This window comes from Ovis aries, chromosome 25, assembly GCF_016772045.2.
Source record: "Ovis aries strain OAR_USU_Benz2616 breed Rambouillet chromosome 25, ARS-UI_Ramb_v3.0, whole genome shotgun sequence".
In the NCBI taxonomy this organism is placed as follows: Eukaryota; Metazoa; Chordata; class Mammalia; order Artiodactyla; family Bovidae; genus Ovis; species Ovis aries.
This window is the reverse complement of record NC_056078.1, coordinates 44,230,358-44,302,446: the sequence shown is the minus strand read 5'-3', so window position 1 is coordinate 44,302,446 and position 72,089 is coordinate 44,230,358. Positions and strand designations below refer to the sequence as shown.

Below are 72,089 nucleotides of genomic sequence, written 5' to 3'. Positions count from 1 at the left end.
CTGAGCATGGCTCCTTAGAGAAGCTTTGGGGAGTCTTGCAGCAGCAGAACCTAGAGCCTCATGCTGCACTGAGCTGTCCTTTCCATGCCTCCCACAGCTGCCGCACAGCACTCACTTGCATGATGCCTGATGAGCGGAGGTCTTCCCAGTATGGTGGGAAACTTGCCTCATTCTCCTCAACAACCAGTTGAGAGGATAACTTTCTTTTTATAGCCTGGCTCTGGCTTTATGTAGACACTATTTTGTGGTCCCCCACACAAGCCACCGTGGTGTTGATAAATATCCTTCATGGATGAAGAAAATGATTTACGGAGCATCGCAAACTAGGTAAAAAATCTGGACGCTTTGGATTCCAAGCCAGCAGGGCTACCAAGCCTTTAGGTGCTTTCAGTGTCCTAATTTGGCTACACCTTTCTGTCTCAGCAAAGTCCAGGAGGACAAAAGGCGAGATGGGCGTGAGGCTGACTCATCCGGCGGCCCTTCATTGTGCCTGGGTCACTGGGAGGAAGCTGTGTGTGAACACAGTTATCCTCTGAGCAATTTCAGTGTCGCCTGGAAGGGGAGTGGGGTTCCTGAGTTTGTAGTGAGCGAGTTCCTGACTCCTTTCTGCCCTGCCCGGCACCCTCTGTCTGTCCCCATGGCTTCCTTGTTTCCTGGTCCCTCGGCCGGCCTCAGGGGGACCCACCCACATGTCTTCTGCCTCTGTCACTGCGCTCTGCTCTGCCCTTCCGCCCTCTTCAGCCCTGCCTGGCCTCTAAGCTCCTCCAGGAGGGAATTCCTCCCTGACCCGTGGTGGGGACGGGGCCTCACCTCTGGCGGCAATCACCAGCTGGGCCATGAAAATACGTAAGGAGGCTTTTAAGAGCGATCATGTCACTTCCTTCATGTTTTGCCGCAATAAATCCAGCCTTTCACTCTCGAGTAGACTCTCAACTCTATAAATTAGGAGTCTATTTCTAAGAAGGAAGATCTCATAGTCCCCCACATTCCCTACGACCTACTCATATTTCAAGTGTTGCACGAGGGTTGCACTAATGAACCAGGGGCTTCCAGAGTAAAAGTCAGTGATGCTCCAGGAGCTGACCCGCATGCCTCTCGCTTCTCCCTCCTGTCCTGTCGGCTCAGACCGCAGCTTCTCTGATTTCTGTGCTGCGCTCTGGCTCTGGCCATTTGGCCTCAGGCCACCCTTGGATTCTGCTCTTGCTTTATAGTGTGTCTCTCAACATCTTTCCTCGGACTACATATGTCCTGGGCCGGGCAAGGCTTGCTGAAGTACAGCTTCCTCAGCTTTCTGTGCCGCAGCAGTCTCGGGGGCAGGCAGAGTCTCCTGAAATCTGCATTATCGTATCTTCACGCCACACAATAAGGTTTGAAAATGTCTGTCTGTGTGTTAAGTTTTTGAGATCCATTTCCAAAGGCTTGGCCTTAGCTTGCTTCTTATTTCAAACTCCACCCCTGTGGATGCTGACCTAGTACCTCTCTGGAAAATAGTCCTCAGGACTGCCAGAAAGTAGCTCTTCCTTCTAGCCCAGATAGCGCTGGGCTCCTGGCTTCAGGGAACCTTGGAGGGTGACAATGGCCCAGCCAGCAACCACTTGGTGGCTTGGTATTGCCAGGAGCGAAATGCTCTAGGGCATTCTAAATGTGTGCAGCCCAACAGAGAAGTGAATGCTCTTTGCAGGGTGGCCTACAGGTGATACTTGCAGAGGCTACTCCATTGGTTGCTAAGCTCGCATTTTCAGGTTGAGAGCTAGAGCTGGCCCTCGAGGTCATGGTCCCCCACTCACATTCTGAGGAGGACTCCACTGTGGAAGAAGCAGGGACTTGCTGAGAGTCGGCTTTTGCTTTCGATAATGCCATCTGTGCTTCCCCCCACCCACTGACAGGGGAGCGTGACTCATGCAGACAGACAGACTTCTCTGGAGGCTTGCTGAAGGACCGAGAACCTAAAGCGTCTTTCAGGAGAGGGCGGCAGCTGAGGATGATGGCTTTAGCTAGGCCTATTTTGCTTTTGTGGCCCTCTTATTGCAGGGTGACTACTTACCTATGTCTGTATCTAAAAGACTTTGTGGAGAGGCAGTGGGGACCACGGCTCACGCAGAGAGCTGCTGTTGACAGAAACAGTCTTCAGGACTTTGCAACCCGTTATTGTGCATTTCCACTCCCAAAGGCTCAGCCACCTAAGAGAACAAAAGAAGCTGTGCTTGCCATGTGAGGCGAACGTGCTCTGTGATCGCGGAGGACAAGGGCTCGGCCAGTGTTGCCTGGAGCCTGCCAGCTGCCTGACGGCCCCCCCGGAGACTTGCCGCTCTGTGCACTCGGCTGACCTTCCCTGACTTCCCTGAGGACCACGCCCTCAGCATTCCCACTTCAGCAGACTCCCTTCCTTTACCAGCCTCCAAGTTGAGAGGAGAGGGTCGAGGCTGATCCAGTAGTGGGAGGAGAACGCCCCATGGCCACTCAGGTTCGCGGAGGGCTGCTCCACGGGGCACGGTGGAGGCTGGGTCCTGCGGTCGCTGGTGGGCAGTAATATCCTGCCTATGCAGCCCCATCTCGTCATACATAGGTGCTGTGGGGCCATTGAAGTTACAGGCTAGGAGGATAGGAGGGTGGAGTATGACTTGAACTTATCTGAAGTATGTAAACCAAATTCTTCAATACACACAGAGTGTGCACTCATCCCAGACAGTCCTTCCTGAGATGTTCCTGGCCTGCCCCGGCTGCCCTGTGACGCACCGTGCAGTGGCGAGGAACGCTCTGGGCGAAATCCACGCTATGCCAGCTTTCACTTGGTGCCTTATCTCGAAGTTCATTTTCTCAGGACAGCGGCTGGAGCATGGAAACAGCAGCAAGGACGGCTGCTTCCTTCTCAGTTCTGTGTCTGCACTTCCGGACCTTGGCAGACAGAGCTCTGTCTTCATGTACATTCTGTCTCCTCTCCTGGGGAAGGGTTATGGTTTAGATAGCCACTGCGAGGTGTTGCTCTTCCCTCATCTTCCAGGCTACCAGTCAGAAGGATTTTAAAGCAGGATTCCAACGAAACTTTATGCTCTGAACAACTGTTAATAAGAGTAGAGGAGGGTTCGAACTGAGACCAAGAGCTGGAAACTGCAGTGAAGCAGATTTGGGCTCGATCTGGAAGTTTTGGTGATTGCAGTTGCTCACATGACGTACTCTCCTCTGCGTGAGGAATTAACTGCCCTATGCCACAAACTCTTCAATCTGAGGTAGTTGCTATAAATAAATAATCATAATAATTAATAATGAATCATGCTGAGTGCTAGACGGAGAATGGCTCAGTGGGAACAGAGGTAAAGGCTGGGCGTGAAGACCGGAGGGCAGCTGTAGAACCCGAAACCTTTGTGTTTGGTCCAGGAGGCACTGCAGGTGAAGAGAAGTGTGTGTTTCCATACATGATGTGGGTCGTACATACAATTTGCATATAATGAAGATTAGGCTCATAAGGCGAATTGGAGCCGGTGGTGGACACTGATAGAAGGCATATTTTAATTTTGTACTTCCTCATTCAAGAAGCAATATGGTAAAAAGAGCATGGAATTTGGTGTCTGTCAAACATGGGTTTCACTTCAGCCCTCTCACTCAAAGCTGTGTGATACAGGGCAGCTCGCTTCATCCCTGGACCTCATGAATCTCTGTGAAATGGAGAGAATCAGATTTCCCTGCAGAGTCACTGTGCCATGTAGCCAAGTCACTGGGTACACACTGTCCAAGGAATTCAACCCCAGTTACTTCCTCTTCCCTTTCTGTTGCTGCCCGAGGAAGTGCTCAGCCTTGGAGCAGGCCTCTAGGGACTCTGCACGGCAGGGCCTCCAATGTCGGGGCGGGGGCAGTGGGAATGTTTCTGTTCTAGGTGGGAATTTGGACTTATAACTTTAAAGGCCCTTCCCCATTTTAAGGTGGCATGATTCTGAACATTTATTAAATTCACGAAGAAGAGAGCTTTAGATTCTCCCTTCACGAAGCCGGTGGTGATGTGCAGTCGGCACTGGAAGGTCAGCGGTTGACCAGCCGCCATCCTGCTGTGTGTGCAGAGTGTGGCGTGTGAATCGCACGCTTCTCAAGAGTCATAATGTGTCACAGAGAGTTCTTACCAGGTGCTGAATTTTATTACACTATAAAGAATACCTAATAGGGAAGTTTTAAAATGTTTTTTCAAAAAATCAGTAACAAATGTTTCTGCTTTTTGTTTTTAAGATAAAGTGACCTTTAGAGATAAGGGAATTAAATTTTGACTAAAATGTACTTTTTTCTGAAAGCTATTGTGGCCCAGATAATAAAACTGTGAGCTAGTGACTGATTAAAACACATGAGCAGACCTACGTGTCATCCCAGTGTGATCAAACAAGTGTCTTCAACTTAAAACATTGTCAGCATGGACAAAAACAAGTCCAGTTAATTGAAATGGTAATTTTCAGATTTTGGATTTATGTTAAAAAACGACCAAATGCTGAAATTCTATAAAAATGATCAACCCTGCTCACGTTGAATGCCTCTTAATTCTAGTGTCATACTGAGCAAGAACCACTGATAAACAAAGTAAAGGTTTAGCTTTTATGTAAGGAGAATTTTGGCATGAATACAATATCCTGGCACTATGTATACATAGGCTGGGTCATTAGAAGTCTAACATTAGTGTGAACATATATTATCAATAAGAATAGGGATAAATCTGCACTGCATTTCAGAATGCCTAACTCTAGATAGACAAGAGGCTGAAGAATCCTTCAAAGTCCGTCCACAGGCACTTTTTGCTTCTCATATGTGCTACACCATTGAGGGAGGTCATACTTTCTGAGATAAGGTTTTTCCAAACTCCTGACTTTGAACATGTGCATGCCCAGCATATATTTAACTAGTGAAATTCCAGTTCTCGACCTTGGTACTTTTCCCTTTGCATTTAAGGTCGTAGTATTGTTGAGCTTGAGTTCTTGGTGATTCTGAAGTTTAACTTTGACTCTTTAAGGTGAATACCGGCTAACCTCATCTAAGCCAGAGTTCCGCAAGAGCGCTTGTACCTTTAAAATTCTTACGGTTGGGGAAGGTTTTCAGAGTACAATAATTTGATATCCTTAAGTAAAATGTGCTTCTAAAACTGTGTTTCTACCTATGGATAGGAAATTAACCTGCTATATTTTTTAGCTGTAATGGCTACTGGGAGATGAAGCTTTCAAGGGCATACTAATTGGCCTGCTTCTTGTCTGACTTTAGAGTTAGTTTCATCAACTCTGATTTCCACAAGATGGAGGCAACTTCCGTTGTGTCCTTGTTAGAGGTCACATCTAACACTCCTCTTGTGTCAGGGATAATTGCACAGCTAGCTGTTAGAAATGTTACAACTAGCTCTTAGAACTGGAGTGGTGTGGCCTCTTGTGGGAGACCATCCTACACATATTTAGGTTAGTGAATGTTGTGAATTTTGATGCGGTGTGTTTCTGTCTGCCTTTCGTGAGAATTGGAATTCCTCTCGTCTTTTGTGTCAGCAAGTACAGTCACACTACACCTTGATGAACTAAATGTGTGTATTTTGCTTTCTTAGATCCAATGTCTTTGCAACTTGCAAAGGAACTTGAGGTGACAGAGTTCCCCGCAAGCCGGTGGCGTGACTGTGATTCTCTCCCTTCTGCTCCCCACACTGGTAACCTGCCAACAAACTGAAAGGGGAGCGAGAGAATAGAACCTTGTTTTCCCTTCATGTCCTTGACTGCGGCAAAGCCTTACGTTATAGTTTCAGTGTGTGACAGCGGAAGGCATGCTTGGGGACCCAGGGAAACAGAAACACAAGTCTGAAGTTTGCTCAGCTTCATTCAGTGTTAACAGTAGAACTCCCTATCGCAATTTAGTCCTAGATGTTAGCTGTTGGGAACTAAGGAGTCCATGTGTTAAGGAAAAAAGGTAACTGGCACAAACTATTTGGGTTGCTGAATGCTAAGGGAGGTCAGTGCCTAAGTCCTTGCCAAGTCATGGCTCCTCCAGTTTTAGCCTCTGCAGCAAGAAGGCCTCTTGGACTGACTGGAAGGCTGGGGTGTGTCGGTGGTGACCCGTCATCCTCTCTGCTGGACACTGGTGTGCTCTGGCTCTGGGGCAGAGAGGTTGCAGCTGAGTGAATTCTGGTCTACTTCTCCTTGTCTTCATGTTTCCTAGCCTGTTTGTCTGCTCCCCCTTCCTCCTCCGCTCCTTCCTTCCATCCCTTCTCCCTCACCAGTCAGTGAGTGGCGAGCCTGTACTGACCTCAGTGAGGACCCTCAGACTGAGGGACTTACCGGGTGGCTCAGTGGCGCAAGAATCCACCTGCCAAGCGGGAGACGTGGATTCGATCCTTGGTCAGAAAGATCTCCTGGAGAAGGAAATGGCACCCCCTCCTGTATTCCTGCCTGGAGAATCCCGTGGGCAGACGGGCATAACAGGCTACAGTTCGTGCAGCTGCAGAACAGTCAGACACGGCTCGGCAGCTACGCAATGAAACCCTGAGACTAACTGCCCTCTTCTCAAAAAGGACCACTCATTCTAACTCTTTAAAAAGTTAGTCAGCTAGACTGCTGCAGAAATTATGATAACCTCAGAAAATCAATTTCAGTGAGTTGATCCTTCTGTATTGTCAAAGGTCCCTCATTCCAGACCTGGGGCTGTGTGGTGCCAAGTCTTTGCAGCACGTTCTAAGCCATCTCGACACTCCCACCGTGCGGAACTGCACAAAGCGTTTAGCAGCATTTCTAACACCGTGCTATGCAGTTTCCCTTCGTGTTTGCGGCAAGGTCTTTCTGTAGGCTTCTGACATTAGAACATCATCGTCGTTCTGAGCTGGAGCACACAGTGGAGACACCAAGAGGTGAGACTGGCCCCAGACAGCTGGCCCGGCCCAACCAGGCTGCCCTGAGCAGCCTGACTTCCTGCCACCCAGGCTGCTTGGGGCTCTGGCCAGCAACAGTTGCCAGGGTGGCTGAAGCTGCTGATTACAAAGCCACAGCTCATAGGCTAATAATTTTGTCTTGATTTCTATCAAGGCCAGGAATGCCGGTCGGCAGCAAATGCAGGAAATTTTAAGAGATCAAGAGCAGTTGACAACAAAATCCATTCAGGGATGTTTTTAACAAAACAATTAAGGATTCAGCGCTTCCCAGGGGGTGAGGACCAAAATGGAACATGACCGGCAGGCAGCCAGCATCACCTCTCCAATCTTGCACGTCTGTTTTGAACCATGAGGAATAGTCTAAAAATAATGCCTGGACCTCACAGTATTGGTGTTTTTGTTATTTACCCTTTTGTGCTTTGGTCTTTTGAAAAACATCTCTGTAAGAGATGAGAGTTTCCTATCATTTATATTTATAGAGTCCTTTATTCTGAAGACGCAAAGTGCCTACTTCCATTTCTGAGAACTAAGTGGCAGGCCTTCCCTGGGGGAAAGGTGACTTAAGATGGGTTATAAAGAGACCCTGTGGGAGAATAAGACAAGAATGTCTGTCCCTGATAATTCGGGGTTGGGCTGGCTTAGTCACTGATCCTTCCTAAGAAAGAAGAGCAGGGCTTCCCAGGTGTGTGGTGAAGACCCTACCTGCCAATGCAGGAGACATAAGAGACGCGGGTTCTGCCCCTGGGTGGGGAAGATGCCTTGGAGGAGGGCATGGCAACCCACCCCAGGATTCTTGCCTAGAGAGTCCCATGGAGAGAGGAGCCTGGCGAGGTACAGCCCACAGAGTCGCACAGAGTCGGACATGACTGAAGCGACTTAACATTCAAGAAATAATAGCATTTTCTCTTTGAGAAAGAGAAAACGGGGAGTAGTCCCTTTCTGGGTGCCTCCCCCCACTTCCTGCCTGAAACAGGGCCTCCAAGGAGCTGAGCCTGACTGGCCTTTTGCTTCTAATGACTTTTCCCTCCTCTGATTCCTGAGGGTCATTTTGTTGGCTGGGACCTAACATCTTCTTCAAGTCATACTCCACACACATCTGCCTTTCCAACATAGTCTTAGACCCCTTGGGCAGGAATCAAGCCTGTGTGTCTTTCCCAGTGCTCATGGTGCCTGACGCAACAGCAGGCTCACAATCGCCAACAAATCTGAGCTGAAGACAACCCTGGGGCGGCCGAACCGCGGCCCCAACAGACTGAAGACCGCGGCATATGGGACCTGCGTGGCCGCTCTCTGCCTTACTAAGTGATCCAAGAACAGTCTCACCGTTTTGCTGTAAGCAAGTAAGTAAGTTAGCAAGTGAAGTTGCTCAGTCGTGTCCAACTCTTTGTGACCCCATGGACTGTAGCCCACCGGGCTTCTCCGTCCCTGGGATTCTCCAGGCAAGGATACTGGAGTGGGCTGCCAATTCCTTCTCCAATCATCCTGCTGTGCTTCAGTTAGTTCGTCCAAGTCAACCAGGAGGCACTGCAGAGAACTGCGAACAGCTACCAAGGGCTTCCATGGCGGCTCAGAGGCAGAGGAGCTGCCTGCAGTGCAGGACACCAGGGTCAGTCCCTGGGTTGGGAGGATCCCCTGAAGAAGGAAATGGCAACCCACTCCAGTATTCTTGCCTGGAGAATTCCATGGACAGAGGAGCCTGGCAGGCTACAGTCCATGGGGTCACAAAGAGCTGGACACAACTGAGTGACTAACACTTTTTGAACTCCAAGGAAGCCCTCTCCCCAAACTGGAAGAGCCTCGTAAGTGCGGGATGACTGCTAAGTCGCTAAGTCTTGTCTGACTCTCTGTGACCTGATGGGCTGGAGCATGCCAGGCCCCTCTGTCATCCACTGTCTCCTGGAGTTTGCTCAGGTTCGTGTCTGATGAGTTGGTGATGCTAGCTGGCTGTCTCACCCTCTGCTATCTAATCTCCCACCCTCTTTGGTATAATTATGATGTGTCAGTGTCCTCAGTGGGGCAACAGACCGAAAAACTGTTGCTGAACGGAAACACGATTTGGGATTTGGTGAAGATCCAGTGCTTACTTAAGAACACGAATCACAGCCATGCGGCATGAGGCTGAGGAAAGCACCTCCCTCCTCAGGGGCAGTTCACACTGCACGCCACACACTGGGGCTTTTCTAATGAAAAACACCTGCCCGGTGTACATAAAATTAGGTGTGATCCTGTTATGCCCAGAGTCCGAGTCCCCAAAACTGAGAGAATAAGGCATCTGCAGCAATGCAAAAGCATGAAGGGGTTTTATTTCTAGCTCGAGCTTGGGCTCCCACCACATCCAATGCAGTGGAGTGGAGCAAGGAGCCCCGCACCCAGATTTACAGCAGTATTTATAGGTTTTAGAACAGAGCGTCGGCAAGGGCTGATTGGCTGCAGGAGTTTACTAATTGGCTAATCTTTATTGGCTGCAGGGGTTTCCTGGTATTTACTAATTGGCTATTGGCTGCAGGGGGATGTCTTTTACGTCCTGATAAACTCAAACCAGGTTACGGGGAGTATGCTGATTAGACAAGTCCTGGCATCCGTGAGATGACCTCACTGGGCAATGACTCAGCCTTTCCCGTGAGTCCTCCCTTAGTCCCTGAAGCAGATCATGGCGTTTGTTAGGTCCCAACAGTCCAGTCCCACCCCCATGCCAGCCAGCCTCAGAGTTCCAGCTCCTGGGCGTCTTGGCACCTCCAGAGATGTGGTGGGCCTTCAGCAGGTGAGGAGTGTAGTCAGGAGGCTGCAGTTCAGTCACTCTGATGTCCTGTGATCTGATCTTGCTTTCTGTGTTGATCCTTATGTGCCCAAGAATCTACTCATTAACCTGGCTGCTGAAATGGTCATGAAGAAAATGAGTGTATATTTTCTACTAAAGAAGGAAGTGGTAACTTTGCTCAAAAAGGAAGGGAATTTTGGAAAGGGCTGGAGACGGAAGTGTGACCAAAGCCAGTCTAGATAAAGACCTGGAGGACTGGAGGTCCCGACTGAAGCTGAGCGTGGAGGGCGTCGGCTGAAGGGACCAGGTCCCAGGCTCATCACTCCTGCAGGCCCTGCAGAAACCACTGCCTGGAGTCTCGGAAGTAGCACAAAGTAACCAGAACAGCTAATTATGGAGTCAGAAGTCATCCTCAGCTGCTTTACACTTCTGCCCTCCTGCTTGATTGCTTACTACATTTTGAGCAGTTTTTTAATCTCCCTCGGCCCTAATTTTGTCTTACATAAGATGGTGGTTAGAATACATCTCTCTTCAGCAATAAGCACATTTAGTGAAAAGATAAAGAATAATAACAAATACCATAAAGCCACTGGTCGTATCTTTAAAGAAAATGGATGTGATTGCAATACAGAGGGTCTTTTGTTGCTGTTCCATCGATAATTGTGTCCAGCTCTTTGCGACCCCATGGACTGCAGCACGTTGGGCTTGCCTGTCCTTCACTGTCTCCCAGAGTTTGCTCAAACGCATGTCCATTGAGTCAGTGACGCTATCCAACCATCTCATCCTCTGTTGCCTCCTTCTTTTCTTGCCCTCAATCTTTCCCTGCATCAGGGTCTTTTCCAATGAGTCAGCTTTTTGCATCAGGTGGCCAAAGTATTGGAACTTCAGCTTCAACATCAATCCTTTCAATGAATATTCAGGACTAATTTCCTTTAGGATTGACTGGTTTGATCTCCTTGCTGTCCAGGGGACTCTAAAGAGTCTTTTCCAGCACCACAGTTGAAAAGCATAAATTCTTCGGCATTCAGCTTTCTTTATGGTCCAACTCTCACATCCATACATGACTACAGGAAAAACCATAGCTTTGACTATATGGACCTTTGTTGGCAAAGTGATGTCTCTGCTTTTAAATACACTGTCTAGGATTGTCTTTATTGACATATAAAATAATAATATAGATTTGAACAAATATCATGCTCCTGGATAAGAAAATACGAAAACATAAATTGTTCCCAAATTAATGAACAAATTTAATATAAATTGTTTTGACATCCTCATAGCTGCTTTAGGAAAATAAACAAATTCTGGAGTTATTAATATGTTTAAAATAAATCATTGATTAAAAAAATAAAATGATTAATCTTGTAGTTACTATATTTAGTCTTGTGGTTATATTATAACATTACAGTGCTTAAAACAATTTGACTTTTGTTCACGAACAAACAAGTCAATGGAACAAAAATAATTTAAAAATCTTGAGATTATATATATATATATATATACACATAGAGAGAGAGAGAGAAACAGAGATTGCCATATATCTTTCTTACATATACATCTATATGTAAATGACTATATGATATTTACAAAGCAACACAAATATATGTATTATTTTACAAATCACATAAGAATAAACTATTATCATATATGAAATGAATCGCCAGTCCAGGTTCAAAGCACGATACAGGATGCTTGGGGCTGGTGCACTGGGACGACCCAGAAGGATGGTACGGGGAGGGAGGAGGGAGGGGGCTTCAGGATGGGGAACACGTGTATACCTGTGGCGGATTCATGTTGCTATATGGCAAAACCAATACAATATTGTAAAGTAATTAACCTCCAATTAAAATAAATAAATTTATATTAAAACCAAACAAAAAAGAATAAATTATTAGAAGTTAGAGAGAAAGAGCAATTAATCTGAAAACAACCATATCAAAGGAAAGTTCATATTAATATAAAAGTTAATACAGAACAACAGAAGCTGATGAAAAGAAAAACTTCGTCAAATATTTGGAGGAAGGGTCGGCCCTTCATTCTGTGGGCTTGTAAACGCAATGTTTTTTTTATTGTTTCAGAGCTTGTCAAACCTCTGAATGCTGGCTTGAGTTGTCTGAATCCATAAAACCTAAGTATGAGATCTAGCAACAATTTTTTAATTTGTGGTGCGACATGGACCTGTTAAGGCGGTCTTTGTCCCACAGGATGCTAAATGGTGAGTGTGCGATCAGAGCAAGGAGAAACTGGACCCAGGTCCAGTGTTCAATACTCAGGCGGCTGAACCACACGGAAATAAGAGTTACTGCACGCAGATGGCATCACGCTTCCTTGTTTTCCCAGGAAGTCATTAAACCTGCTTGAACATTCCTGCCCAGCACTGGCCAGAAAGCCATCGCCATGTTGGCTCACCCTTTGGACGCTTGGATCACGTGAGCAGCCCAGAACACAGCTGGGTGGCTTCTCTGTCTCTCCGGAGGAGAGGAGCTGCTCTTTCAGTTCACAGGCACCATAACCGCAATGCAACTCTGGGCTCAGCCCAGCAAGAGGAACTTCGGGGTGCTCCCACTTCCCCTGACTCATGGTCATTTCAGAATCTCTCCTTCCAGCTCCTGTGGGTGTCCCAGTACCCAGTCTTTGCAACCGTTTTTCAAACATGCCTCTTAGACGGGTTTTCCTTTTTCCAGCATAGTAGATTGAAAAGGATCTATCCCAACCGTCTTGATCCAATTAGAGTTCATCTGTCTGGTCCCACTAGAAGCAAGAGGACTTGTCATTGTTAAATCTTCTGTAGGTGGTGACATTGTAACTTCTTTTCTAAAACAAGATAGTTTTGCGAGTGGAATGGAGGCAAGCGGGAAGTGTTAATAGTAATGTTGAGAAAACAGGAGTAAACCAGGACCCCCAACTCTTTGCATCACACTCACCATGAGCATCCCAACACTCCTACTTGTCTGCTCACTTTTTTCTGGGTTTCTCTGGCCAACCCACCTCTACTTCCGCTTCCGATGGTCATATTCTTTAGCTATGCTGATGCCTTTAATACTGTTCATTCTGTTCTGCCTCTATCCCTTCAGGGTTGCGTCTCAAATTTCTGTACTCAGCAGCTGTGGGTTGGCTATTATAAAGGAACTCTCAAAGGAAATCTTATTTGCAAGTTCCTGAGGGCATCTCAGAATGGTTGTCTGCCCATTTCTCTTTCCCTTCCCTTTCCCTCTCCTGTCCATCAGGGGGATTTATCTTACCAAAACAATGTGAAATTGTAGTATTATTTAAAATGATGCAGAAAGAAAATCCCATGAGCAACCAGATGCTCCACGAGAAGAGAATGTTCAAAAAAACAAAAAAGCTGAAGGTATTGAAATAATTGGTTAATATTTCAGAAGGTGGTGATTTTGTAGAATTTGACAACATGGAAAATTTATAGGCTATAATGGTTAGTGAAAAATTAAGAAGGAGGTTATAAAGTTGTACCACATTGACTATAATTATATAAAAAACAATAAATATGTTAAAATGTCAGGGTGGAAAAAATGCCAAAATGGTAACAATAACTTTATTTTCATAGTGGGATGAGGGGGTGATTTTCTCTCTCTCTCTTTCACCGTTCTCCAGTTTTTCTGGCATGTGGTTAATATAATGGAACAATGCCCTCTCCCTCCCTCTGCAGGAATTAAATGAGGTAACGATTGCAAAGTGCCTCCCCTTTGTTTCTCCCCTCTCCATAGCCGCATTGTATCCTTGCGACCTTGTTCTGAGAGAGAATGGGGCTTGGGTGGACTCACTTGTTTGCAGAAGGTGTTCCTAGGGCAAGGCCTTCTCCAGTTTTCTCTCCTGTCCTCCAACTGTGTCAACCTTGAGCCACAAATGAAATGCCCTGAACACCTCACCAGACTTATCTTGGGGACCTCTGGCACCTACCAAGCAAAGCCTTCCATATAACTTCCACAGAAACTTCAGCCCTGTCAAAACAGCTTTGTTATGTGAAGCTTTATTGGGAAAGGAAATGTCTTGAGAATTTTCTACAAGCTCACTCCTCTCTGACACTCACTCAGGTTTCGGACCGCCTTGGTGGTCTGGGCTCTCAGCTTGCTGAACTGATTCCTTCTTCAGGTTCTGAAGTTATTCTGAATTTAGCCTCATCTTGATGTATGTTTTCCACTTCTTCAATTTTCTTCTCTTTTTTCTAAACCATTTGTGAAAAAGAAAAGAAGATGAAGCATCTTTCCTCCATTAACTAATAGGACCCCCTCCCAAGAAGGTCTTGAGTAATGAATGCATCCTGACAGCATGGAGAAAGAGTGTGAGCTCTGCAGAGGCCAGGATTCCGCTGTCAAGGAAGTCCTGAGCAGTCTTCTCAGACATTTTACCATGAGCCGACTAAACCCAGGAAACCAACCCTTAAGTGGATAAAACGAACCTTAAATACCTTAGGCAGGGCCTGACTTCTCTAATATGAAAGGGCCTTTGAAATTCATCATCAATATTTATTTCAGCACAGCTTGTATTGGAGGCATTTTCATGTCCAGCAAGTCCTGGTTCAATAAGATACGGTTCATCCTAACAATAAAAAAATTCTAATAAAGAATAAAGAAGTGCAGAGTAATGTGGGCAGTGAAATGTTATATTAAAATGTATTTAGATGTGTATATTTGTAGATGTCCATAGGATATTTCTGCAAAGAGAGAGATGAAATCAGTAACATAGACTCCTTGGGGAATGATGACTGGAAGGCCGAAAGGCAGGAGAGAAAAGGCGTTTGTATTTCTCTAGTCTCTTCTGGATTTTGTACCAATTAAAATAGATATAGTTTTAGCATTCCCACACATTTACAATTTGTTCTAGTAAATATAAATATGTGTATGTATGTATCAATGTATATGCATGTTTCTATACACATATTAAATCTGTTTACAGGGAAAAATTAAATGTACAACTGGTGGGAGTGCTGTGACATTTCTATTTGTATGAATTCCCTCTTAGGGTTAGTTTTCTTGTTTTCATCTATCTGCATCAGAAAAGGAAATAATTTCCATGCCTGTATCTTTGGCAAGCCCTCTAACCTTACTTTCTTAAATTGCTTCAGGCTGCGGCAAACACAATCAAGGCTTGCTCTTTTTTTTTTTTTTTTAACTTTTCAGCTCCTCACTCTCTTGGGAGCCACTTTTAAAATTTTCTGGCTGAGAACTCGCCCCACTCTTCCCTGCCCTACCCGCAAAAGGTGTAAGAAATCTAAAACACAAATACTGGAAAATTGATTTTTGATAAGACCTTAAGACATAATATTTATATAAACTTTAGCTCCTGCAAAAGTGCCTCAAATATGCTGGATATTGAACGATAAGGCAAACGCAGCTTTCAGCAGCAAAGTCAAGGTGATCTAAAATCGTTTACACGTGGACAGATGAATTAATAAGAGGCTGGTGTAAGTTATGAATTGCCCTTCCACGTTCAGGTGCCAGAAGCATCGTATTTCTTTATTTTTCTAAATCAAATTACATCTATTCTCCTCACTAACAGGGTTAGCAAGAAACCCAATACTAGCCATTCTTGGGACTCTCTCCTGTTACATTAGCTCACAAACATCCTGGGGCTTACGCGTCCAGGGGGATGAGCAGAAGCTTCTTCTCAGCCCGTGTGTTTGGCATCACAGTTACATCCGCATCCTCCTTGCTATGTGATTGCCCTGTCCCCTGTGGAGCACTGGGGCTCGGTGGGGGGTGGGAGGACACGAGGAGCACAGAAATGCCTCTTATAACACGTCGTTTGCCAGAGGGAGTGTTTGCCACTGGCTGGACTCAGAAACAGCAGGAAATAATTTGCAGCTTCTGTGCAGCAAATGGAGGCTGAGCTGCCCCCAAGTTCCATGCGTGTGGGGGTGGCCACAGGCTCCCAGGGCTCACCTGTTCTTGCTGCCTGGGTGTCTTCCCTGCCTTGAGAACCCTATCTCCCCTCTTTCACTCTTATACAAAAAGCGAGACTTCTCCTGGGGGTCCAGCTCTTCAGTGCAAAAGCTGGGGTCTTCAAGGCTGCTGTCCTACCTCTTGGAATCAGGGATGTGGATCTTCACGTCTCAGGAGGACAGGGTGCTTCTTCGAGCAGCTTCCTGATGCTTTCCCAAGTGAGTTGATGGTGACGGTACCTTCACAACCTGTAGCGCTGGTTTCCTCACTGCCCATCGTGCACTGGCCTCTCAAAACTCCAAGCACAGTGCTTCGCCAGGAGAGAAGCTCGGGCTGTCTGCCCTGCGTGCTTCTCTCCTCCTCTGGGTGCGTTGCACAGAATGCCTGGCTCCGAAGTTCCTGGCAGGTGCAAGCCCCCGGGAAGAGCAGGTTTTGTGGCCCACCTCTGCTCTTAATTCTCCTGTGCTGGTTCCCTCCACCCCAGGGATTGCGTGCCTGCAGGGTTTTTGGAAGCTTTCACTCAGGGCTTTGTAATATCTGACTCTACCCGGGCTTTTGCAGGGCTATAGAAAGTGGTTCTTAAACACTGACTGTGTTAGAGAAACATCTGTCCGGGGTGCTTAAAAATGCAGGCTCTGTGTGACCAAGACAGTAACAGAGGGCTTTTCGCCACCCCGCAGGTAATTACGGCACAGCTGGCACCCGCGCTCTCCCTGAGAAGCGTTTCTTACGTCTCCAAACAGGCAAGCCTGCCCTCGGGTTCACTCCATCTACAATCTCCACTCATTCTTTCCACGGGCATTTCAAAGACTGGCAAGGGGCTGAGCGGGCCCTTCCGTGTGCACCGGTGAGCGCTGATCGATTGCAGCGCGGTGGGCACTTCCCTGTGCTCCTGACCACCATGCCATGCTGGGAGCTCTCCAGCTACTCCGCCGTGGGCTCCGAGCCCCCAGCTCCTGGCAGAGTGTTTGGTTGATGGGCGAAGGACGAGCAGAAGGCAGAGGGGTGGATGGACGAATGCAGAAAGGAATTAACTGTGAGGTGCTCTGAAAACTAGAAGATGAGAAACTGGAAAAAAAAGAAAAGAGTTAGCTTTCTGAAGGGAACTTTAAAGACCATCGCCTCAGAGTTGCAGTTTGCTCTTAAATAGTATATTTTTGATGATAAAGAATAATATTTGTAACAGCTTATATAATAAAGATGTGTAAATTAATAGCTAATAATACCTATCTTGCCCCCCAGACCCATACCACCTGGTAACTGACGTTAATATTTTGTTAACTGATGTTAATATGTCTCTACATTTTTCTTAGTGGTCATAAAACTCACATAAAAATTATAGGATATTTTATTTACTAAAAAACAAAAGCAAAAGTGAGGACTTATTATTTTCATTTGTTTCTGTCACTTAATATTTAATAAATGGACTTCTGTCACCTACAGTACATCCTGGGCAACTCTCTAGATTAATCAAAATAGATCTTATTTTTCAAAAATTAGTTCACATGCTCCAAGATACGAATGTCTGATAACTAAGTCTTGAGTCTCTTCTCGCTATTTTTCCTCTTCCTCCCGCTCCTCCAATCTTGCAAAATCTCTGTACTCTCCTAGCTCAACCGGTGACTTTGTGCGATTAGGAAAGGCGTCTCCCGAGACACTCTACAGTTGGGAAACCATCATAAAATACAGTAGACTCGTGGTGGTGGACTAGGAAAGGGTGCAGCGGCTGCTGGTCTCACAACGTATTTATATCTTCATGGCATAAGGTCAGATCCTGGCCCATGCATGCGTACACTTTAAATTTTAATAGTTCCGTCAGGTTATAGTCAAAGAAAGTTGTATACTATAATGCACGTAGCACATACTTAATAACATGAATTTCTAATTTGAAGACAAATGCTGCTAAAATAGCTTTATTGTTCCATTGTAAAGTGATAAAGGTTCATTGTTGAAAGTCCCCAGAGTCCCAGTAGCTTAAGAACGGCCATTGTCAACACTCAGATCAGCATCTTTCAGGTATTCCTTTGTGACTATTGACACGTTGCCAATACTTTGACATGAGTGGAATCACGATAAACAGTTGTTGTTTGACCAGCTCAGCGGTCTGCTGGGAGCTGCTTTCCGGGCCAAGCAGAGAGGTGCACCGTCACGTTCTGGGGATACGTGTCTTCTCCCCACCCTCCCTTCTGAGTGCATGCACTATTTCCCATCCTCACTTTCCGGGGGACATGTGTTTTTACCTATCCTCACTTCCACCTATTGGAGGTTCTATACTTTGGATTTGTTTTTTTTTTAACAGTTTAAAAATAATTTAATTTGAAAATATCTAAAAGTATTTACTTTTGTTTATAAATGTGAACTTATTGTTCACTGCCAATGTTTGGGTTTTGGAATTGTTTTCTTTTTTTGTTTTTTTAATGTTGGTTATGTTATGCTTTGTTGATTTTCTTTTGGTCTCTATTTTTGTAATATGGCCTGTGTCTTATTATTTATTTTTTGGAAGAGCGTCTTTTTAGTTCTGCATTTATAAAGTTAACCTTAAATTAACCATTAAATTTTTTTAGTAAAATTCTTAAACATTTTGTTAACTCTATCAACAATAGAAATAAGTTACTACATATTATCACTCAAGATGAGAAAATAAGTAATTTTTTACTCACTGCGTCTCACTCTCCAATTGTTCCATTCCATATTCTGGAAGTTTGGCTGTATTGTACTATTGCAAATTGTGAATATTTTTACATTAGGGGTATTCCTTTTAAGGATGATAAATTCCCTATTCTGCTTTGGGGTTATAGTTACCTAAGTAATTTATATTTCGTTCTATTTATTTATTTTTCCTTATTAAGGAAATAGTGATTTATTTAATAAACCACACATATTTAAACATACAGTATGATATGTCTGTGAAACCATCCCCACAATCAAGAGAATGAGCATATCCATCACCCAGAAAGTTTCCTTGCAAAGCTCAGTGATCCCTCCTTCTTACCTTCTCTGATCCTGTTCCTCTGACAGCTACTGACCTCTCTCCTCTCAGCGTAGATTAGTGTGCAACGTCCAGATTTTATATAAATGTAGCCATTTAGTATGTATGCTTTCCGGCTCCTTTCACAGCATAATTATTTTTGAGATTTGCTTACATTTCCATGCATATCAGTAGCTAACTTCTACTTATTTCTGGGTATGTTCCATTATACAGATAAAACACAGTTTATTTACTCATTCTCTTGTTGATGGACATTTGGGTCTTTCTCAGTATTAGGTTATTACAAATGAAGCCTCTAGGAACATTTCTGGACAAGTCTGTGTATAGACGCATGCTTCCATTTTTCTTGAACAAATGCCTAGAAGCAGAATGGGTGCTTCGTGTAGCAGAGGTGTTCAGCTTTTTAAGAACGCCCCAAAGCATCCCCAGAGTGGGCGTCCCATTTATAGTGCCGACAACAGTGTCTAGGAACACTTGGCATCTTCTTAATTTCAGAGATTCTAATGGGTGTTTAGTGGCCTCCTTGTGACTGTACTTCACATTTCACAAATGTCTAATGATGATGAGTATTTTTCATATGCTTGGTTGCCATCCATGTGTCTTCTTTGGTAAGATATCTGTTGAAATATTTTGCTCATTTTAATTGGTTTGGTTGTTATTAATGAGTTTTGAGGGTTCTTTGTGTATTTTAGGTACAAGTACTTTTTAAATATGCAAACATTTTCTCCCATGATTTGTCTTTTAATTCTCTTAAGAGTGCATTTGGAAGGACAGAAGTTCTTAATTTTGATAAAATACAATTGATCAATATTTTGTATGGACCACTGTTTTGTGGTCATGTCAAGCAGCCTTTGCCAAACTTAGTCACTGAGGTTTTCTCCTGTTTTCTCTACAACGTGCTGTGTGTAGTCACTCAGTCGTGTCTGACTCTTAGCCACCCCATGGATGCAGCACAGCAGCTCCTCTGTCCATGGGGTTCTTCAGGCAAGAATACTGGAGTGGGGAGCCATGCCCTCCTCCAGGGGATCTTCCCAATCCAGGGATCAAACCCAGGTTTCAAACCCAGGTTTCCTGCATTGCAGGCAGATTCTTTACCAGCGGAGCTATCAGGGAAGCCCAGAAATACCATAGTTTAATGCTTATGTTTATGTCTATGATTCATTTAAGATATTTTTTGTATATGATACAAGGTATGGGTTTAAGTTCATTTTAAAATATGGATGATCGCTTCAGCATCATTTGTCGGAAAGATTGCCCATTCTCCGCTAAATTTCTTTGCACCTTTGCTGAACCTGTTCGTAAATGCATGGGCCTGTTGTGGGCCCTAGATTTTGATCCGTTGATCAGTTTGTCTTTATGCCGATAGCACACTATCTTGATGACTATATCTCAATAGTCCTGAAATCAGGTAATATTACACCTGCAATCCTACTCTCATTTTGCAAGTTGTTTGGGCTTCTCTAGGTCCTTTGCATTTCTACATGAACTTTAGAATTGAGTTTAATTGCTACAAAAAAAAATTCTCCTTGGATTTTGATTAGGATTACATTGAATCTGTAGATAAATTTGGACAAAATTGTCTTAATAATATGGAGTCCTCAGAGCCAGGCACACAATATTTCTCTGTTTATTTAGATCTTTAAAAATACGCTCAAGGTCATTTTGTAGATTTTAACATCTAGGTCTCACACATTTTGATAAGAAAATTCCCTTATGTGGTTCATATTTCATGCAGTTCTTGTAATACTAACTAAAACACTTTACTTTGGAATTTTAAGTGTTAGTATAGACATAATTCGATCTTTGTTATTGGCCTTACATCCTGCAACCATGATAATTTCATATATTAGTTCTAGTAGCTTTTTACAGACTCTATAGGATTTTATAAGTGCCACCAGCACATAAGTACAACTTTACGTCTTTTCTTCCAGTCTGGATGCCTTCAGTCCAGTCGCTCAGTCGTGTCCGACTCTTTGCAACCCCATGAATCGCAGCGCGCCAGGCCTCCCTGTCCCTCACCAACTCCCGGAGTTCACTCAGACTCACGTCCATCAAGTCAGTGATGCCATCCAGCCATCTCATCCTCTGTCATCTCCTTCTCCTCCTGCCCCCAATCGCTCCCTTATGCCTTAGGTATTTTTTTCTTACCTCTTGAAGAACTTTGATTTCAGTGTAGACTTTTAAAAAAGGTAACCATGAGAGGTGTTGGGTATGTTAACTAGTGTGTGCTAATCATTTCACAATATATACATATATAAAAACATCACGTTGTACACCTTAAAGATACACAATTTTTATTTGTCAGAAAAGGAAGGAAAAGAGAACAGTGAGAGCAGGTATGGCATTGCTCCTGAGCTCTGGGAAAAAGCATTCAGTTCTCACCATAAGATATGTGGTTAGCTGAGATTTTTGTAGAAGGTCTTTATCAGATTGAGGAAGTCTCTTCAATTGCTAGGTTGCTGAATTATTTTTTTCTAAATTTTATTTTTGAGATAATTGTGGGCAGATTTAATGAATAATGGAGCCTTCTCCCAGTTTCACCCATTGATAAAATATTGCATAATTATAGCACAACTTCACAACCAGAAAATGACACGGATGGAACCATCGGCCATTTCAGATTTCACGAGTTCTGTGATTTTGCTCATTTGTGTGTGTGTGCTTGTATACAACTTTAGCACATGTGTAGCTTTGTGACCATCACCTCTGGTGAGATGTAAATAATTCCATCACTAAGGTCCCTCAGGCTAATCTTTTATTTCCATGCCACCTCCCTTCCTTTCCTCCTCCCAAAGCCTGAAAACTACTAATCTATCCTTTATCTCTGTGATTTTGTCACTTCAAAAGTGTGATATAGATGAAATCTTACAGTTGTGTAACCCTTTGAGGCTGACCTTTTCACTAAGCATAATGACCTGGAGACCCCTCCAGTTCCTGCCTGTATCAGTAGTTCATTTCCCTTCTTCGGTGAGTTTTATTCCATGCTACGGATGCACTCTCGGTGCTCACTCTTGTCGTCTCCTGTTTGACCATGTTTTGCAGATTCAACGGATTAGATCTGATAGACAGGGTGCCTGAAGAACTATGAAAGGAGGTTCGTGACATTGTACAGGAGACAGGTCTCAAGACCATTCCCAGGAAAAAGAAATGCAAAAAGGCAAAATGGCTGTCTGCGGAGGCCTTACAAATACCCGAGAAAAGAGAAGCAAAAGGCAAAGGAGAAAGGTAAAGATTCACATAGTTGAATGTAGAGTTCCTAAGAATAGCAAGGAGAGAAAAGGAAGCCTTCCTCAGTGAACAATGCAAAGAAATAGAGGAAAACAATAGAATGGGAAAGACTAGAGATCTCTCCAAGAAAATTAGAGATACCAAAGGAACATTTCATGCAAAGATGGGCACAATGAAGGACAGAAATGCTATGGACCTAACAGAAGCAGAAGATATTAAGAGGTGGCAAGAATACAGAGAAGAACTACACAAAAAAGATCTTCATGACCCAGATAATCATGCTGGTGTGATCACTCACCTAGAGCCAGACATCTTGGAGTGCAAAGTCAAGTGGGCCTTAGGAAGAATCACTACAAACAAAGCTAGTAGAGGTGATGGAATTCCACTAAGCTATTTCAAATCCTAAAAGATGATGCTGTGAAAATGCTGCATTCAATATGCCAGCAAACTGGGGAAATCTCAGCGACAGGACTGGAAAAGGTCAGTTTTCATTCTAATCCCAAAGAAAGGCAATGCCAAAGAAGGCTCAAACTACCGCACAGTTGCACTCATCTCACATGCTAGTAAAGTAATGCTCAAAATTCTCCAAGCCAGGCTTCAGCAATACGTGAACAACTTCCAAATGTTCAAGCTGGCTTTAGAAAAGGCAGAGGAACCAGAGGTCAAATTGCCAACATCTGCTGGATCATACAAAAATCAAGGGAATTCCAGAAAAACATCTATTTCTGCTTCATTGTCTATGCTAAAACCTTTGTGTGGATCACAACAAACTGGAAAATTCTGAAAGAGATAGGAATACCAGACCACCTTATCTGCCTCCTGAGAAACCTGTCAAGTCAGGAAGCAACAGTTAGAACCAGACATGGAACAACAGACTGGTTCCAAATTGGGAAAGGAGTATGTCAAAACTATATATTGTCACTCTGCTTATTTAACTTATATGCAGAGTACATCATGTGAAATGCTGGGCTGGATGAAGCACAAGCTGGAATCAAGATTGCAACCTCAGATATGCAGATGACACCACCCTTATGACAGAAAGTGAAGAACTAAAGAGCCTCTTGCTGAAAGTGAAAGAGGAGTGTGAAAAGTTGGCTTCAAGCTCAACATTCAAAAAACTACGATCATGGCATCCAGTCCCATCACTTCATGGCAAATAGATGGGGAAACAATGCAAACAGTGACAGACTTTACTTTTGGGGGGCTCCAAAATCACTGCAGATAGTGACTGCAGCCATGAAATTAAAAGATGCTTTCTCCTTGGAAGAAAAGCTATGACAAACCTAGATAGCATATTAAAAAGCAGAGACATTACTTTGCCAGCAAGGGTCTGCATAGTCAAAGCTATGGTTTTTCCGGTGATCATGTATGGATGTGAGAGTTGTACCATAAAGAAGGCTGAGCACCGAAGAATTGATGCTTTTGAACCGTGGTGTTGGAGAAGACTTTTGAGAGTCCCTTGAACTGCAAGGAGATCCAACCAGTCAATCCTAAAGGAAATCCGTCCTGAATATTCACTGGAAGGACTGATGCTGAAGCTGAAGCTCCAACGCCTTGGCCTTCTGATGCAAAGAGCTGACTCATTGGAAAAGCCCCTGATGCTGGGAAGGATTGAAGGCAGAAGGGGAGGGGGATGACAGAGGATAAGATGGTTGGATGGCATCACTGACTTGATAGACTTGAGTTTGAGTGAGTTCTGGGAGATGATGAAGGCCAGAGAATCCTGGTGTGCTGCAGTCCATGGGGTCGCAAATGGTCAGACATGACTGAGCGACTTAACAACAACCTGGATGTGCTAGAATCTAACCATGCATCCGTTAGAGGACATCCGTTTTTGGCTGTTACAAATAAAAGTGCTATAGACATTTATGCACAGATCTTTTTTCCATGTGAACGTAAATTGGGTAAACTTCTCTAAAATAAATGGCTGAGAGTGCAGTCACTGGGCCATGTGACAATCCTCTTCAGTGAGACATCTGCTCATGTGTCTCACCTGTTTTCTGAACAGTGTGACTGACTCTCACTGTTGAGTTGTTAGAATCCTTTACACAGTCTAGACAATAGCCCTCGCTCAGATGTATAGCTTGCAGATATTTTCTCCCAGTCTGTAACTTGCCTTTTTTTTCTCTAAACACTACTATTGAATGCATCCTGTCAATTTTAAAATTTCACTTATTAAAATAAAATAAAATTTCACTTATTGCATGCTAAGGACATGATTATGTATTCCCCAAATTCATAGGCAGAATTGAATGGGACTGTACGTGGAGATAGAACCTTCATAGCGGCTATTACAGTTCAATGAGATCACAAGGGCAGAGTCTAATCTGACAGCACAGGCGTCCTTACAAAAGGAGTGAGGCGTACCAGACTATTCTCCCCACAGGTGTCCTTACAAAAGGCGCACCAGACTATGCTGTCTCTGTCTTGGTCTGTCTCTGAGCTTGCACAGAGGAAAGGCCATGTGAACACACGCGTGAGACCCCTGGCTGTCCACAGCCAGGAAGAAAGCCTTCACCAGAAACTGAATGTTCCAGCACTTGACCCTGACTTCTAACCTCCAAAACTCTGAGAAAATAAGGGTCTGCCGTTCAAGCCACCCGTTCTGTGGTATGCTGTTGGGCAGCCTGCGGAGACAAATTCATTGCCTGCTTTTCTTCTGTCATTTCCACTTGGCTTTTTATTTTAATAAGATCTGTTTCTTTGCTGAGATTTTCTATTTTTCATTTTTTGGGGAAGAGAATTGGTTATTGCTGTTTATTATAAAATTGCTTAAATATCCTAGTCAGGTAATTCTAACATGTCTTTACCTGAGTGCCATTGCCTGTTCTCTTTTCTTGTTGAAGTTGTGATTTTTCTTGCCCTTGGTGTAAGCTGGGTTTCAAGTTTATTCTGGATATTTCATATATTCTATTATGAGACTCTGGATTCTGTCTAGTCTTGTTTTATCAGGGAGTCCCCCTGTTGAGGTGTAGTCTGAGGGCTGGGTAGCTGAGTTTATTACGCTCCCCACTGAGTTCCACTGACCCCGCCTCAGCCTACGTGGCGCACCGGCTCCCACTGCCTCTCTACAAGTGACTAGGGTAGGCGTGCAGCTTCCCCTTGGGTCCTGGTGCAGGAGGGACACCAGCTCTCACCAGCTTGTCGCCTCTGAATGAAAGTATAAACTCAGTTCCTTGCTGGGTGCCCTGATACCTGGGGCAAGGAGTGGAGGCCAGAGGTTGGGAGTAGAAGCTCTCTGTTGGAACCTGCTGTCACCAGTGAGAAGAGTCGGGGAAGACAATTGCCTGCTGGCCCCTTGGCCGACCACCTGGTTTCATCTCGTTCGTTCTGTGCGGGAGTGGAGGCTGAGCCCCCTGGGCTGTGCTGACCTTTCCGGGGAGGAGAGGAAAGGAGCCGAGTGTCAACTAAGCTGGGGCGGAGTCTTAGCTTCCCATTGGCCCTCCTGACGCTGGCGGAGGGCGCGGAGAAACAGAGTATCCTCCAGCCCTGCTTCTCCTGGCCTCGCTCACTCTCCTTGATTCTGGGTGTGTCTGGACATTTCACTCCCCACTGGGCTCTGAGGACACCTGGGGGAGGAGGCAGGGGCGTGCTGACCAGCCCTGACTCGCACTGACTCCTGCATGCTGGTGGGAGTGTAGACTGAATTCAGCCCGGGAAGTGAGGTGGGGACACTGCTTGCTTCTGTTGGCTGATGGCTCTCCACTCAGGTCCACCAACATATCTTAGCAAGGAATCAAGAGAGCTGCCGGCTTCTGCGGAGTGAACTCCGGGAAATTAGCTCCTTCCGCAGCCCCAGTGATGCCACTGGCTCAGGGAATCGGCGCACCAGCATCTGCTTGTGTAGGCCCTGAGTATGTGGGGAGGCTGAGACGGAAGACCCCTGCTTGGCCCGGTGAAGCCATGGTGGAGGATGCGTGGGTGATTTTTTACTGGTGTTTGCTAGAGTAGGGCAGAAAACACAAAAAAGATTTTTGTTGTTGTTGAAAGGCCATCCTTTCCCCAGGCATCTGGCTAAGGGAATAGGCTTTTCTTGGAAATTTTGTGTGCCTGTTCATAGTTGGGTTTCCCTGGTGGCTCAGAGGGTAAAGCGTCTGCCTGCAATGCTGGAGACGGGTTTGATCCCCGGGTCGGGAAGATCCCCTGGAGAAGGAAATGGCAACCCACTCCAGTACTCTTGCCTCGAAAATCCCATGGACTGAGGAGCCTGGTAGGCTACAGACCACTGGGTCGCAAAGAGTCAGACACGACTGAGCGACTTCACTTCGCTTCATAGTTGGAGGTTTCTGCAGGACCCTGTTCAAAATATATGGGAAAAAATAAGACCCCCAGAGAACTCACTACCATCTTGTTTTCAAGTCCCTTCCAATGCCTGTTTGTTGCGCTGTGCTCAGAGTTTTTAGTTGTGAGAGGGAGGACTCGGAATGAATGGGTCTATTTTATTTTGGCAGGAAACAGAAGTATTTTCTCTTTCGGAGAGTTTTTAATGGAAAGCGATGATAGGTTTTTTTTATGATATATTTTTTTCTCCATCTGGTGAAATGAGCGTGATTTTCTTCATGCCTATTAACATGATAATTATACCGAATGATTTATTCCTCTATTATTTTGTGTAGATCAAGATTTCTAGCTGATATTATATTCCTTTCTCTTGTAAGACTTCGCATTCTTGTACTTAAGCCTGCTAGTGATGAATTCTTTTGGATCTTGTATATCAGTAAAAGCCATTATTTGGAGCAAATTTTGAAAAATATTTTTACTGGCTAAAAAATTTTAACCTTAAAGTATTTTTTTTTTTTCTTGCAGTACTTTAAAGATGTTGCTCGGCTGTCTTCTAGCCTGTAATTTTTGGGTGAGAAGTATGCTATCATCCTTATATTTCTTTGTATTAATATGTCTTTTTTATCTCTGGTTTCTCTTAGAACTTTCTTTTCATATTGTTCATTAAAAATTTGCTAATGATAGACTTTGGTGCAGTTTTTCTTCATGCATCTTTTCTTTAGGGTTGGTAGAGTTTCTTGAATCTGTGGGTTTATAGTTTTTCTCACATTTAGACCATTTCTGACAGTTATTTCTTCAAGTATTTTTTCAGTCCCCTACTGACTCCTTCAGGAGCTCAACTTACACATGTGCTTGGCTTCTTGAAGTGTTGCTACAGTTCACTAATGCTTTCTTCATTCTTGAAATTTCTTATTTGTTTCTGTGTTTCTCTTTCAATTGTTTCTGTAGATTTTTTTTCAGGAATTTTTTATAGTTACACTATAATATTATAATTATTTTTTAAGTAGATAAATTAAAATTTTTAGTTGGAGTTTCAATGTCAAACTCTCAAAATTAATGGAATGAATATACAGAGAAGTAGAAGGGTGTATTAGACTATGAACCAACCGAACACACTTAAGATTTATACAATTTTCACACAACAGTAGAATGCAAATTCTATTCGAATTCCCTGAGACTATTAGCTAAGAGAAACTGGAACATATCCAGGAATGTAAGACCAGGTGCAAAAACCTGATGGTCTAACGCTTTTAAAATCATAAAGTCTGCTCTCTATCACTATGGAATTATGTTAGAGATCAGTATCAAAAGATATTTGAAAATAACTCACACATTTTCAACTGCAATGAGGCCGTTACCAAGAGAGAGCTTTGACTTAGCCACTGAAAGCTCTAATAAAGTCAGAAGACTGAAAAAGCAGAGAGTAATTGCAGGAAGAAGGGATTTAAATGAGAAATTAATACCAAAGATACTTTAAAAAAAAACCCATGTATTTGGAAATTAAGTGTCCACTTTTAAATGATGGATGTATATAAGGAGCCATAACAAGAAAGCAGAAAAATATTTGTAATAGAATAAAAATGAAAAGAGAATTTACCAGAATTTGTTGCATGCCGCTGAAGCTGCTCAAATAATTTTGTGAAATTTGAACAAAATCTGTACTTTAGTTAACAATACTGTATTGCATGTTAATCTTTTGTGGGTTTTTTTTTTGCAACATAGCATTTCTTTATATTCTCAGAATTAGAAGTTTCAAGCCTTATTCAAAAATTTTTTTACATTGCTAAGACAAACTTTCTAGACTTTTACTAGATGCCAAATACATGGAACTACGCTGCAGATATTTCTGTGTGTTCAGGTTCACCAGCCTTTGCAATCTTTTGCAAGATTGTGTGCTGTTACTGCAGCTAAGTCACTTCAGTCATGTCTGACTCTGTGCGACCCCATAAAAGGCAGCCCACCAGGCTCCCCCATCCCTGGGATTCTCCAGGCAAGAACACTGGAGTAGGTTTCCATTTCCTTCTCCAGTGCATGAAAGTGAAAAGTGAAAGTGAAGCCGCTCAGTCGTGTCCGACTCTTAGCGACCCCATGGACTGCGGCCCACCAGGCTCCTCTGTCCATGGGATTTTCCAGGCAAGAGTGCTGGAGTGGGGTGCTACTGCCTTCTTTGCAGTCTTTTGCAAGACTGTGTAATCTGTCATTAATTTCATCTGGTGTATTTTTTATTTTACACATTGTAGTTTTCATTTATAGACGTTAAATTTTTTTGGTCAGTTTTGTGTCTTCCAGATTGCTACTTAATATATTCAACCTTCTACTTCCTTTGGCATATGGAAATTAGTTATAACATTATTAAAATGTCCCACTGTACTAAATCTCTTATCTATTTCATTTCTTGGTCAGTTTCAGTTCACTGATTTTTCTCCCCATTGTGAACTACATTTTCTTGCTTCTTTGTATGTCTGGTAATGTTTTCTATTGGATGCCAGATATTCTAAATTTTATCTTGTTAAATGTTCGGTATTTTTGTCTTTCTATAAATGTGTGTGTTAGTCACTCGGTTGCGTCTGACTCTTTGTGACTCCATGGACTGTAGCCCTCCAGGCTCCTCCATCCATGGGATTCTCCAGGCAAGAACACTGGAGCGTGTTGCCATTCCCTTCTCCAGGGGATCTTCTTGACCCAGGGATTGAACCCAGATCTCTGCATTGCAGATGAATTTTTTGCTGTCTGATCCACCAAGGAAGCTCTCTTATAAATAGTTCTGAGTTGTGTCCTTGGGCTCAGTTAAATTAGTTAAAATGTAAGATCTATCATATTTAATTTTAAGTAGGTTAAATGTTCACAAGTCATTTAATTTTTATATTCTCAATTAAATAATTTTGACTAATATATTTTTGCTAAATTATGCTTTAAAGAATAATTTTCGGAAAGTTACTGATAATCCACTTTTGGATGACTTGCCTGTCATAGAATACATTTCTACTGCCCATAGATTGGACACTTGACAATTTTGGAAGTAATAGGGCACCTGAGACACTTTTCTTTCAAATCTCTATAGTTTCATTGAGTTCTGTTATGGAGAAGTGCTGAGGAGAAGATTGCAGTTAACAAATTGTTTTCTTCTGAGGGTGCCAATTTTTACTTTCTAAATGAAAGGGTTTCTTTATTGGAAAAATCTTGCTGTTTTTCACCCTATTTCTTTTTATTTGCACATATTAAGGTTTCACATTGTATTTATATTTTCTTTTATTGCATGAAAGATCCTATTTGTGTCTGAATACATGTCTTATACTGTTTTTTAATATCTACTTTAGTTATCCTAACTATTTTTATGTTAGATTTCCATTTCTCTCAAGTTAAAACAATGTGTTAGATCCTGTATTAGGATATAAGCCATGCTAAGTTAGGAAGGATCCTGCAGTTATGATTCTGCTTCACCCAAGGACCAGTGAGAAACGCTTACTAAATGTTTGCCTACTGAATGGTTGTTCAGTTGCTAAGTTGTGTCCGGCTCTGAGACCCCGATGGACAGCAGCCTAATAGTGCTGAATGTATGAATCACTGAATGACCTGTACCATAGAAAAATGCAAAGTTAGGTCAAAGGATTAAAGCCATCTTGATCATTACTAAGCACTCTACAAATCCTGGGCTGAGGTTCTCAGAGCAGAAGGCAGCAGTTACAGGGCAATGTATTTTGGGAAAACATTATACTTTCTTTAAGACATCACAAATTTTTATTGCAAAAAAATTGTACCATGTGCATTTGGGCTCTGTTGCATGACCACAGAACAGGGCCAGATATTACAAATTAGATGTCTGTGGCTGTGACCAGATTCCGGGAATGGGTGACTCCAGGGCCCCAGACAGACAGTGTCTGCCTTTCTGAGTGCAGGCCGGGGAGGGAAGTCCCCGGGCAGCCTGCCGCTGATGCTACACATCTGTGCAAGGCCTCGGCCCAGAGCTTTCCTCTCCCAGACACTCCCTCCACTTCTGTGTGGGAGTAGGTCTCATAGGGTGCATTAAGTCCATGCTCTGCTGAGAGGCCCATGACTCCTAGCAGCCTTCAGGGATGGGCAGTGTGCGTGTGTGACTTGGGGAGGTCACCAGGTCCCCTATCACTCTTGCTCTCTCTGCACTGACATATTGCGGAGAGTTCACACTCAGGCATGTCAGAGCTAAATGGTGCAAGCTGATTTGGTGTCACTTGCTAATGCCTGGATTCTTTATTGCTGTAGATAGGCACATGTGAGGGAACGCTCAGACTCCCAGCCGCCCAGCTCTGCCCCTCTCCGCACTGGATGGCAGACAGCAAGCCCATTCCTTTCATCAGCTCCTGTCAGAGCAAAGTCTTTGCCTTTGTCTCGTTTTCCTTAACTGCCTCTCAGACATTGATTGAACCTCAGATTTTAGTATCTACTTGCTGTTGTGTGATCTGGCCCATGAGCCTATAGTTTGAAGACTGAATACAGTAAGACTCCTAAATTATTTGTGTGTACTTCATGTAAAATTTGCGGGCTGGAATTAGGCCTGAATTTAAGCAAGTTTTAATTAGAATTCAAAAAAACCTTCTCCTGGGGTGTGCAGAATATAGAAGGTAGGTGTTATTCAGCTCGAAATTCCTGCAAGGTAAGGGTGGCGATCATTCACCCTGCTCCAGGCTGTGGCCGCTTGATGCAAGGAGAGGAGTCCGATTCAAGCCTCTCACATTCCCCCTTTTAAGACTATGAAAGCCTGGCTGGAGGAAAAAGAGCCAGAAGGGGTTGGAGCACAGTTCTCTTAACACAGAACCCTAGACCTGAGGCCCACCTTGTGTCTGAGGCATCTGACCTCCCTTCCAAAGTCCTCTGATTTCTGCCACATCACCTCTTCACTCTCACTCTTGGCCTCTGGACTCGAGAATCTGAAGATTGCCACAGCTCCCGCAGTTACTGGCCAGGCTCATTAGACATGTTCCCATATCTTACTCACGGCACAGCTCAGCCAACCATCCCCGGAATCCAGACATCTACACTCACTGTTTCAGGGTGCTCAGGCCCCACCTTCACCCCCTTTGTAGGTGACAAAATCCCAGTTATAGACATAAAATGAAGATGGAGGTATGTGAGTATCCGTCTTTCTGAAGTCCAGCAAATATGCTCATAGATCCTTTTGATCCATTGAAGTAATAAAATATTATTCGGTGTGTTCAAAAACATGCCGAAAGGCTTTAGGATTTTTATCTGGAACTGAGATGCATACCCTCATTTAATAAACTTAGTAATGATTATAATTTCAAGTTTGTATTTTGTGTTTGATGGGAAGTAAATAAAACACGGAAATTGAGTCAGTCATGGGGAGTTTAAAGTAGATAATACTGATCTATTTGTCAATTGATGGATTATTTGATTTATTTAATGGTCACCCATTCAGTCAATGACACTTTATAGAGAATAACCTCATGGTAGGGCATGAGCTGGGGAAGACCAGCCTCGGAGCAAGACATGGTGCCTATTCCCAGGGAGCTCAGTGGTGAGGAGTCAGCCCTAAAGACATGTATCAATGTGTGTTGACAGATGTGAGAGAAGACTTGTGGGCATGAGTCTGAAGAGTCAGCTGCATTTGATACAGGCATAACTGAAGACAAGTGGAATGGTCTATGAGCATATTTGCATGGTTGAAGGCAACTTTGCAGGTGGGACGTGGTGATCTCTTTACAGCAATGGATATAAAGAGACGTTGACAATTCCCAGAGATATTTAAGAAGGAGGAGCTATGTATGGACTTAGTGACTGGGAGTTGTTGGGGTAGTGAGGGACACGGAAAGTTCTGAGTGCAGCTACATTGCTATTTCTGGAGGAGTTGGTAGATGGTGATGGAGATAGAGATAAAGAAGAAAGTTTCTGCGAGAAAAAGGAATATGGGAAATAAGCAAACAGGGGACACAGAGATACAAAAAAACCCTAGCCGAGTGTGGTGTGAAGGATAAGGAGAGTGTTTGGATTAGAAGGGAGGACTCGTTTCTGTTGAATGCTACTGAAATGTGAAGGATGATGTGTGCCATGCTCTTAATTGGTGACTTCTGTTTTCTCTGAGCAGCAGGAGAGAAAGTGTTCTGATGAGAGTGAGTTTCAGAGGTTTGAGAACAGAATTTCTGGGCAACTTTCCAGCCTGATGTAGGAAGCAGGATGAGATAATCTATGTAATGTGTTTTGAATACTGCCTGGCAAAGATTAAGTTCTCAATAAATGTTGGCAGCTATTATAATGGCACCAAATTGTTTAGCTTTGTGGTTTTTCTCTAACAGTGATTAGCACCTGGAATATAAGTACAGAAAAGTTGGACAGATGCATTAATTCTGAGGGGGATTTTTCAAGTGAGATGGAAGGGCAAGGGAGTCGGGGAAATTGGCAAGCATGATAAAAACAGTGTTCTGTGGAATTTTAACTGCATTTAAAAAGCAAAAAGGAAGATAGGAGAAAGCTGCTAGATAACGGGAACATAGGAAGTTCCTGGGCCACAATGTCTTAATGACGTCACAACATTGGTGCCAGGAGAATAAGTGAATAAAAGACACTGAAGGAAGGGAGGCTGAGGAAGAGGGAAGGATTTCTACATTTTGGACTTTTACATATAGCAGTGATCAGTGATGACACTATTCCAGGGAGGCAATGGAAGCGAGTTGATAGCGTGGAACGGAGGTGAAGGTCACTGGAAATGAGCTGATTAGAGGACCGAGGAGTAAAGGGGTAAGGATTGAATGTCAAGGTCACCAGCGTAGTGATAGGGTTGCAGGTGATGGAGGGTCGCGAGGCCAGCAGACGACAAAAGCGGCAGCCGGAAATGGGCGATGTAGCTCAGCCTTATTTCCCCAGCTGCACGGCAACGTGCTCTCCCTGGGCTGGGAGCTCGTCTTCACCAGGGTCCACTGACATGCTTGGAACTGCTTTTTATATGTGAGTAGCTTTCTGCCACAGAAGGCATGGCCCTCCTCCAGGGCCCTAGGGATCTGTGACCCAGCTCTGCTACTCGGGCTTTCCAGAGACCCCACAGTGTCCCTTTGCACTAGGTTGCCTAAGGGCCCAGGCAGTTAGCATACAGCTGGCCTGTGTCTAGCCTTTTCTTACTCTGAACTCTGCTCAGAATTGGCAGGCTACTGGGTCATCTGATAGTGAGTCAGATCAGTACTTCTAAGTGTGATCTATTTTGTGGCCAAATCCATAAGTCCTAGTGAGCACCATGTCCTGTTTTTGTGGTGGGAGGTAGAAGATGCAACATTGTGCCCTTTATCTGAGAGGAGATGTCCCCGCACGACCCAGACCGCTGGATTCTACAGCTTTGCCGGGGGAAAGGGGGCAAAACCTTGTGGGGTGCACCTCCCTTCTTTTGACCCTAATGTGATTGTATATAGAGTACACTTGTGCTTTCAGATCACAGAACTCTGCACGTCATGTCTCTAAAAGGTCAGCCAAGCTGTGATTTACAGCACTAGGCTTCCCAAGTGCCCATGCAATTATTCCACCCTGAAAAAAAATGAGACAATTAATATTTACCCTATATTCCTCACAGTTTAATAATAAGGGTTATGTGAGAGAATACACACAAAAGACTTTAAACCGTAAATTCAGTTCAGTTCAGTCGGTCAGTCATGTCCGACTCTTTGCAAGCCCATGAACCGCAGCACGCCAGGCCTCCCTGTCCATCACCAACTCCCGGAGTTCACCCAAACCCATGTCCGTTGAGTCGGTGATGCCATCCAACCATCTAATCCTCTCATCTCCTTCTCCTCCTGCCCTCAATCTTTCCCAGCATCAAGGTCTTTTCAGATGAGTCAGCTCTTCGCATCAGGTGGCCAAAGTATTGGAGTTGCAACTTCAAAGTCAGTCCTACCAATGACCAGCCAGGACTGATCTCCTTTAGAATGGACTTGTTGGATCTCCTTGCAGTGCAAGGGACCCTCAAGAGTCTTCTCCAACACTGCAATTCAAAAGCATCAATTCTTCACCGCTCAGCTTTCTTTATAGTCCAACTCTCACATCCATACATGACCACTGGAAAAACCATAGCCTTGACTAGATGGACCTTAGTTGACAAAGTGATGTCTCTGCTTGTTAACCTGCTGTCTAGGTTGGTAAAAACCCGTAAAACATAGTTCAAATGTTAAGTGTTTGATATTATCCTGTTTAGATGTAACATTGCCTTTTCTTCTTTCTTCTTTTCATAGCTGAGGATTGTGAGATGAGAGAGGGATGAATTAGAACTTCCACCAATAGGGCTCAAGACAGCTGTATTAGAAATATCTTGGGAATTAAGCAAACAAGGGGCTGCTCTTGTTTACGCAAATCTGTCCCCAAGATTTTTCCAAGTGCCAGCGGGCAACCTGGGATTGACAACTGAAGGGTGAAGTGGAGTATATCCCAAGTCTGATTTTTTAAAATCATATCTCTTTCATAGAGGGGTACAATTAACTGGTAATCAAGTCATACCAAGGGCTTCCCAGGAGGCGTTAGTGGTAAAGAACACGTCTGCTAATACAGGAGACGCAGGTTCAATCCCTGGGCTGGGAGGATCCTCTGGAGAAGGGTATGGCAACCCATTCCAGTATTCTCCCTGGAGAATCCCATGGACAGAGGAGCCTGGCGGGCTACAGTCCATGGCATTGCAAAGAGCTGGACACGACTGAAGTGACTTGCACGCACAAATTGTACCAAACTCATGTTTGATAAAAAGCTGGCCAAGTGCTCTGTGAACTCTGTATTCTGCATGCATGCTGGGCACTCTAAGGGCCACAAGGGTCCGGGTTCATGGTGGAGGCTTTTGAGAAGGAAGGCACATTCCAGACGCTTTCAGCACCAGCACGCTATTTCAGCCTGGGAACTTGGCTCGGGATCAGTCAGAATTTCCTGTTTCATTTCTCTTTGAGTAGGAGGAGTGCCCTCAAATAAGCAGTTTGACCTGGGAGCAGATGGCCAGGCGCATGGGTCTCTGGGAATGATGGCTGAGCCTCACGACAGGTTGATGGCAGCGGCGCAGGAACAGCCTCTGTGGGCAAACCTTGGCGAGTCAGCTGTCCGAATGAGCACCGTCTGGCCTCATTTGCTCTACTGCAGGGCTGCGTCCAGCTTGAAGACAAGCAGGGGCCGAGCTGCTCCCCTGCGGTTCAACTTTCTAGGGGCAAGAGCGTGCTGGGACGACAAGCCGTCCACCTGCGTGCAGTGAGGGGAATAACTAGATACACAGCTTCACTGTGGAAACTGGACAAGTGCGACTTGGGAGATGCACGTTCAAAGCAAATCTTGTTGTCACTGCTGATATTTATTTTCCCCTGGTCCCTGGGTGAAAATTTAGAAGTCCTAGGATCAGAATTATTTATTAAAAAGACATATTAGAAACTAGATAAAATCAGATACTGAAGAAGAATACTAGGGTCATGTCAGAACAGGAAAGGACACAGATATACAGGTTCATGAAGCTGAATATCCAAAGAGAGAGACCAGGGGCCGCAAAAGTCAAATATTCTTTCAACATCCAGGTTTGGTGGATTTAGGACGCTGATATCCAGCCTGACCTGAATTAAAAACTATTTGGAAAGTAGTATAAGTCTTCATGAGCAGTATCCCCAAAATTAGCTTTCAGGCTTTTAGAGAAAATCATGGTACATTAAAATAATGAAGAAAGGTGAATTTGTAAAAAGGAACAAATTTAGTGGACTATTATTACCTTTTTAAAAAACTGACAACACTTCTAAAGCTGATATAACCAATGAAGCTTATTTAAGTAAGTCCTACAACACTGTGACTGTCTCAAGGAAAAGAGTTTTTTTGTGTCATGCTGCAGTCTTCGTTTCCAAAGCTCTATTGTGCTAAGGATTTTTGCTGCTGTCTCATTGGCATTCTTTATTGGAGGGGAAACATTATTATTGCATTGTAAGAAAAAAGCATGACCTGTGAAAGGAAAGCTTCAGATGTTTGTGGATGTTCCCAATACTTTGCTGAATTTTGGGGGATTTCAACCTAAACAAGAACACCCCCAGGAACCGTTTTACCTGTGAGCCTGCAGATAGCTCCTGTCTTCACTCTCACGCTGGCACTTCCTCAGAGACACGTGTGAAGGGAAGGCCGGTCCCAAAGGCTCTGAGTCAGATGGGCTGGCAGAGTCCCAAGACCTCCTTTTATTTGCGTTTGACCATGGGATGTAATAAGATCTGGAACCTGTGTCTTCATTTGTAAAGTGACCTACTTCATAGGTCATTTGTGAATATCACATGATATCATTAATATGAGTGTTTATTAGCATAGAACCTACAACATTGCGGAGAGTTGATAAGTGACACTTTTTTCTATTTTTATTATAACCGTAAGAGACACTCACGAGAGCTGAGTTGAACTAAACCGAGTCAATCAAGCATCTGTTTTCTGTGAACACTGTAAGAGGTCGGGCCTCCCACTCCCTCGAGGGTTACAGGGCGTGGAGGAGCAGGGCGAGGCCACACTGGACATGGAGACGGCGCCAGGGCGCACGCATAGTGCGGCTGCCTGCGCCGGCAGTCCACGAACCCCTCCGCGTGCAGCAACACAGACACTGCCGCACAGCCCGATCGCCGAGTCTCACATGCTGCCCACATTCCCCAGGCCTCCCTCCGGAGACTCAAATGTTTCGGACAATGACCTGTGAACAGAAATGACAAGGTCACTTCTCGGATGCGCAGGTCATGTGCCTCCTTTTTTCCTCCTCCTGGGACTTCCACTGTCCTGGGTTGCAAAGCTCAAGATGGAGTGGGCTGCCTGACCCACATCAAGCATTGTGAGAAATAAACCTTTGTGTATTAATTGCCTGAGATACAAGGGTTCGTTATAGGAGCTAGCAACACGTACCCTGACACACTAATCTGTAGCCTAAAAGGGCTGAGCGGTAGAGTAGACTCTAGGTAGAGACAAGAACAATATTCAGTGGTTACTCTTATTAGATAGCTCGGATACGGCTGGCTTTAAATAAACACTGCACCCATTAAGATCTAACCCTGAAAAGATCACAGCAGTGAACTGTTTACATAGTTCAGTTCAGTTCAGTTGCTCAGTCATGTCGACTCTTTGAGACCCCATGGACTGCAGCACACCAGGGCTTCCTGTCCATCACCAACTCCCGGAGCTTACTCAAACTCATGTCCATCGAGTCAGTGATGCCATCTGACCATCTCATCCTCTGCTGTCCCCTTCTCCATCCACCTTCAATCTTCCCCAGCATCAGGGTCTTTTCAAATGAGTCAGTTCTTCCCATCAGGTGGCCAAAGTATTGGAGTTTCTGCTTTAGCATGAGTCCTTCCAATGAATATTCAGGACTAATCTCCTTTAGAATGGACTGGTTGGATCTCCTTGCAGTCCAGGGGACTCTCAAGAGTCTTCTCCAACACCACAGCTCAAAAGCATCAATTCTTCAGTGCTCAGCTTTCTTTATAGTCCAACTCTCACATCCATACATGACCACTGGAAAAACCATAGCTTTGACTAGATGCACCTTTGTTGGCAAAGTAATGTCTCTGCTTTTTAATATGCTGTGTCAGTTGATCATAACTTTTCTTCCAAGGAGAAAGTGTCTTTTAATTTCATGGCTGCAGTCATCATCTGCAGTGATTTTGGAGCCTGAGAAAATAGAGTCTCTCACTGTTTCCCCATCTATTTATCATGTGATAGGACCGGATGCCGTGATCTTAGTTTTCTGAATGTTGAGTTTTAAGCCAACGTTTTCAGTCTCCTCTTTCACTTTCGTCAAGGGGCTCTTTAGTTCTTCTTCACTTTCTGCCATAAGGGTGGTGTCGTCTGCATATCTGAGGTGATTGATATTTCTCTCAGCAATCTTGATTCCAGCTTGTGCTTCATCCAGCCCAGCATTTCTCATGATGTACTCTGCACATAAGTTAAATAACCAAGGTGACAATATACAGCCTCGACGTACTCCTTTCCCAATTTGGAACCAGTCTGTTGTTCCATGTCCAGTTCTAACTGTACTTCCTGACCTGCATACAGATTTATTTCTCAAGACACAGGTCAGGTGGTCTAGTATTCCCATCTCTTTAAAAGTTTTCCACAGTTTGTGGTGATCCACACAAAGGCTTTAGCATAGTCAATAAAGCAGAAATAGATGTTTTCTGGAACTCTCTTGCTTTTTTGATGATCCAGCAGATGCTGGCAATTTGATCTCTGGTTCCTCTGTCTTTTCTAAATCCAGCTCAAACATTTGGAAGTTCACAGTTCACATATTGCTGAAGCCTGGCTTGGAGAATTTTGAGCATTACTTTGCTAGCGTGTGAGATGAGTGCAATTGTGCGGTAGTCTCAGCATTCTTTGGCATCGCCTTTCTTTGAGATTGGAATGAAAACTGACGTTTTCCAGTCCTGTGGCCACTGCTGAGTTTTCCAAATTTGCTGGCATATAGAGTGCAGCACTTTCACAGCATCATCTTTAAGGATTTGAAATAGCTCAACTGGAATTCCATCACCTCCACTAGCTTTGTTCGTAGTGATGCTTTCCAAGGCCCACTTGACTTCACATTCCAGGATGTCTGGCTTCTAGGTGAGTGATCATACCTTCGTGATTATCTGGGTTGTGAAGATCTTTCTTGTATAGTTCTTCTGTGGATTCTTGCCACCTCTCCTTAATATCTTCTGCTTCTGTTAGGTCTATACCATTTCTGTCCTCACTGTGCCCATCTTGGCATGAAATGTTTCCTTGATGTCTCTAATTTTCTTGAAGGGAACTCTAGTCTTTCCCATTCTATTGTTTTCCTCTATTTCTTTGCACTGATCACTGAAGAAGGCTTTCTTATCTCTCCTTGCTATTCTTTGTAACTCTGTATTTAGACTGGTATATCTTTCCTTTTCTCCTTTGCTTTTCACTTCTCTTCTTTTCACAGCTATTTGTAAGGCCTCCTCAGACAGCCATTTTGCTTTTTTGCATTTCTCTTTCTTAGGGATGGTCTTGATCCCTGTCTCCTGTACAGCATCACGAACCCCCTTTCAAAGTTCTTCAGGCGCTCTATCAGGTCTAATATGCCATCTATCTGTTGACATATCTAGTCAGTCTGTATTTAGAGAAGCTGTTTTCACCTCATGTGGTTTATGCTGTGTTGGAATTCTCCAAGAACTGGCCTGTTTCCTCATCTCTTCCTAGTGTTAGCCTGCTGACTGAGGATTGAGGCTAACACCCCTCCTTAATCCAGATATCCACAGCATGGGATATAGCTTCTTAGAAGAAGACAGGGAGGGACCTGCTGCTGTTGCTGCTGCTAAGTCGCTTCTATCGTGTCCGACTCTGTGCGACCCCATAGACAGTAGCCCACCCGGCTCCTCTGTCCCCAAGAGGGAGCTGTGAAGAACCAAGGGGGTTCTGGCCACAGACAGAGACTGTGCCAGGAGACTTGGGAGTGACTAGGGTGTCGCTGTGTGGTCTATGGGAGTGTGCATGCTTACTAAGTCACTTCAGTTGTGTCCCACTCTTTGTGACTATAACCCACCAAGCTCCTCTGTCCATGGAACTCTCTAGGCAAGAATACTGGAGTGGGTTGCTGTACCCTCATTCAGGGAGTTTTCACGACCCAGGGATCGAACCTGAGCCTCCTGAGGCACCTGCATTGCAGGCAGATTCTTTACCACTGAGCTACCAGGGAAGCTCCTGGTCTATGGGAGACCAGTGGGAAACAGCAGTCCCTGGGATGCAGGCTGTGGGTGCTGCCGGGGAGTCCAGAGTCTCCTAATGGGAGGAAGGAGGAAGACACTAGTCGCAATGTGGGCAAAGCGCTGCTTCAGTGGCAACACTAGTCAGCGAGAGCCAAATGTCTGTTAGGTGGTGTCGCAGGAGCACTGTCTTTTCTGATCTTCCTCACAAGCTTAAGAGATGGAGTTGATCACATTTTAATAGTGAAAAGAACTGAGGCTCAAAGATGTTAAGTAAGTTGCCTGAGATCACAAAATTATTAAATCTTGGGGCCAAGATTCAAGACCAGATGCCTCAGAATCAAAAGCTGTTCCTCCCCTCACTGTAGCTTATTTCCTCTGAAGATGAAGAAAGATATGAAAAAAATGGTCATTACCTGTGTGACTTGGCAGGGCAGTGTGTTGAGGCCGAAGCCAGGAGGAAGGGGAAGCTAGGACCAGGAATGGCAGAGGCAGACGAGGTCCAAGCCAGTGTTATTTCCAAGGGGACTCTCTTCCAGTAGTCGGACAATAGCAGAGGTTTCCAGTAAATGCAGGTGGACAGGAAGGTCACGATGTTTTCGTTCCACCCGATATGTCTGACACTTTTCTGGAAATAGAGGGCAGAGTCTAACCTCAAGAAGAGGTCTGGTCAGGACTGGATAGGGCTTCAGTACTTCCACCTGGACTTCTGGGCAAATCTGGTGGGTTTAAGCCTCCAAATACTCAGGCTGTGGTGTGCTTACAACCTCGTGGAGAAAGTCAGTGACTGACATGGATTCAGAGATAACAGACATGAGTCCAGGTTCCATGTTACATTTCACCCCACTTGCGGATCCAGTTCTGAATGGAATCTGGGGCCATTAGAATTGAAGACTAAGGATCTGCAAGGTCAGGAGGTTGGTTGTCAACATGCATGAAGATGAAGGTGAACCAGGTTCCCCAAACTTCAATCCAGGCAGTTTGGATTGACAGCCGATCCCTAGAAGGGAGAGCCTGGAGGCAAAGCAGCTGATCTGCAGATGCCCACTACAAGCTGTGATGTGAATCTCTAGGACATGGCCCTTTATTAGGAACCAAGATAATCTAGTGACTCTGGGGCTCTGTCCAGTTTTGTTTGATCTGAACAGGGTTACAAAGTGAATTGAAATGCCTTGCGTGGGGCTAATTTTCTCCAGCTCCCACCAATCTCTTTTGCCATCTGGACAGCTCCATTCATGTGTCCACCCCTCTGCGTATCTTTGAGAACCATTGCAGGGAGTCCTTCCGTCGCTGACTTTCGTTTTGTGTAGATCGCTGGTCCAGCTTCAGACTTCCTGCTGCAGGACTGACATGAAGTCGGGGCTGGCTCCACCTTCCCTGTCTCTCCTCTGCAAGCATCTTCCCTGGGACAGACAAAGGAACGCTCTCCAGCGGCTCCCTCTCCCACATCCTACTCAATCTAGAAAAGGAGATCAGAGAGGAAGAAAGAACACTTGTTGAGAAATGCTAGCCAAAGGTCAGAAAGGGGCAACAGAGACCAAGGGGAAAAGAGCAGCTCTCTCCTAGAAGTCCAAGTGCTGACGTGCTTTCACGCATCTATTTCCCGGCTTCTTGGGTTTTTAATCATAAAGTTTTGGTTGACTTGTTGAATAAGGAAGGCTCATGGACTAACCCAAACTGCGATGCTTCATGCATTATTCTACAAGGAGGGTGTGGTTTTGATCGGTGTGTTCTGGCGTTTCCAGAGGAGGGGGAGCTGCAGGCTTAGGGAAACAACAACAACAACAAAAATCTTGAGCAGAGCTGAATGAATCAGAATTGAGAGGGTGACTGATTGTTCTTCATTGTCCAACCCTATCCCACAAGCTAGCACATGTGGCTATTGGGATTGAGAAGTGTGGATGGTCTGAAAAGAGATGTGCTGTGAGTGAGCGTAAAATACACACCAGATTTCAGAGCCCTACTATCTACCTGCTACTATGAGAAAACCTACTATCTCATAGTAACCCGCCTCATTAGTAAGTTTTAGGTATGTTTGTATTAACAATGGAAACAGTGGCAGACTTTACTTTCTTGGGCTCCAAAATCCAGGTACATGTTGACTGCAGCCATGAAATTAAAAAATGTTTGCTCCTTGGAAGAAAAGCTATAACAAACCTAGACTGCATATTAAAAAGCAGAGACATTACTCTGCTGACAAAAGTCCGTCTAGTCAAAGTTATGGTTTTTCCAATAGTTATTTATGGATGTGAGAGTGGGACCCTAAAGAAAGCTGAGTGCCGAAGAGTTGATGCTTTTGATCTGTGGTGTTGGAGAAGACTCTTGAGAGTCCCTTGGACTGTGAGGAGATCAAACTAGTCAATCCTAAAGGAAATCAGTCCTGAATATTCATTGGAAGGACGGATGCTGAAGCTGAGGCTCCAAATCTTTGGCCACCTGATGCAAAGAGCTGACTCATTGGAAAGACCGTGAAGCTGGGGAAGATTGAAGACAGGAAAAGAAGGGGACGACAGAGGATGAGACGGCTGGATGGCATCGCAGACTCGATGCACATGAGTTTGAGCAAGCTCTGGGAGCTGGTGATGGACAGGGAGGCCTGGCGCGCTGCTGTCCATGGGGTCACAGAGAGTAGGACACGACTGAGCGACTGAACTGAACTGAACTGAACTGGCTTGGGTTACATTTCTATTAGATAATGCTGGTCTAGGCTTTTCCTAAAGCTTCAGGACTAGAACACACACACCCCTCACACACACACATTCATTCTGTTGAGGGTTCCAAGAAGCTCCAGCAGCTGGAAGATAAGTCTGCTGACCTTTGTTTTATTGACAGTGTTAACAATTCTTGAAAACACTGCAGGCCATTTCTTGGCGCTCGGCGACCTCCCGCTGTTGATCAGCCTTCCATACTCTCCTTGTTGTTGGCCTCTCCATATCTATCATCTCTGTCTCCACCGTTCCCTGCCTCAAACCCAGCTTAGGTTGTTTCCCACCTTTTGAAATGCCACCATAGGTTCAGAGTGTGTGATGTCCTGGAGGAAAACAAGTACTTACATGTTGAGAATAAGAAATCGTTTTCCCTAGACTTTGGAAGTTAACATAATGGGGCTTTTCTGCATTCCAGCTGCATCGTTGGATCTGGCAGCCTGGCTGTTCTCTGATATAATGTAAAGCATAACTCAGTGGTCATTTCCATGTGTAAAAAGTTCAGCAGTATTGTTGGAACTATCATCATAAATCAGGAGCAACTTTCTTTAGGGACTCTATTGCCACTTGATTTAGTATTTCCTGGCAACTTGCCTATCATGGAATGAAGCCATGATTGCTTCCTACACAAAATGTTATCTGCAAAACATCCCGCCAGAAACCTATAGAAAAGAACACTGACCAGCTTGCGAATTTTGATAATCTATGACTGCGTTTTGTATTGAGAATACGTTTGACAATGGGACTCATTGTTAATTTGGACAATATATTCCATAGAGCAGCTTCCAAATTAAAATGGGGTTTATACAGCATGTTACACGCCATTTGTTTCAAAGGAAAGAAAATTGGACTCTTTTAGTTCCAGGAGGAAAATTCTGCACAACGTGTATACTGTGAAATATGAGAAAATATCTTCAGCCACTTTCATGCTAACATGTTCAGTTGTTAGCAAAACAAGAAAAAGTGAATCAGCTGTAGAGAGTAGGGGAGCGTGACAGCTTCATACCCCAAATGTCCTGGAGTTTCTTTCAGATGAGCACTAGGAGGGTGTGCAGTTCCTCACATGTAAGGAGCAATTCACCCAGGAAGCTCGGGGAGGAAAGGCTGGAAGACTCCGTCCGACACTCTGCAGTCGCTTTGCCTGGCAGTGTGCTGTGGGGGAGAGACACTGGGGACATTAAGGGATTCAGCAGATGGAAAACTATGCCATTCCGTCCACACACCCATGGTGGCTCCAACCCCTAGATAACACCTGTTGTGGACAGTGAGCCCACACCAAGAATAGGAGTGAGCCTCGGTGAGTGCTCAGAAAAGAGCAGGAGAGTCCCAGAAAACTCCCGATGCCTTCCAAACTCAGGAAAGACGCTGAGCAGAGATGCAGAGCTCCATGCAGAGCCGTCTCCACTGGTTCACTCCCAAGTTCCCCTGCTCCTCAGGCTGCTGAACCAGCAAAGTAAAACGTGAGTAAATCTAAACGTATCTTTTCTTCCCTTCCCTTCCCTTGGGTCGAAACAATTCAGACTGTGATCTCAGGTCCTGGTCCTGGACGAATATTGTGCTCTCTTTGTAATGATGAGCACACAGAAAAAATAGCCAGGCAAATGAAAAGATAGCAGAGTTCAACAGAAGGGATCACTCTGAGGAATCAGAGAAAATATTTTTCTATGAAATATAGATTCTACAAGAGACAGGGGAAATTTAGAGAACACTCCTGATTTGTGTGTCTAAAAAACTTCAAAAGGACATTTCTTTTATGAAATTTGAGCAAAGAACTATAAAGAGAAAAACAAAAAGGTTATGAAAGCCAGCATGGAGATTTTCTTTTAAAATGTTCATTTCAGATTGAAATGTAAGAAGTGAACAGCAAAATGGATCCTGCCACAAACAGGTCTGATGGAACAGACATCAACTTTTATATCACAGAACTCAGAGAAAAAAAGATAAATAGATAGAATGAGAGAATATATAGAAAGCATGGACAAGAGGTGTTTACCATGTAAGCATTAGGAATCTCAGGAAAAGAACCAATAAAAGTGAAGCCATTATTAAAGGACTATCTGGGAGCAGCTTTTCTGAGAGGCTTGCATTTCCTGAAAAGCAGTCAGAACTAATGAAAAGTTTTTGATGCTTAGATTTATCTCAACAATTTATTTTAATTCCAAGAATTAAAACAGATTGAGAATCCATGCAGATAAAGCTCACCTCCCACTTCTCCTTTGCAACATGAAGACAGAATTGTCCACAGAATTATGAGGATAAGAGGACTGTGATTCAAATGGTATCATCAGTTAAAATGTGGGTTGACATTTTAAAGAAGTAAAAGCAAATTCTTCATATTTCCCAAGGAATAACCAGTTGGCATTGTCCTACGTTGGATGATGGGAATTACCGAAAATAGATTTCAATACATTTTTATTAAATGTCACTACTAATAGGATAAAAATGTTAGAAATGACTTCCAAAATCACAGGAGAAAAGTTAAAGATAACTGCAGTCAGTATAAAAAGGCATAGCCGATTCACTTTGCTGTATAGCAGGACTGACACAACCTTGTAAAGCGACTGTACTCCAATAGAAATTTCAAACAGAACCATAAAACAACACAGAAGAAATGAGACTAAGCACATAAATCTTGTTAATACGATGATCAGGATAAACTCATTTTGAATCACAGACTTTTACATTGCGTGAAAATTAAATGTTGTATTAGTGTACCCAGTCAATCCAAAAGTAATAAAAATAAGGCAATGAGCAACAATACAGTAGATGAATCCAAACAAAAGCAGGGCAAGAATGGGATATGAATAGGAGACATGGTGAAACCCAAGGCTGACACGGTCAATATGATAAGCGATGTTAATTTATTCCACTGAAAGAAAAAAATCCACAATAAAGATGTAACAGGTCGCACTCTTCTATGGCGACTGTAAAAACATTAAAGGTGGTAAACAGTCTCTGGCAATAAACAAGAAGAAGAGAAGGCTGTTGTGGTAGGTGATGTTGACATGCTTGTATTGGGACTGATCTAGTGGGCAAGGAGTAAGGGTGTAGCGGGTTCAAACACTGTAACTTATTTGTATCCCCCAAATGGAGAAGGTACATATACTTAGAATATTTCTACAATTTCGTCACAAAGAATATCTTAGTAGATTCTAGCAGTTAAAACTCCATCCGTGGGCCCAGGTTCTCGGCTGTGCTGCAGACTACTCAGTGCTGCGGAGCGACCCCTGTGATGACGGCTATTGTCATCAGAAAATATCGACCGAGAGCCTGCGATGAGTATGTCTCCCTCATGTGCCGTAGACAGGAGGTAAGGAGAGTCCATTGCTGTTATTTTTTAGCCGCTAAGTCGTGTCCGGCTCTTTTGTGAACTTGTGGGCGGTAGCCTACCAGGCTCTCCTGTCCATGGGATTTCTCAGGTAAGAATCCTGGAGTGGGTTGCCATTTCCTTCTGCAGAGAGTCTTCCCAGATCAGGAACTGAACTTGGGTCTCCTGCACTGACAGGCAGAATCTTTACCGCTGAGCCACCAGGGAAGCCCAGGAGAGCCCGCTGCCAAGCATTAGAAAGGGAACGAGGAGAAGCTGGGCGCTGACCCACTGTGGGTGACTCGCAAGCTCTGCTTCTCCATCTGCATGGAAACTGTCGACCCTTTGGTCAATGACGGAATTAAAGCCTAGTGTCTGTGAAGCAAGCATTTTCTGTTTCCAACATGAGGTCAGTGACTTTTGCTCATTTTCACTCCTGCCTTGGATTTCAGATGTACATACTTCAGAGGATTGCTGTTATAGAACCAGAGTGACTCACTCTAGAAGGGCTGTGTTTTAGAAAGCGCAGTCTTTATTACGGCACCTAAGGTGCTCTGGAGATATAAACTGTGTAACTCGGGAAGCCATGCCTCATTTTGAGGACCACTGCAGGAGCACATGTGACCTTTTATAGAGTGATTTATAAAGTGCTTCTTCACCACACAAACTAACTCAAGGGACCTTAAATACTGAATATTCGTAGTATGTTGCAAACTGCTGTTCGGGTTCCATGTGATTTCTGGAATGCGTTTGTTGCAGAAGTTACAGCCGCTGTGCACCTCGGAGGGAACATCACTGAAGCTCTGCAGGGCCATCGAGGGCAGGAATTGGGGAGACCACGTGTTTTCGGACAGGAGTGATCTTGCCTAAAGACCAAGTCACCTGGTTCAAGGTGAACAGATTGTTTTTAGTAAGTAGATGATTAAGAAAAAGCTTGGAAATAGTTCCTCCAATGTACTGTGGGCTCCATTTTAACCCCGACTCATAGTGACTTCATGTTTTTAAGGAGATGAACTCCCTGGATGTCCTCATCCAGGTGAAGAAGAAAAGCTCCTCAGGGCCCCTGAGGTTGCCGGAGCCCCACTTGTCCTGTCCTGAATCACCCCGCCTGTCAGGGCACAGACTCTCCGTCTGAGAAGTGCACGCCTATTTGTATACGTACACAGTCTCCTTGAGAGCCCCTTTGAATTCAAATGCTTACATCAGTTATTTGCAAGGGCATGATTTCATTCCACATGGTGGTGATATTTTTTTCTCCAAATATGGACTCCTGAGGTGGTAATAAATAATGCAGTCTGGGCGTAGGAAGTGGAGTATCCTTCCCCCAGGGTTATTCCAGGGAAGCAGGGACGGAAGCGGGCCTTGCTATTTCAGGAAAGCTGGTGGAGGGTGGACTAGAGGGCTGGTAGCTGGCGGCAGCTGTCCTCAATCTTCGGCTTTAACGGAGGAGAGCTGCCAGATTTACATTGTTTAAACACTTAACTAAATTAGCTATGAAAAGAAGGATGGGAGGAGGCCTGCTTAGCGGGAGGATTCAGGCCTTTTGGCTTCACCCCTTTACACACACACACTTCACACACACACACACACACTCACACACACACACACTCTCTCTCTCTCTCTCACACACACATACACTGATTTTCCCCAAGAGTCTGCTGGGGGAACTGGAGAGAAATTGTGTACCCTTAGAGCAAGATTAACAACAGCGAGGACAGTGAAAATACCTGCTTTAGGAAGCTGTGCCTGGAGAGTCCGCTCAGGGTTGCAGAACTCTGGGCCTAAAAGGTGGGCTGAGAATCTAAGTTAGATCCTGGATCAACAGAGTAAGGACTGGTCTAGGACAGTGGATCCAAAACATAAAGAGGAGAACACAGAGGTTTCGGTTCTGAGGACAGGAGACGCTGTCTTCCCCTGAAGGCAAGTGCTGCAGGTCTGGCTCTCTGAAATCACCTCTGGTCTACTGGATTTCCAGTTAACTTCTGTTGTTTCAGAAACAATCACATCTAAGAATGTTAAATATGGGCTCTTTGTCAAGTTGAGATTGGCTCTAGCTGATGGCCGCAGCGCTGTGTCATTGAATGTATCCTCTCTCTAACATTTGACCAGTGGGTTGAGGGACACCATGGAAGCCTAATATTTACCTAATATTCTGATAACTTACAATATGAAAGCATATATGATGAAACACAGAATCATGATCTCAAATAAATTTGAAAAATCGTAAAGTGAGCTAAGACAAACTCTGTGAAGCTTCCTAAAAGTAAACAGAAGGCTCTAAAATTAGATTCCAGAAATTCATTTCATAAGCATAATATGGAAGAAGTCTAGCTGGGCAGATGCAACATCTTAAGGAGACACTGGCTTTAGTTAAGCACATAGTGAGTCATGGGGAACCAGGACTGTCCTGCGGCAAGAAATCCGGCTCAGCTCCAAGGACCCTGAAAACTCATGAACAAGCCAGGGACTGACACCTGAGCGATGAAGAGTTGATGCCTTCAGACTGTGGTGCTGGAGAAAACTCCTGAGAGTCCCTTGAACTTCAAGGAGATCAACCCTGAATATTCATTGGAAGGACTGATGCTGAAGATGAAACTCCAATACTTTGGCCACCTGATGTGAAGAGCCGGCTTATTGGAAAAGACCCCGATGCTGGGAAAGATAGAAGGCAGGAGGAGAAGGGGATGACAGAGGACGAGATGGTTGGATGGCATCACCAACTGAATGGACATGACTTTGAGCAAATTCTGGGGAATAGTGAAGGACAGGGAAGCCTGGCATGCTGCAGTCCCTGGGGTTACAAAGAGTCAGGTATGACTGAGCGATTAAATAACAAGACGCCTTCTCATGAGAAGAATTTGTAAAGGAGACTGGATTATTGATCCTGGAAAGGATTTCACTAAGACATAGCCTCCGTCTCTGAAGACTCTCGTGAAGGACTGAAAGCGACTGCTCAGACAGACCTGGAGGGCAGACGTCACAGGAAGGAAGGCTTGAGCTTAAATGCAAAGGTATTTTAATGCCTCACGGTGACCGAAAGGGGTTACCTGCTTTGCGAAGGGAGTACTGAGTGTCTGAGCAGAGGAAAGAAGGCCTGTATTGGGGAGATACCTCAGACCATTGCTAAGACACCTCTGGAGCCATGAATCTCTGAAGTCCATGCGGATACAGGTTAGTCCTCTTTAAGAAACAAAATCCACTCCTTTCCCTAGATAATGACACGGAACATCTTTAATCAGTGGGACATCTCAAGTGACCCTTGGGAGGCTGAGCTGCATCTTCCTTAATTGAGGAAAAGGAGTTCACTCTTTCAGCCCAGCGGAATCCTCCAGACTGAGGGTGCCCAGCTAAAACAATGGCATGTTCACCCGATGGACTGACTCCCTGGGCCTCCAGGCTGAGGTTCATCTCCCTGGGGACTCACCGTCTGAGCTGGTGCTCATCGGCTGAGGCTCGTGCATCAAAGATTAACTTCATTGTGTTCATATCACTGGACTGTGGCCAGGTTGAAGCTCTTCCTGTTCCCATTCTGGAGGATGGTGAGGGAACTGTGGCTGCGGGAAGCCTTGGTAAAGCTGCATCGATCCCAGGACCCATTGCAGAACCCCGATCTGTAATTTTCTTCCTAAACTGGTAGCAGAAGAGTTTCCCGATGGCCTCTGCTCTACTCAGTCTCATGACAAAACTCAATCCAGGCTCCACCTCTGCCTGTGCTTGCTGGGTGGCCCTGGACAAATTATTTGGCCTGTCAGATCTCAAAGTCCTCATCTGTAGAAATGGTGGTTAACTTGGTGGCTGTCGTGAGGTCTAAAAGTATAAGGGTGTACTCTGTATACCAGAGAACAGTCTACAGCTCACATACCATTGGCACATTTTGAGGCCCCAGATTATTAATTGTTGCTATTTATTAATAATAATTATTGCTGTAATTATCAATAATGATTCTCATTATTTTCGGTAATTGCATACCTCTATTTTCCTTTCTATGTTGTCAGTTCTCTGAAGATAGGACTTAAGCCTTATAAAGTTTTCTATAATCCAGAACTAGTTCCAATTTGGCACATAATAGTTGCCAGAGGAACATTTATTACATGAATGAAGAGCACATATTTTAATGTAACATACTGTTAATTAGAGAGAGACCATCAGTGTCATGAAATAGGCAATCTGAGGTAATAACGAAAATAATGCACAATCATTAACTTCTCCCTTCGCTCCGGATACTCTACGTGTAGCACTGAGGAACTCTCAGAGGAAGAAACTGCTAACTCCGTTTTACAGATTGAAGTACTGAGGTCCAGAGTTTAGATGACTTGCTTAGAAACCTGTAGCCTGGATCTGAGCCCCCAGGGGTGGCTACCACCACAGCCTGTGCTCCCACCGCCAGGCAGCCAGACGTTTCACCCACAGCGTCTGTGTGCAGTGGGACTGCCTCCTCCCCCACCCCCCAAGTCACTTCCTGATCTGGTGGCAGCACCACATTTAGCCCTTACAGGGAGCCCTGGAGAAGCCGTGTCCCTGAACCCAGATTCTAATCAATAACCTCACACTCTCTGTACACGTCCTTGCTGAGTGTGACTGCACGGGGAGCATCTGTTCTGCAGACGGGCCACCCCCGGTGGGCTCCTCTGCTTCCTGTCCTCTTAGGGGCACAAACAGGGACAGGCCCAGCTGCATGACTCTTGACCATCGTCGTCATCGTCATCATTGCTTTGCTCCCAAGATCATTCTGAAAGTAAATATGAGGGACCCCTTTCTGAGTGAAACTTTGTGTACAGTTCTGGGGTATCACTTCAAAGCACATACTGTGACTCATTTATTATAATCGCTCCAGAAATGCATAGAGAAAGTGAAAATTATATTAAATGGGAAGACCTGTTAAATACCAGTTAATTTGCTGGACTTGTGTTAACCTGATTAAATACAGAGTTACATTTAAGTCACCCACTGAAGACTGGTGTTCTCCCTATAAATATCAGTGGGGCCACTTAATTCTGCTTGCTTTGAAGCCCCGGAGTGCGGAATCAGAGCTGCCTGCAGTTTGCTCCATGCGCTGCAGTGCGATGACCTCACTGTAGCTTTCTAATATCCTTTTCATATACGTCTTTTCAGTTAAGTGGTCAGAAAGAAAAGAAAAAAAAGATGAAAACTTCTCCACTAGAAAATGTGTTTACAAAACATTCTTCTTTGATGTTTTAGTAACAAGATAATTTCGTACATAGAGCTCCCAATTTACATTTTCTTCTATTTTTGTACGAAGCCTCTTCTTTCCCTCATAGCAACAGATAAACTGAGACATATTTGTGATGGCAGCAGACTGATGAAAGGGACGAACACGAAGTCTGGAGCAGGGGGAGGTAACCGTATTTATAAAAGGCTGCAGCGTTTTTGATTTTGCAGACCATATGGAACTACTCGAGTCTGCCACTACCGTGCGAGAGCAGCCGTGGATGGCACATCTGAATGAGTGTGTCGGGTCCCAACAAAACTTTATTTATAAAAACAGCAAGAAGATCAGCTCTTCCAGCGCAGTTTGCCAATGCTTATACCAGACGAACAGACCTCAGTTCAAGCCTTATGTCTATGCCTATGAGCTCTGTGAATGTAGGCTGTGAACCTCAGTTTCTGCATCTGTAAAACGGGTATGCAGCACATATTTCAGAGTTACTGAGGACAGACGAAATGTAAACACTTTTGAAGCACTAGTTAAATGTGTGCCTCTAAAATAAAAAGGAGAGGATGATCCACACTGTCAATAAGGTCAGTGCAAGAATTTTCTTTTGTTGGGTGTGAGGCTGAATTCTGTCATTTTTGAGCTTGCACCCAAGTACTGCATTTCACACTCTTCTGTTGATTATGAGGGCTACTCCATGTCTTCTATGGGATTCTTGCCCACAATCATAGATATAATGGTCATCTGAATTAAATTCGCCCATTCCTGTCCAGTCTAGTTCACTGATTCCTAAGATGTTGATGTTTATTCTTACCATCTCCTGTTTGACCACGTCCAATTTACCTTGATTCATGGACCTAACATTCCGAGTTCCTATGCAATAGTGTTCTTTGCAGCATCAGATCTCACTTTTATCAGCAGACACGTCCACAGCTGAGCGCTGCTTCTGCTTTGGCCCAGCCCCTTCTTTCTCTCTGGAGCTGTTAGCTCTTCTCCACTCTTCCCCAGTAGCAGATTGGACACCTTCAGACCTGGCCCGCACGTCTGTTGGTGTCGTATCTATCTCTTTGTCCTTTTATATAGTTCATGAGTTTCTCATGGCAAGTACACTGGGTGGTCTGCCATTCCCTCCTCCAGTGGGCAGAGAGGCCCGGCGCGCTGCAGCCCACGGGGTCGCAGAGAGCTGGACACAATGGGGCGAGTGAGCAACTGCAACAGCAGCAGGCTGAGTCAAAATGATTCCTGTGCCGTGGGTGTTCTTCGGCCTTCACTGTGGTTTACTTGAAAGAATTAAAGAAGAAATAATTATATAGGATTTATTTATTCACTGCAAAATTAGCACTAAACATATTTTCTTTTGTGTTGCTCAGTGAGGTCACAGTGATAATTTGGACAGAGCAAGCTCTCTGACAACCATACCTTGCTCTAAAGGGTTTTTATGTCTTTACTTCATGGCTAATGTCAGTCACTTTATTTTCCTGTTTTACCATGGCCACCAGGAAGCTCCAGATGAAGTCTGTGGTTTAATTTTCAAAGTCTAGCAGTTCAAACTTCATGATAGTAATACAAATAAAAGTGAGGACATCGTACTGAGTGCCTAAGATCAGCATGGTAGTTCCTAGGCACCTGGGCTATGGTGAGCCTGAAGATTCACGTGGCCCCAACATCGTGGCCCTGTGTGCTGAGCATAAGTAGCGGGTGGGGACCCGTCAAGTAGGTCAGAGGGGCTTGAGCAGAACGGGCAGGAGGCAGAGCTGAGCAGAACGTACGCCAAGGCTCTGCTTGGTCTTTTCAGTATAATAAGAAGCCCTTGGGAAGCTTCCCGCCAGGGAGCCTAGAAGCCGGGATTTTCACCACAGCCGCACTTGCCTCACCAAAATGGCATCTCTCCCCTTGCCTGCCGTGCCTCTGAAGCTCTTGCCCCTCTTGGGGTCACCCGTGCTTTCTTAGTAGCAAATCTAGTAGGCTCCCCACTTCAATTTACTTAAAAAGTTACATATGATAACATTCCTTCCTTCTGGGGTCTAGTGCCAGGAGGATTGAGTTCGTGGAGTCCAGTAACCAGCCATGCAGTCAAGCAGAGCTCCTGTTAATCCCTGAGCTTTTTATCCTAGAAGCATTGACACAGTTGCCTGTTTTCTCTCCTGATCTCTTCCTGCTGTGAACTCCCGGGGTCCTTTAGCTCTAAACGCTGTGCTTCTGAGTCTCATGCTCAGCCCTCTTCTCCTCTCAGTCTGCACCTATTCCTTATGCACCTATGCCCACCCACCTGTGGCTCCAGCTCCTGGCACACCAACAGCCCCCCTGTCTGGATGGCTGCTGGGGCCACGGGAGCTTTCCTGGAGTCTGCTCAGATGGCAATTCTCAGGACTTTTCCCGACTCCTACTTGAAATTCCCTCTGCCATCCCAGCTTCCCCGACATTTCCCATCCTGTGGGCCCTTTCATAGCCTTTATCAGTCCCTATCATACAGCGTACTGATTCATTTGCTTCTTGTCTGTATTTCCACTAAAGATTAGTTCCAGGAGGGGAGAGAATTTCACCTGTGTTGGTACATTTTCAGCATCTAGAACCATGCTTGTTGCATAATAAGTATTTAATAACTGACTCAATGGATGAGAGTTTGAGCAAACTCCAGGAGATAGTGAAGGACAAGGAAGCCTGGCATGCTGTAGTTCACAGGGTTTCAAAGAGTTGGGACACAACTCAACGAGTGAACAGCCACAACAACTCTTTGCCTGGTGATTAACTGACAGAATAACATTGATGGCCTCTCGCTTATTTGGACATCTTACTCTCCTGCTAGTTTCTCAGAAACAACTTCACAGCACTGTTCTCAAGCTTGGCCTCCCCTGGGGATGAGAAGGAGCTGAGTTCCCAGGAACAGATCAAGGTTCTGAAGCTGGGGCCATCCTGGGGATTGAGATGTCAGTGGATGCCTTTGGACTCCTGCTTTCTCTTGCCTGGACTCATTTGTCTTAACTGTCTAAAAAGATCCAGTGTCTTCCAGAAAGGGGGCTCACCTAACTCAATGGTCCTGGACACAGGAGAAGTCCCCTTAACGCATTATTTTCCCTAGAATGTCATGGGATATGACAGCTATCATGAGTAAAGTTTTAGTCAAGGCCACTGCACTCATCGTTAGAATGCCTAACATACAATGGTCACTCAATAAATATTTGTTGAATAAATGATTACATGCTTAGCAATTTTAGCTATTTCCAGGGCAAAACTGATTCACCCTCTGCTGTTGTCTGGTTAATCAGTTCCTTCCTTTGGGACTGAGGAGAACTGATGGTGTGGTCTTGATCATGCCCTCTTCCTGTTGAGGGCCCTGCTTCCTTAGGGTCAATATGGCTGCCCTCCCCCTCTGGGTAGAACTAGGGCACTGAGGGGCAGACATGGGTACTTTTTAATACTATTTGATTAAATTTAATGTAATTTATAATTTTTCCGGCCTTTTGAAGTATGACTGAAAAAATTTATATGTTTAGATTATGAATGTGATTTTTTTAAAGCTGGACAACTTGATACTGCTATATGTATATATATATATGTATACACACACACACACACACACACACGCCTTGCAAAGTGATTACCACAGTCAAGTTAATGAACACAGTCACGACCTCACATGGTTGCCATTGTCTGGTGGGGAGTAGTGAGGACACACTTCAGACCTACTCGCAGCAAAAGGGAAGAGAGCAAACTACGTGTGTGCTCCTGAAAGTCCAGCGGCGCGCCGGGCCGCTTGCCAGAGTTCCCATACATAGAAGTCAGGAGACCAGACTGACTCAGGCAAGCGTATCTGAAGGAGAAGACACTTGCTTTCTCTCCCAGCTCACTCTTACTGTGGTGGAATGTTCCTAGCCCACCGTTGGCCGCCTTCGCCACCTTTCAGTGGACAATCAGTGGCGCTGAGCACAGCCGTCACCCCACCCGCCTCCAGAGCCTTTTCATCATCCCAGACTGAAACTCTGCCCATTAAACACTAACTTCCCATTTCTCCCTTTCTCTCGACCTAGCAACCTCCATTCCATTTTCCTTCATATATGCCTAATATGAGTGGGATAATGCAACATTTGTCATTTTATAACTGGCTGTTTCACTTGGCGTAAGGTTTTCAAGGTCATCCAAATTATAGCAAGTATCAGAGTTTTCTTTCTTTTTAAGTCTGAATCTGAATAATATTCCATTATTCAATATATATTGATATATATCAAAGCCATATATATCTACATATATAGATATGTGGATAGATAGCTATTCATGTCTTAAATCTATCTCACATTTTGTTTATCCATTTATCCATCAATAGACTCTTGAGTTAGACTCTTTAGTTATTGTGAATAATGCTTTTAGGAACATGAGTGTTCAAATATTTCTTCAAGACCCTGTCTTCAATTCTTTTCGGTATATACTAAGTGGTAGAATTTCTGGATCATATGTTAATTCTTTTTTTAAAAGAACCGCCATACTATTTGAGGAGCTGCCATACTATTTTCCACAGTGGCTATAAAATTTTACATTCCTGCCAACAGTCCACAGCGTTCCCATTTCTGCTCCTTCTCCCCAACACTGATTTTCTTTTAAAAGTAATTAATAAATTAAAGTCATGAGAGTGCAGTTGATTTACAGTGCTGTGTTAGTTTCTGCCGTATAGCAAAGCGAAACAGTTATACGTATACACGTTTCCACTCCTTTTCAGATTCTTCTCCTATATAGGTCATTGCAGAGTATGGAGCAAAGTCCCCTGCTCTATACAACAGATCCTTACTAGTTATCTGTTTTACATGTATAGTGCAACAAGGGCAACACGTTTGTTCTCTCTTTCATGGTAGAGGTCAACCTAATGGTGTGAGCTGACAGCTTGTTGTTAGATTTGCATTTCTCGGATGGTTGGCAAAGTTGAGCATCTTTTCATGTTCTTGTTGGCCATCTGTCGTGTATCTTCTTTGGAGAGTGTCTCAAGAAGTCTTTTTCTCATTTTAAAATCAGGCTGTTTTTGTCGCTGTTGCTGTTGAGTTGTGAGAGTTCTTTGTGCATTCTCTATACTAATCCCTTATCAGCTACATGACTTGCAAATGTTTTCTGCCATTCTGTGGGCAGCCTTTTTACTTGTGTTTCTTACGCACAAATATTTTCATGATGTCTAATTGGCCTATCTTTTTCTTTTGCTGCCTGTGCTTCTAGTGATATATCCGAGAAATAATTGCCAAATCCAATATTTTGAAGCTTTTGTCTTCGGTGTTCTTCTAGGAGTTTTACAGCGGTAGGTGTTATGTGTAGATCATGGTCTATTTTGAGTTAATTTTTGTATATGGTGTTAAGTAAGGGTCCAACTTTATTATTATTTTTGCATGCAAATACTTAGTTTTCTCAGGGCTATTTGTTGAAAAGACCGTCTTTTCCTCTACTGAATGATTGTGGCACTTACGTCAAAAATCATTTGACTAAATATGTGAGGGCTTATTTCCCTATGAACAGAGATGCAGAAGTTCTTAACAAAATTTCAGCAAGTTTAATCCAATGATATATAAAATGGATCATGACAAAACGTATTTACTCTAAGAATGCAAGGTTAATTTAGCATTTGAAAACCAATCAACGCAATTCATCATATTAACAAACTGAAATAGAAAAAATGTGATCATCTCAATAAATTTAAGAAACATAATCCAACATCTATTCCTGATAAAAACTCCCAGAAAACTGGAAATAGAGAGGAACTTTCATGATCTGATAAAGGGCATGTAGGGGAATAGCTTACAGTTAGCGTTCACGCATAATGCTGAAAGCTGAATGCTTTTCTTTTACGATCCAAACAGAACAAGGTGTCTGCATTTACCATTTCTATTCAGTGTTTTACTGGAAGCTCTTGCCAGGGCAATTAGGCACAACAGGAAATAAAAGTTATCCAGGTTGGAAAGGAAGAATTGAAACTGTCTTTGTTCACAGATGACATGATGGTCCATGTAGAAAATCTGATGGATTCTACAAGACTTAAGGAAAGACTTAAAAAATAAAATTCAGCCAGAAAGAAGTTTTAAATCAGAAGGGAGGCCTCTCAGTAAAATAACATTCAGGAAGGAAAAAGTACACCTGTCAACAATTTTTAAAATGACTAAAATTGGGGATTTATGAAAAGGGGAAGGAAAACACTAGTCAATACAATGAGCTGGCACATTGGAAGAGAAAATATGCTGGCCAAAATCACTCTAAAGTTCTTGTATTGTCTGGGAGGAAGCTAAAAATCTAACGTCATACTTCGCAAAGTCTAGTATGCACACTAAAATGTAATGGTAGCTAATAAAACTAATTGAAATAGAACATGTAATTCTAAACTGTTAGAGAATAAAGGAATAGGGTGAATTAAGTCTGGATAAGTATAACAGAAATGTAGGAAAGGAGAAATAAATAAAGAAAAATACAGTAAATGAAAAATAAAAAAAGAATGACAAAATAAGTCTAAATATGTCAACTTCTACAGTATTAGGAGGGGACTGAGCTAACGCAGCTGCAGTGCTCAGAAGAAACTCGAGAGTCGAGCGTCCTCCCGCGTCCTAGGAGACGGGCGAGCTCGATGAAGGACGTCACAGAACCACGCAAGAGAGGGACGGGAAGACCACTGGCTGTAAACCCCGAGACCCTCCATGCCTAGGGGCCAGGCAGCTGGCGGCGGAGGAAGGGAGCTGGGGGTGGGGGTGCAGGGGTTTGAGGAAACGGCTGGTCAGTCTGACAGTCTCTGTATGCAGATCTTCCTCTGGATAGAAGAAGGATGAGAGCAGTTTGAGAGAGGTGAGACTGAGGCACAGTTTGCTTTTTATCAGCGAGAAGGAGTGCTTCTATACAGAGACTTCAGGGAAAGGGGCATGGGAGAGGCCTACTGTTGCGCGTGTGAGTGAAGGGGAAAGAACCAGCGAAGTGACTTGTCCCAGCGCTGGCAGCCGAGAAAGGTTGACTGCACTCTTTCACCGGCTGGGAGGGCTCTAAATGCCCTCTGGACGTCTTCCAGGAAGGAGCTGAGGGACTCAGATGGGCTTAGTAAGGGCGATAGACGATAATTCTGCTGCAGAGCAGGGTACCAGTGCATGGTGTGCGCGCGGCTGTGTAGCGGCTGCCAGAGCTAGAGTTTCAGAGGGAAGTCCTCTCCAGAGGAAAGGCAATGGGACTCCGCGTGAAAGGCTTCCAGAGGAGCTTCAGTTCTGGCTTCTGAGCAGTAGGAGGTATCATTAGTAACAGCCTGATTGCGTTCTTTTCTATTTCCATCTGTGGTGACTTCCCAAATCAGCTCTCACCAGGTCACAGTGAGTTTTCGCACTGGTCATCGATGCCTTCACATATAAACTACATGATCCTCACTCAGGTCTCCAGAACGCCGCTCTTCGGAAAACAGCTTCCTTATGCTCCCGATTCTCCTTAACTGGCGGGGGTTTGTCTTGCCTTCCTGGTTTTGTCAGCTGTCTTCCACTTTTTCACCTGTTACTGGCCTCCTCCTCCATCACTCTGTTGTGACCAAGCCTAATTCTCTTTAGGTAGGGAGGTGTGTCCCGGGGCTGCCGGAGCGCTGGAGGGTTGTGGCGCCTCTCTGCATCGGCACTCCGCACCTCCCTGTAGTCTGGGGCTCCTGGGCAGTGTCTTCCCTCCCTGCAGGAATCTCTCAAGCAGAGGCAGTAAAGGAAGCGTGATGCTGCTCCACTTACAAAGTGCTCGGTGCGCCCCCCTTCAAAGATGCTGCACAATCTTCAGAATTAAGGTGCTAGGGACTTCAACCAAAGCTGGTAGTTTGCATTGCAAAGTACAAAAACTGCTGTCAGGGCTGACGTGGGGCTTGTCCATTGCATTTTGTTCTGTGCAAGACGTGTGTGGGCCCAAGTGGGGCAGGTTGCCAAGGACTGGTCTTTGTGCGAGGCAAACCACACCCTGGAGCTTTCAGGTGTCTGGATAAGATTGTCCTGCAATTGGTCAGCCTGCCCCACCACTGCAAAAATCCTCCTTATGCTTTATTTCCAGGACAGACCAGAAGCAGATTGCCATTAGGAGCCGGCAGCCCTCTGCCTGCCCTCCAGGCCTCAAGATGTTGGCCGGTCAGGCATTGCGTGCACTTCCTGATATGTTTCCCCGCTTGTTCATCAGTGACCCACAATGCTGTCTTCCTTCAGCCTGAGTATTTAGCCAAGCCTGGTATTTTGTATTCCCCTGGAAATGTTTGGGGGAATCTGGCAATGCTAACTGAAGCACACAGTCCATGTAATTAACTGAGCTCTTAGAAAGTGCCAGGGACTTTCCTAGAAGCTGGGGAGCAAAAATGGAGTAGATGTTCATAGTTCAGTGGAGGCGATGGTTCCCAAGGCACCGCAGTGAGGGACGTAAGAGCGGCATGGTGCACAGTGCCACGGGAATGTAAAGGAAAGATCAGTCAATTCTGGAACCAATCAGATAGAACGGGAGAACGAAAGGGCAGCTGGGGAAGGCTGTCTGGGTCCAGAAGGATGATTAGGAGTTCATCAGGTAGGAAAAGAAAGGAAATGGATTCTAGGCAGAGGGATAAACTGGGCAAAGATCCAGAGGCAAGACTCTGCACTGAAAATGTGGAGAAGAGTGGTATCCCATGTGGCAGGGATGAATGGGGTGCGGAGAGCCCACGGGAATGAGCCCTGCAGGGAGCGCGCACCACCCAGTTTGGAGCTCACACCCATCACTGGGAGCCCCTGAAGGATTCAGAGCAGGGGACTGATGATGGAAGATGTGAGAACAGAATTGGGGAGGGTAAAGCCCCAGAAAGCAAAGCACAGCTGCTGTGTTCCCGGCCTACCTGTCAGGGGCCCGCAGTCACCATGGAGTCCTTGCCCACCTCCCACGAGGCCCAGTGTTTCTAAAGGCTCTTCCAGTCCAGATCTGTTTTGGGAGGGGGCTCGGTATCTGGGAAGGACTCGGTGGACTCAGCAGGGGTGTAGATATCCTGCAGCTCAGGGATGCTGTGCCTCTCGGCACAAAGGTGGGAGCAGTGCCTCTTTGTAGGTAGTGCCCTGGACTGGACACAGGACAGGTGTGAAACCCAAGGGCCAGGCAGTTGGGCCAGGCCTTCTTAGCACCTCCAGGTGGGCATGTGATTTAAGGAGAACATTTTCCTTCTCAAGGGAAGAAATAAGGCTATTGCTTGAAGGCAGGAGCTGATTTCACCAGGTGTTCTTACACTGTTTGCTTCAGACTCTGAGATCCAACTTAAATCAGCAGCAGCAATAATCTCTCTTGGTTCAATGGCCCAGGCTTTGCATAATCGATACAAGCAGGGTCATGACCCTTTCCTGTCAAGTGGTGAATATTTCTTCCAGGGATCCCTTCAGACTGAAACATCCTGCTCTTCCCCACATGTGGGACTTCTGAACAAACTGTCAGAAGAAAACGTAAACACTGGTGGCCTAAAGCTGATCCTCAGACAGCAGACAACCCCGCAGTATATCAAAGGCTAATTCTGGGTAATGCAGTATCGCTGGAGGTTATTTAGGTTGTTCTAGGTTTTTGAAAAAGTGTATCCAGCTTGTTGAAGTCTAGCTGGCAACTGAAATCGAGCTTCGGCCAACAAGAATATCAGTCCACTGAAGTGCTAACCGACAGATGTGATGTTTAGAGGGTGGTGTTCGCCCGATTGCCCCTCCCACGCCCCAGTGCCGCTGTGGCAGGGTGTGGGAAGGGGCGTAGCTGCTCTCATTGTACTAGAAGAGAGCTTGACTGGCTCCATTTGTAGGGAAAGTAAATTATCTATTTTCCCTGCCATTGTAGGAAATCACAACTTAAGGTGTAAATCGAAAGACAAAGTGAGTGCCACCTCATGGCACGAGCCAGCACAGGCCTACCCGCCCGCGTCCTGCCAGTACCGGTGCCCCCAGGAGCACGGTGGGGCAGGGGAGTTACTGGGCAGGGGAGGCTAGGCACGGGACGAAGGGCTGGGCTTCCCCCTGAGCGGTCCTGCCCACTTCCCAACTCTATGTATGATCAGAAATTCGCTTTGTCAAGATGTGAACTGAAATAAATTTAAGCCTGGTTTATTTAAAAGATTCTGGGTGATTTATGGTAAACATAGCACTCTGGTGGTACTTCCTTTAGGAAAAGAGTATTTTTTCTCTTTTTTCCAAGTCACTATGGTGCCAGATGAGAGACCAGCTACTTGTACCCCCCTGCCAGGCTTCCCTGGTGGCTCAGCTAGAGAAGAATCCGCCTGCAATGTGGGAGAGCTGGGCTCGATCTCTGGGTTGGGAAGATCCCCTGGAGAAGGGAACGGCTACTTACTCCAGTATTCTTGGTTGGAGAATTCCATGGACTGTCTGACTTGCAAAAAGTCAGACACGACTGAGTGACTTTCACTTCCACTTTTCACCAACTGACAGCGGGCATCATAAAAGCATTCAGAGAGTCTTGGACCTGAAAGCAACTCCTGGTCTAGAAAGAAGCAAGTGGGCAGCAGCAGTCCAGCTGGAGGTCAGGCCCAGGATGCTCAGCCTCAGCAAATGACCTCGCTGGCATGACAGGAGCCAGCGGGACCCAGCTGGGGCTGGGGAGCTGCCTTCATGGTCCTTAGCCTCTCCCGTCAGTTGGGTGTCTGGTGTGGGGAGGGGGGATGTGGATCACCACCCCTGCCAGGGTAGGTGCCCTCGGGGGAGTCATCTCAGGGTGGAGGTTCATGTGGCATTCCCTAGCCCTCTGAGTCCACAGGGGCTCATGATCCAACCAAGCACAGAGGGCAGTTCACACAACTCATCACTGACCCCAAAACACCTTTGGACCCCAAACCCTTCACAGACGTGTGGTCCTGCTATGTTATGGAGTGAGCATGGCTTCTGTTGCGGGTTGGCCCCAGTTCCTTTGTCCTCAGCGAGGACAAGAACGGCTGCTCACCTCCCTGAGAAATCGTGCTCATCCCTAGCCAGGTCAGGTCTTAATCTTTTTGCAGAAATGGTGCCGAACAAATTGCCGTCCTGCTCACAGCCACTCGCATCCACTTCTCCGTTTGTCTCAACATCTTGGCTCTTTTTCTGTGAGATAAGCCTCAGGAACCCAGAGAGACACATAAATAATCTGGCTGTTTTATTACCCTGGTTCTCATAATAGGCTACATTGTGTGACCCAACCATATCTTTTTCAGGAAATTTATGTTGTGGCAATAATAATTCCTTCTAACAGAAACAACCCATAACAGAGTGGGTTTATTAAGAGAGTATTTATGGCTAATTAAGCTGCCATGAGCACTCCGCTCGCTCGGGCTGCCAAGGAGCAGATGCGCACGGGGAGACAGTGGGGGCCCGTCAGGAAGTAGACGGACTTGAAGACAGGGGACCGGGGTCTGCTCGTGGCCTCGTCACCTGCCGCGTTGTAACGGAGAGCAAGGTGCTCTCCTTCTCTGGATCACACTTCTGCTAACTGGAAAGTAAGGGGCTTGAATCAAACGACCTTCATGTTCTGTGATTTGTGAATCTGGGGGTTGAGGAGAAGCTGGGTATTCGTACAGGAATGTGATAAGAGTGAAGGATCACAGTCCTGTTAGTCCCCTACTCTTGACATACTTTGAGATTTCAGCCCACCACTTAGCAGTCGTAAAAGTGACAGATGGTTTAACCAAGTCCAGCAGCCAAATCTTAACGTAAAAATAAATTAGACAACCTGAAGAACCAGGCCCATTGTGTGTGTGTGTGTGAGAGAGAGAGTCCAGAGTCTGCCCCTGTCCCCGCTGAGCACACCGTCAGGTAAAAGCGGATAACGTGGCCACGCTGGAGGCAAGAAAGTGCCCATCACGCATCACCTCCCTCGAGTGGGGAGACTAGCAGAAGTCTTCCTGTTCAGGAGTCCTTTCTATCTCCTAGTCTGAAAGCCCTAGACAAATACAGTTGGAAAGAGCTTATTCTCACAGCCAGAAGTGAGACATCCTTCCTGAGAAACATTTCAGCATTTAGAAGCACATTTCTACCCTCCGCCTTGCCAAGACGCTGGATAAACTCCAGCTCCGAGGAAATCAACTTTCGCTGCCCTAGCCCTCTGTACCCCAGGCATTTACCTTCAGGAGTAATATAACCCTTGTTTTCTCAGCTAGCCTCCCATGCCCAGTGATGGCATGACGCCCCCAGAAGCGCCTGAGGATTCACACCATCCCATCAGTCACGCGTAGACAGGATTAAACATGTGGCTGTTTCAACCAAGTGTGCAGGTAGCGGAGAGGTCTGATTGTGTCAGGTCCGCAAGAGCTTCATCACCATCCCCCCAGAGGCGCAGTCGACATGCCAGCCACAAACAGATTGCTGTAGGTAATAGCAGAATTACTTAAAACATGGTCCTGGTCCTGGAAGGGTTTGCTGCTTGCGAAACTCACTTTTATTTTACTTTACTTTTCTGATGAAGTAGTACATTTTATTAATGTTAGTAACAGGAGTAGCAGCAGAAGCAAGGTTTATTTTTGAACACACACTCTGCGCTAAGCATTGCGCTAAAGTCCTTTGTGTGGTTTGTCTCATCTATTAGTTGAAGGAAAAAAAATCCATTTCCTTTTTCCCTGTCTGGTGGACACTGCGAAATAGAATTCATTCATATATGGATTCATCATTACCATTAGAATCTGAGTAGCTTGAGGCAGCAATGTATATGTTAGAACAATTACCTCTCCCAGAATTCTTGTTTCCTGGGATAAGCCAAAGTGGCCCAGTTCTGGCCAATAAAATGTAAGCAGAAATCTAAAAGGTAGGGTTCCAGGAAAGTGAATTCCAGATTAAAAGGAAAACTGTCAGCCAGAATTTGCCTTCTGTCACTGAACCTTGTCTTTCTTCCTGCTTGGGACTTGGACTCAGTGCTGGTAGGCAGGTGGATCTGGTTACCGTGTGAACAAAAGCCACAGGTAAAGGCTGGCGGACAGGAAGCCACAGGAAGCCTGGACCCTGGGTAGCTTCCTTGAGTGGCTGCCTCGGCCCTTCACTATAGTCCCAGGCTCCCGGCTATGTAAGAAAGCTGCTGCTGCTGCTGCTGCTGCTGAGTCACTTCAGTCGTGTCTCACTCTGTGCGACCCCATAGATGGCAGCCCACCAGGCTCCCCCGTCCCTGGGATTCTCCAGGCAAGAACACTGGAGTGGGTTGTCATTTCCTTCTCCAATGCATGAAAGTGAAAAGTGAAAGTGAAGCCGCTCAGTTGTGTCCGACCCTCAGCAACCCCATGGACTGCAGACTTCCAGGCTCCTCCGTCCATGGGATTTTCCAGGCAAGCATACTGGAGTGGGGTGCCATTGCCATCTCCGTATAAGAAAGCTACATCTAACCAGTACATTCTGCCTGTCTGCCTCCATCCATGGTGATGCTACGATGAGTGTTTTCCCAAACACAGAGCATTTCTAACTTTGTTTCACAAGTTTCATCCTGCTCCCACCAAAAGCCACGGCCCTCCCGCCTCTCTGCCTGCTTCCTCGTCACTTTTTATCTCTTTAGCTCAGTCTTTGACCGTTTCCGTATTACCTGTATTTTCTTATTTTCTATATTTTTGATGCTCTGGCATCTGGGGCCTTGCAGACTAGGGGGTGACTGACACTCTCAGAGCTTAGTCAGTTCTTAAGAGACAGAAGACCACTCACTGGGGAGCATACTTTTCAAATGCCAACTGGCCAATCCAGAGTCTTTACCCTGAACCACCTCCCTTGTCCGGCTATTACACTCCAGACAATTATTTTCTGCCCTAATCACCCTAGGTCCAGGCAATGGACAACTGGGGACCACTCTTACAACCCAGAGGCTGCTATCAATTATTCAAACTATCAAACTACCCGATCCTGAACCTGCTTACCCTGCCTTACCTATTCCTTCCTGCAAAAACCACAATAAAGTGTTTTGACTATTTGGTGCAGCCACTATGGAACATAGTATGGAGGTTCCGCAAAAAGCTAAAATCTGAGTTGCCATACTATCCAGCCATCCCACTGTTGGGCACACATCCAGACAAAGCTAGAGCTGGAAAAGGTTCACGCACCCTCCATTCAAAGCAGTCTTGTTCATGATAGCGAAGACATGGAAGCAACCTAAACGTCCATTGGGAGAGGAAGGGATGAAGAAGACGTAGCACAAATATGCAACAGAATAGTACTCAGCCGTAAACAAAGAATGAAACATGCCATTTGCAGCAACACGGATGAGCCTAGAGGTTATCACACTGAGAACAACCAAAGGCACATCACACATAAGATCACTCAACGCAGAGCCTAAAATGCGACGCGAGCCAGCTCATCCGGGAAACAGACTCACAGACGAAAGAACAGCCTTGGGCTTGCCAAGGGGAGGAGAATGGGAAAGAAGAGGGCTGGGCATCTGGAGTCAGCAGATGCAAGCTATTATATACAGAAAAACAAGACCCCACTGTAAGCACAGAGAGCTGTGTTCAACATCCTCTCACAAGCCATGGTGGGAAGAATATATATATATATTCTAATACACATATACCCAAGACGGGCGGGCATGGGGAGAGGGCTGACAGAATGTGGTCCACTGGGGAAGGGAATGGCAAGCCACTTCAGTATTCCTGCCTTGAGAGCCCCATGAGCAATGTGAAAAGGCAAAATGATAGGATACTGAAAGAGGAACTCCCCAGGTCATTAGGTGCCCAATATGCTACTGGAGAGCAGAGGAGAAATAACTCCAGAAAGAATGAAGGGATGGAGCCAAAGCAAAAACAACACCCAGCTGTGGATGTGACTGGTGATAGAAGCAAGATCCGATGCTGTAAAAACCAATATTGCATAGGAACCTGGAATGTCAGGTCCATGAATCAAGGCAAATTGGAAGTGGTCAAGCAAGGGATGGCAAGAGTGAACGTCGACATTCTAGGAATCAGCGAACTAAAATGGACTGGAATGGGTGAATTTAACTCAGATGACCATTATATCTACTACTGCGGGCAGGAATCCCTCAGAAGAAATGGAGTAGCCATCATGGTCAACAAAAGAGTCCAAAATGCAGTACTTGGATGCAATCTCAAAAAGACAGAATGATCTCTGTTTGTTTCCAAGGCAAACCACTCAATACCACAGTAATCCAAGTCTATGCCCCAACCAGTAACGCTGAAGAAGCTGAAGTTGAACAGTTCTATGAAGACCTACAAGACCTTTTGGAATTAACACCCCAAAAAGATATCCTTTTCATTATAGGGGACTGGAATGCAAAAGTAGGAAGTCAAGAAACACCTGGAGTAACAGGCAAACTTGGCCTTGGAATGCGGAATGAAGCAGGGAAAAGGCTAACAGAGTTTTGCCAAGAGAACACACTGGTCACAGCAAACACCCTCTTCCAACAACACAAGAGAAGACTCTACACATGGACATCACCAGATGGTCAACACTGAAATCAGATTGATTATATTCTTTGCAGCCAAAGATGGAGAAGCTCTATATAGTCAACAAAAACAAGACCAGGAGCTGACTGTGGCTCAGATCATGAACTCCTTATTGCCAAATTCAAACTCAAATTGAAGAAAATAAGGAAAACTGCTAGACCATTCAGGTATGACCTAAATCAAATCCCTTATGATTATACAGTGGAAGTGAGAAATAGATTTAAGGGCCTAGATCTGATAGATAGAGTGCCTGATGAACTATGGACGGAGGTTCGTGACATTGTACAGGAGACAGGTCTCAAGACCATCCCCATGGAAAAGAAATGCAAGAAAGCAAAATGGCTGTCTGAGGAGGCCTTACAAATAGCTCTGAAAAGAAGAGAAGTGAAAAGCAAAGGAGAAAAGGAAAGATATAAGCATCTGAATGCAGAGTTCCAAGGAATAGCAAGAAGAGATAAGAAAGCCTTCTTCAGCAATCAATGCAAAGAAATGGAGGAAAACAACAGAATGGGAAAGACCAGAGATCTCTTCAAGGAAATTAGAGATACCAAGGGAACATTTCATGCAAAGATGGGCTCGATAAAGGACAGAAATGGTATGGACCTAACAGAAGCAGAAGATATTAAGAAGAGGTGGCAAGAATACACAGAACTGTTCAAAAAAGATTTTCACGACCCAGATAATCACGATGGTGTGATCACTCACCTAGAGCCAGACATCATGGAATGTGAAGTCAAGTGGGCCTTGGAAAGCATCACTACGAACAAAGCTAGTGGAGGTGATGGAATTCCAGTTGAGCTATTTCAAATCCTGAAAGATGATGCTGTGAAAGTGCTGCACTCAATATGCCAGCAAATTTGGAGATCTCAGCAGTGGCCACAGGACTGGAAAAGGTCAGTTTTCATTCCAATCCCAAAGAAAGGCAATGCCAAAGAATGCTCAAACTACCGCACAATTGCACTCATCTCACACGCTAGTAAAGTAATGCTCAAAATTCTCCAAGCCCGGCTTTAGCAATACGGGAACCGTGAACTTCCAGATGTTCAAGCTGGTTTTAGAAAAGCCAGAGGAACCAGAGATCAAATTGCCAACATTCCCTGGATCATCGGAAAAGCAAGAGAGTTCCAGAAGAACATCTGTTTCTGCTTTATTGACTATGCCAAAGCCTTTGACTGTGTGGATCACAATAAACTGTGGAAAATTCTGAAAGAGATGGGAATACCAGATCATCTGACTTGCCTCTTGAGAAATCTATATTCAGGTCAGGAAGCAACAGTTAGAACTGGACATGGAACAACAGACTGGTTCCAAATATGAAAAGGAGTAAGTCAAGGCTGTATATTGTCACCCTGCCTATTTAACTTCTATGCAGAGTACATCATGAGAAATGCTGGGCTGGAAGAAACACAAGCTGAAATCAAGATTGCCAGGAGAAATATCAATAACCTCAGATATGCAAATGACACCACCCTTATGGCAGAAAGTGAAGAGGAACTAAAAAGCCTCTTGATGAAAGTGAAAGAGGAGAGTGAACAAGTTGACTTAAAGCTCAACATTCAGAAAACGAAGATCATGGCATCTGGTCCCATCACTTCATGGGAAATAGATGGGGAAACAGTGGAAAACAACGTCAGACTTTATTTTGGGGGCTCCAAAATCACTGCAGATGGTGATTGCAGCCATAAAATTAAAAGACGCTTACTCCTTGGAAGAAAAGTTATGACCAAACTAGATAGCATATTCAAAAGCAGAGACATTACTTTGCTGACTAAGGTCCGTCTAGTCAAGGCTATGGTTTTTCCTGTGGTCATGTATGGATGTGAGAGTTGGACTGTGAAGAAGGCTGAGCGGCGAAGAATTGATGCTTTGGAACTGTGGTGTTGGAGAAGACTCTTGAGAGTCCCTTGGACTGCAAGGAGATCCAACCAGTCCATTCTGAAGGAGATCAGCCCTGGGTGTTCTTTGGAAGGAATGATGCTAAAGCTGAAACTCCAGTACTTTGGCCACCTCATGCAAAGAGTTGACTCATTGGAAAAGACTCTGATGCTGGGAGGGATTGGGGGCAGGAGGAGAAGGGGACGACCGAGGATGAGACGGCTAGATGGCATCACTGACTCAATGGACATGAGTCTGAGTGAACTCCGGAGTTGGTGGTGGATAGGGAAGCCTGGCGTGCTGCGATTCATGAGGTTGCAAAGAGTCGGACATGACTAGCGCCTGAACTGAACTGAACTGAACTGAACTGATATGTGTGTGTGTGTGTGTGTGTGTATATATATATATATATGTTTCTTTGCTGTACTTGAGAAACCTACTTTCAGAGGGAAAAATATGGACAGAATTACAATCACTGGTCTAGAGGGTGCTCCTTGAGTGTACAGAGGATATGGATGGGAAGTCTATATTGCAGGGTTGGTGGGAAAACACTGGTTCCCCTGTGTGGTCTCATTCAAATCCCTAAGCTTCTCTCCACTCCCAAGTTCCTGATGGAAAAACAGCAGGTTCCCTTACCCCGATATTCAAGGAGCAGACAACCACTGGAAAAAGTACTTGGCTCCACTCGCTACCAGAAATCCAACTGCTAATTTCAGCTGGATGCTCAGCTGGCATTTGGCTATCAGGACAAAACCCTCTGTTGATAACAAGATCAGAGTGAAATTGAAAGTCGCTCAGTTGTGTCTGACTCTTTGTGACCCCATGGGCTGTATAGTCCATGGAATTCTCCAGGCCAGAATACTGGAGTGGGTAGCCTTTCCCTTCTCCAGGGAATCTTCCAAACCCAGGTCTCCCTCATTGCAGGCAGATTGTTTACCAGCTGAGCCACAAGGGAAGCCCAAAAATACTGGAGTGGGTAACCTATCCCTTTTCCAGCAGATCTCCCTGACCCAGGAATCGAACCGGGGTCTCCTGCACTACACGCAGATTCTTTACCAGCTGGAGTACCAGGGAAGCCCAGCAAGATCAGAAATAAACCCCTAAAGTGTTTCTCATAGGTTTTTTTTGTTGTTGTTTTTGTTTTTGTTTGTTTGTTTTTTTTTGGCTCACTCCATGGCGCGTAACGAAGGATCTAACTCCTGCTCCCTGCAGTGAAAGCAGAATCCTAACCACTGGACTGCCAGGGATTTCCGCTCATAGTTTTCTAGTAACACATCGAGGAGCAGAGTCAGACGGACTTTTCAATAAGTCTGTAGGTACTTGAGAGGTTAATGAATGCTCAGAAAATTTCAAAGCAAAATCCCTCAATATGGAATAAAAGCATGTAACTGGATGATTGGAGCCTATACACAGCCATTGGGTGCCTAAAAGTCTTTGTTCCAATCTCATCTCTGTGGACAAATGATAAGTGAAGTCTCAGTCTTGTCCGACTTTAGGTTCTATCAAATAGTTATCAGTTATCAAACTGTATCATTTATCAAGTAATGTGCTAAACACTCTAGATGTGGGACCTAATTCAGTGCTTCCAACAATTCTGTGGAACAGACAGTCATTTCTCTAGAGAGTTTCAGAGAAATTGTCACTTAAGAGAAAATAGTGGCAAGCACAGAAATAATTGAAATTTGGGCCCAGCCAACCTCGTCGCACACCTGTGTTGCTTCGTGCTCTGAACCCATCCATCCCGCCCCACTACCCCAGGAGGAACTAAGTCTCTGTAAATCAGCTTTCCTAACAAGCTAGAGAACCAACACTATTTCCCAGCTCAAACCTCTTTAAAAGTTCATACATATCTCCACAGCTTAATTTTTAAGTAGCTTTATTGAGATATAAAGCACATACCAATTCACCCATTTAAAGTATACATTTAATGAGTTAGTATATTCACAGTTATGCAACCATCAAGACAATCTAATTTTAGAACTCTTATGACATTCTCCAAAGAATTCTGTCCATTGATAGTCCCTCCCAACCCAGGTACTCTGCACCACCGATCTACTCTCTGTCTCCGTAGATTCGCCCTTCTCTACACTCTACGTAAATGAGTCACAGATGACACGCTCTTTTAGTAGCAGTGTCTTTCACTTAGTATAATATTTTCAAGTTTCATTTATTTTGTAGCATCTACCGGTAATTGAATCCTGGGTCTTGCTAAATGATATTCCGTTATATTTTGTATATCCATTCAACAGTTGAGAGATGTTAAAGTTGTTTCCACATTTTGTCTATCATAAATAATGCTGCAGTCAACATTTACGTGTCAGCTTTTGTGAGGATGTAGCTGTTATTTCTCTTGGGTGTGAATCTAAGGGCAGTGCTCCTGGATCGCATGGTAACTTTACCTTTAACTGTTCGAGCAGCTGCCAAAACGTGTTTTCCAGGAGCCTGCACCACTTCACATTCCCACCAACATAGCTCCATCTCTCTGCTTCCTGCCAACACTGTTACTGACTGCCTTTGATTCCAGCTAGTCAAGGTGTAAAGTGATATCTCATTGTGGTTTTGATTTGCATTTTCTTAGTGAATAAATCTGTTGAACAGTTTTTTTTTTTTCTCAAAAATTGTGCTTATTGGCTGCTTGTATATCTCCGTTGGAAAATGTCTCTTCAGATCTATTTCCTGTTTTCTGCTGATTTATTTGTCTCCTAGTATGGATTTGTAAAAGCCTGTTTATATTCTGGATATAAGTCCATTATCAAATATATGATTGAAAACATTTTCTCTCATTCTGAGTTTGTCTTTTCATGGTTTTGGTCGTGTGTATTGGAGCACAGAGGTTTTTGATGCTGATGAAGTCCAGTTTATCTATTTTATCTTTTTTTAAACTGTTTTACTTGAGCTTTTATTGTCATGCCTAATATACTATTGCCTAATCCAAGGTCATGAAGATTTACTCTTAAGTTTTCTTCTAAAACTTTTATAATTTTATCTCTTACATTTAAGTTTATGACCATTTTGAGATAATTTTTTTTATATGATGTGACGTAGGGTCCTAGTTTCATTCTTCTTTGGATATTCAACTGTCAATGCTCCATGTTTGAAAAGGCTTTTCTTTCTCTCATTGAATCATCTTGACACCTTTGCTGAACATCAGTTGACCGCAAATGAAGGGTCTCTTTCTGAACTCTAAGTTTTATTATGTAGATTTATATAACTATCCTTACAACTGGACCCTACTGGGTTATATTCTGTGGCTTTGTGTGTGCGCGCGAAGTTGCTTCCACCGTGTCTGACTCTGTAAAACCCTATGAACTGGAGCCGATCGGGCTCCTCTGCCCTTGGGACTCTCCAGGCAAGAATGCTAGAGTGGGTGGCTTTGTAGTAAACCTTAAATCAGGAAATCCTCTAATTTTGTTTTATTTTTCATGATTACTTTGGCTTTTCTGGGTCACTTGTATTTCCATATAAATTTTAGAATCAGCTTGTCAATCTCTGCCAAAAAAACAAACAAAACAAAACCAAAAAAATGAAAAAACACCACCAGCTGGTATTTTCATAGAGATTACCTTAGGATTTTGTATTTATAAGATATGTCATTTGCGAAAGGATATGGTTTCACTTCTTCCATTCCAACCTGGAAACCTTTTATTACTTTTCCTTCCCTAATGGCTTTGGTAGGGATCCAGGGCAAAGATGAAGAAAAGCAGTGATGGTACAATCCCTGTATCATTTCCTGAGCTTTAGGAAAATACATGCAGGTCTTCACTAGTAACTGTGATTACTAGATAGGGGTTTCTTAAAGATGACCTTTTTCATGTTGAGGAAGTTCCTTCTGTACCTAGCTTGTCGAGTCTTTTGCTCTGAGAGGTGTTGGATTTTTAAATGCTTTCTCTATATCTGTTAAGATAACCGTGTCGTTTGTATATTTATTCTATTAATATTATATGAATTGAGTTTCGGATATTAAACCAACTTTGCATTCCCAGAATAAATTCCACTTGATC

General features: G+C 44.5%; 1 long non-coding RNA gene across 1 annotated transcript; it reads left to right on the top strand.

Moving 5' to 3' along the window:
- The first annotated feature begins 43,470 nt into the window (after window positions 1–43,470).
- On the top strand, window positions 43,471–60,917 carry LOC132658667 (uncharacterized). The gene is made up of 3 exons (XR_009598592.1): window positions 43,471–43,838; window positions 45,562–45,688; window positions 45,884–60,917. It is a non-coding gene; the product is annotated as an uncharacterized LOC132658667 (long non-coding RNA).
- Window positions 60,918–72,089: the final 11,172 nt, after the last annotated feature.